This window comes from Protomyctophum parallelum (assembly GCF_964188405.1).
Source record: "Protomyctophum parallelum genome assembly, chromosome: 4".
Taxonomy (NCBI): Eukaryota; Metazoa; Chordata; class Actinopteri; order Myctophiformes; family Myctophidae; genus Protomyctophum; species Protomyctophum parallelum.
Genome location: NC_139700.1, coordinates 14,602,834 through 14,674,922, shown reverse-complemented (window position 1 = coordinate 14,674,922; position 72,089 = coordinate 14,602,834). Strand labels below are relative to the sequence as shown.

Sequence of the window (72,089 nt, the reverse complement as noted above, 5' to 3'; positions counted from 1 at the left end):
AGCAACACTATGAACATAACACAACAACACTACGGACGACATTAGAACACAACAGCAATGAACAAAATTCGTATGGCATGCGACGACACCGACGAGCTATCCGCAATTGCTGTGAAAATCACCAAAAAAAGAAAATCACATAAATGCACATCACATACCGCGTGATGGCGCTATACTGGCAAATGAGGCAACGCAAATGACGTGAAACGATACAGCTCCAATCAAATGATTAGAAACTGTATGAGAGACACGACCCGACTCACGCACCACATACACTAGTGAAGAACTAGTGAGAGATAAGAAAGAAATTACTTTAAAATAAAAAGCTAAATGCGATTAAAAACTCTGAGACCACAAAAACCAATAACTATTAAAGCAAAGAATAGAAAAGATGAAAGGTCGGGTAGAAACCGTGCACGTCCAAAACAGACCTGCGATACGATATTTATTATTAATATAATAATCGGTGTTCCAAAATTATTTAGTCACAAGCCCTTGTTTATACTTAAACGGTTCGATACATTAATATATAATAGGTTATTTTCAATAATTGATGATCTTTGCATCCTGAGCTTGTAGATCAGCCATTTGCTACTTTAGTGTGTGACACTGTAGCTGCAGCATGACCAAGTAAGGAACTTAATTTACAAAAGGTTAAACTATGGAGATACAAGGTTTCTGCCCGACAGCCAAAGATAATAAACTACGCTCACTTACCTTCAATATCTGCACTAAACAAAACACAAACTAACCAAGGAAGAAAATCTGCCATAATTTTCTTCCTGTTAGTTTGGACAGATTTACAGCATAGAAGGGTGTAAACAGTGTTAAGCAGGCGACATGCTACCATAATGATATCGGACTTAAGTCACATACCGCCACATCACATTTGTACACAGTCCACTAGTGAAGAACTAGGGAAATAGATAGGCAAGGAGAAAGAAATACAATACTTGTGTTTTTTTTTTCCTGAGACAACCAAAACAAATAACTTTATTAAAAGCAACGAGAGAGGAGACACTAGAACAGAACATACATATGTGACATGAAAGCTTTACCCGTAAATTATGTTAAACGATAAATAAGTCACATGCCTCCAGGCCCTCCACAAACATCACATTATTCACATAGCCCATAGTGATGTGGAGTGGCATTATACACAAATGATGTGAAACGATACACGGTGCGAATGACAACCTACGGTATGGTAGCATGTAGCCCACTTACACAAGCAGCAGGAATCAAAAGGAGCATTACTAACCTTCAGAGCTACCAACCTGCACACATTTTGTGTACCAACCACGCAATTCTAGGTGTCTATACGCCTAGAATTGCGTGGTTGGTACACAAAATGTGTGCAGGTTGGTAGCTCTGCTTCACTGCTAACAGCACCCAGCAGTGGCAACAGCATAGAGTTTGTACCTTCAATACAGACGTCTCCTTGTCAGCTTCTCGTTCTGAAATGACAGGGAAAATAGGAAACATTAGTTGTCGGCCTACAGGACGACATTTTGGTCATAACAGTCACTGACAGGGCTGTGTCACCATTATTTTACTGTATTAACAACAGTCACTGACAGGGCTGTGTCACCATTATTTTACTGCATTAACAACAGTCACTGACAGGGCTGTGTCACCAATATACTTTAATAGTCACAAATTGTGATTAAAGCCGCTATAAGCAATAATGTCAATTATAATGATTTTTATTTTATTCAGACAGCCAGCAATGAGTAAAGCACTCCCAAAAATGATTTAGTCTTGTGACACATCTAGGGGCCACAATCTGCAGTCAAAGATGTTCCTAGAAGCTTTGTCATTGGTCGGGGGAAAAAAGAACCCGTCGAAATGACTAACCAATCAGGAAGTAGACAGGCAAATCGACCAATGACAAAGCTAGGAAAATCTTTGAATACAGATTGTGGCCCCTAGATGTGTCAGACAAAATAGTGTTTTAGTTTTACCCATTGCTGGCTGAATACCAAAAATAAAAGTAATTACATTTGACATATTGCTTATAGCAGCTTTAACGATTCAACCCATTCCTTTCTGGACTACATGTTATCTCAGTAAGACAGCCCTCCCCCTATCCACAAGGAGCAGTGCACCAAAGCATTATGGGAATTGTAGTCTGGGTAGGAAGTGTCCATGACATCATGGACACTTTGAATTACTAAAAACCTCAGTAAAGTGTTTATCTCCCAAAAATTTTAATAAGATTTGGTTGCAAAAGGGGTGAAGTGTATTTTTTGGCAAAGTATAAAAGTAATTTTATCTGCCTCGTGTAACTTTTTTATGAAGCCTAAAAGCCATAAAGAAATTTAAACTTTGTATTCATGTGTTAATCACAATCATATGTATGACAATGAATGGTCAACTTAACATGTAATGGTGACACAGTCCTAGTTTCTACTACAGCTTCAGTATGATTCAGTATTTAGATATTTGATATTCATTTTAGCTGACCCGCCCCCTTCCTATACAAATCCATGTAACTTCAAACTCTAACCATGATAGATTGATCGAAAACACACAACCTTTATTCTGGTGACTGATGGTGTCTTTCAAATATGTGAGGGGGCCGTGGCTTTTCATTTAGCCTATACCGTTTTTATTTATTTTTGATCCTTTAGTCTGTTCCGGCCTCCTTCAGGAGGGCATTTTCCAAAATAATGATTAAAAAATAAATAAGAACGGTAGGCTAAATGAAAAGGCCCGGCCCACTCACGTATTTGAAGGACACCAGTCACCAGAAAAAAAAGGTGGGTGTTTGATGAATCTATCATGGTTAAAATAGATTGACGTTACAATGTGTTTGGTCAGGGCAGTAAAATAAATATTGAATATCTAATTACTGAATAAAGTAACTATGAAAATGTTTGTGGTGTTCACATAAGCCAGAGTAGATGATAATTACTTTTTTAAAGTGAATTATCCCTTTAAGATGTTGGAAAAAAGGGGGGGGGGGGTAATCTACATTATATAACTTGAGTCAAAGTAAAAAGGTACTATGACCAAAAGTATGCAGATTGTCCCATTTGAAATGTCCCATTTGAAATGTTTAACAAAAAAAAAAAAAACGAAAAGCTCACAATTTGTCACATCACAATGCATTGTGAGCTTGTAAATCACACAAGTATGTTCTGTGCTCTGCCTGTGTTTGATGGCCACCTCATTGCTTTTCCAAACATTTGTGTTTGATGGAGGGGAGGGGGACAGAACACAGCTATTAAAACACAAATGTTTGGTCAAACCATGTTCCTCCCATTGGAAATGCATTGGGTGCGATATCGGCCCAAGGCCTCATTCACACATAAACATGTTCTGTGCTCTGCCTGTGTTTGATGGCCACCTCAATGCCTTTCCAATGGAAGTCACATGGTTTGACCAAACATTTGTGTTTGATGGAGGGGGGCAATCAAACACAAGTGTTTGGTCAAACCATGTGCCTCCTATTGGAAAAGCATTGAGGCAGCCATCAAACACAGGCAGGGCAACAGAACATGTTCTTTATGTGTGAATGAGGCCTAAAAGGACAAACATTCCTGACATTGTTGTCCATTTAGTGTCACAATAAATCCTCTAATGTTTAAACAATAAACAGTCCTATAAATCCTCTAATGTCTAAACAACAGTGTTCAAGGATAAAAACATGTTTCTCAAACAAACGCTTCTTACCTTGCATGCTGGGAAACAACATGGCTGCTCCTATTTAAATCCAAAGCCCCGCCCACTGGATCCGGTCACCTGTTCAACTAGTCCGTCCGTCATTGGTCCATTGGTCAGAGTGATAAGTGATTGGATGATCACTTATCAGCTGTGTGTTGATCATCACAGTTGTGTGCACCACACACACACACACACACACACACACACACACACACACACACACACACGCTGTGGTAGTCTATTAATAGTTGTGGAGAGGGATGTAGATGGAAAGTCTACATTGAATAGATTCCAACCACTTCCATTTCATGTCATAGTGACAATATGTATCCCATGAAAACATATAGTAATATAATAATGTAAAAAAAACATGCATATGAACCTATGTTGTATGATCCTATATGTTGTCAAAAACTATGAAAAGATGATTTCAAGACATCTTTATTGATACAAATGCGAATACGATGTACTGTACAAGTACAAATGCATAACTGTGTGTGCGTGTGTGCGTTGGGGGGGCTGGGGGGTCGCCAGTTCAAATATGATTATTATTATTATTTTTAATGGGGGGGGGGGGGGTCACTGCCTGAAAAGGTTGAGAACTACTGGTCTAACTGACTGATTTAAGATAATTAAAGGTTTAAGATAATTAAAAGGTTGAGAACCACTGGTCTAACTGACTGATTTAAGATAATTAATGAAAGAGTGAAAGAAGCAGTGAATCGTCTCTGCTTTGGTTTCTAAATCATCATCTGTGTGCACCTGGATCCTATCCTGCACACGGAGCACTAGAATCCTAGTCCTAGAACGGCTCAGTGTATGCAATATGACAGCATTCTAGGGCTACAATGGTCCTATACTTTAACTAAATGTCCATGTCATTACATTACACTTGTACATCACCCAGAAACTTGTTGAAATGTATCTCACACTCTCTTCTTCTCCAGGCTAGTGTGTTAGTTGACCAGCCACAGTCCATCTTGTTGTTATTCATGTCAGCTGGTTTCGGTAGAAATACCGAACCCAGCTTCAAACACACAAACATCACACGTACGCTGATATGAATCCCTGGCTCTTCATTTGGTGACATTTACCAGATTATTACTTGCGCAAGCAGAGCGCGCAAGTAATAGTTTCGCCCGGCTCGTATGCACCGTCCCAGCCAACCCGCCACTTTTGATGCGTATGCACCGTCCCAGCAAATTGTGCCTGATTTGCTGGGACCAGACTACATGGTGTGTATATGTATAACTAGCTCTCAATGGTGACGTAAGAAATATGTGGATTAAAGGACCCAATGTAATTGGTTTTCGCTGGTGACGTAATGACGATATGTTTTAGTGTTGGGAGGATTAAAGGTAATGCTCCTGTGTATACATGTATGTAATCTGGCACCACTGCCTTATCAGGCACAGTTTGCTGGGACGGTGCATACGCATCAAAAGTGGCGGGTTGGCTGGGACTGCGTACGGCGCAAAGTAACCACAGTATACCGCTAATCAACTTACAAATTACACATAGTATATATGTATAGCTCTCAATGATGACATAAGAAATATGTGGATTAAAGGACCCAATGCCAGAGTGTAATTGGTTTTCGATGGTGACGTAATGACGATATGTTTTAGTGTTGGGAGGATTAAAGGTAATGCTCCTGTGTATACATGCTGTAATCTGGCACCACTTCCGTATCAGGCACAATTTGCTGGGACGGTGCATACGCATCAAAAGTGGCGGGTTGGCTGGGACGTGCGTACGGCGCAAAGTAACCACAGCATACCGCTAATGAACTTACAAATTACATATACATATATACATATATATGTATAGCTCTCAATGATGACGTAAGAAATATGTGGATTAAAGGACCCAATGCCAGAGTGTAATTGGTTTTCGATGGTGACGTAATGACGATATGTTTTAGTCTTGGGAGGCACTGATTGACATATACGTCACCATCCAAAGTCGTCACTTATGTATTCATTACAACATTATGTTTCTGAAGTGTATAAGTAGTCATTACTGAGATTTGACAGTTTGTAGCGGTCGAAAGTACTTGCGTGCTCTGCTTGCGCACTAGTAGGCCATTTATGGCCTACTAGTGTGCAACAAGCAAGTATGCACTCGACAGAGTGCAGTTCTAGTTACTTGCGCAAGCAGAGCGCGCAAGTAATAATTTTGCCCGGTCTGTGTGCACCGTGCCAGCCGACCCGCCACTTGATGCGTATGCGAATAAAACAGCAAATTTGTGCCTGGTTTGCTGGGACCAGATTACATAAATGACCATATGTCTTACGTCATCATTTAGAGCTAGTTGTAAAGTGTTAGTGTTAGAGTGTGTACATTTGTGCACACACTTCTACAGTACCACCATGGGCAGGATTTGATATACTCAGTCAGTACCATACTGACCATTCTTGAGGTTCAATAGGTCAGAAAACTCTTCTGCAGTCTATAACTGTCCGGCTCCTTCACTTACATGGACTGAGTGCACGTGACGTCAGTATAGGAGAGAGATCACTTCAAACATGTTTAGATCCATCCAATGCTGTATGTGCTATAGCGGGATGCGATAGCTTAATTGTGCCTTTATACCCCTCGTCTACTACATAGTCATACGTATACTATATAAAATAAAAAATAAATCTTATTCTTTCTTTTTTTTTTTGCCCCAAAAGATTGTATATAAAAATACAATATTTACAAAAATATACAAAAATATTGTATTATTCCACTAGGTCTGTGGGGGACATAAACACATTTGAACATTCTGACTGTTCAAATCTCCAATGTGGAGTGTGTCTGCCTGTGTGGCAATGTGCCACTGCCTGTGACTTGAATCGCACAGTGCGCTGGCCTGATAGACTCCAGAATCTCAATCTCACCTGCTGTGCTCAATCTGGCTAATGACAAGCCTCTCAGTTGTTCAAAAAAAAGATTTGAACAGTCAGAATGTTCAAATGTGTTTATGTCCCCCACAGACCTAGTGGAATAATACAATATTTTTGTATATTTTTGTAAATATTGTATTTTTATATACAAATTTTTGGGGCAAAATTATTATTAGACTATTAGTCGACTAACAGCAAATGTATTCATCTATCAGTCGACTATACAAATCCTTAGTCGGGGACAGCCCTAATACATAATCAGTAAAATAAAATAGCAAATTGTGCCTGATTTGCTGGGACCAGAGTACATGGTGTGTATATGTATGACTAGCTCTCAATGATGATGTAAGAAATATGGTCATTTGTGTAATCTGGTCCCAGCAAACCAGGCACAAATCTGCTGTTTTATTTGCATACACATCAAGTGGCGGGTTGGCTGGCACGGTTTTTGGCGCAAAGTAACCACAGTATACCGCTAATCAACTTACAACTACATACTCTATATAGTATATGTATATGTATTCGTATGTCTTACGTCTCCTTCATGTCAAGATTAGGCTTTAAACAATTAAATACAAATCCAACTACAGATTACGTAAGTATTTTAGATCATGTATATTTTAACAAATGTGAAAGTATTATTACAGAAATTGAAGTTAGAGACACCTATTACTCTGATCATGATTTAGTATTAATATCACTATATTCCAAGATGAAATACATTTAAAACAATTGACAATTTAGAATAAATAATAGAATAATTATACTGTATAACATATTTTAATTCAGTTTATATACTTTTCTTTTCATCACATATCAATGATTTATTTTTCTTTAAAAAACTAAAAAGGGATCCAGAATATATCTACATCGATAAAACTGTATTTTTTTTTTTTTTTTTTTTTTTTTAAGATATTTTTTTGCGGCTTACGCCTTTTATTGATTTTTTAAGGGACAGATAGTAGGCTGACAGGAAACGGGAGAGAGATGGGGGGATGACATGCGGTAAAGGCCGTGTCGGGTTCGGGAGTCGAACCCGTGGCACACCGCGACTGGATCACCAGTCCGGTGCCCAGACCGTTACGCTACGGCCTGGGCCTGTATTTCTTATATAGATAGAAACTTGAACCATACTTAATAATACTAGGTGTTTATATGCATAAAGTAGGTAGGTAGCAAATAGTTACACCTAATAATTAGACATTTCAAACGTTCCTTCACAGAGATAGTGAGATTTGACAGTTTACAGCGGTCGAAAGTACTTGCGCGCTCTGCTTGCGCACTAGTTGGCCATTTATGGCCTACTAGTGTGCAACAAGCAAGTATGCACTCGACTCGACAGAGACAAGTTTAAAAACCTTCATGTGTATCAACATCAGAACAAAATATATGCATGTTGGGGGTAAAGCTTACATTTAGTGGCTGTCTGCAGACTACTACTGAAGCTGTCTTGTCGAAAACAAGGGTGAGAGGGCATCCATTAGGTTTAGAGGGAGACTTTTTCTTTCACAAATGTTTTTGGTTGGAGGCCCTTTGAGGGTGATGCCCATGGCAACTGAGACGGGTGTTAATGAATATGTGCTTCTGGAAGCTTTTTCTTTCCACATGGCCAATTCTTGTGAGTGTTTGAGCAGACTGTGCTTTAGGGCCAACTGTGAGGCTATGGAGACCTTTTCCAACTTGCTGACGAGCACTGACAGATCTGCACTTGTTAGGTATATGATCCACTGTCTGATCCACATACTGTACATTGTAGTGTTTTCACAGAGCTGGGGGATTTTTTGTCTAAAGGCTCATTTATACTTCAGTGACTGACTGTATACTCTCAACAACAAAAAACGTATTGACACATTCTACATTGACACTTTTTTCTGTTGAAAATACATCATCTTTGTCGTGTGAACAGGTCAGCCGATAAGGTACAAATTAGACTCTAGTCTTTTGAAAGAAATGCATATTAGTTTCATGGCAGGGAAACTAATATGTCATTCGACATGCAGTTGCATACAGGCTTCTGATCGAGGCTTGTGTTTGTGATGCTATTATTTTTTTTAATTCAGAATAGTTTCCGCCCAGCTTTTGCCAGGAACAATAGTCAAAATCATTATTCTGAACAACCATGCTGTACCACCCACTGGAGACCACGCATAATAGGCGCAGGATACAGTATATGTTTCTATACAGTATTTATTTATTATTATTATGATTTCCCTTGGGTTTTAGCACCAGCTTGGTTCTCCACAGGGATGTGCTGTTTTCTCCAAGTTCCCATAGCTTTGCCCAGTAGAGTTCATCACCGACATGCTGTGTCTTTGTGACTCAACACCCTGGTACTCTTTGGCCCGGCCCTGGGAAGATATTGCATGATTATTGTCATTAAAGTGCTCCTGCAGGGTTGTTCATTGTGGTGGCTGTCATGCTGTCTGATAGCTGGGCAGGCTTGTGTGTGTGTGTGTGTGTGTGTGTGTGTGTGTGTGTGTGTGTGTGTGTGTGTGTGTGTGTGTGTGTGTGTGTGTGTGTGTGTGTGTGTGTGTGCGTGCGTGTGCGTGTGCGTGTGCGTGTGCGTGCGTGTGCGTGTGCGTGTGTGTGTGTGTGTGTGTGTGTGTGTGTGTGTGTGTGTGTGTGTGTGCGCGCGCACGCACGCACACATGCGCGTGTGCGTGCGTGTGTGCGTGCGCATGTCAATGAGAAGAAGAGGCAAACCACAAATCATGGTCCTTGGGTGTCTCATGCCCAATTTATGCCCATCGGCATCATATGACTGGGTCAAATGACTAAAATAGCCAATTTACAAGCTCACAACATGTCGTGGATGTGACGTGAGCTTGTAGAATAGATTTTTGGCATGCGGCACCATTGTACGGTGGAAGTATAACCCCTGCTTCACTGTGGGCATGTAGAACTGTCTCACCACCCCTTGGCTCCACAAGTTCCATGGTTCTCACTAACTTGTAATTGGATTATGAATAGATGTCATGGAGCAGCCAAACAGATTAGCCTGAGTCAACACAAGGCTTGGCCAAGTCACTGGTTCACATCGGAGACAAAGTGACAGGCTGTCCCCCAAAATGTAAGATCATTCCAAAACAAACTTAATTTGGGAATTTCTTTCACTACAGGTTGACATAATAGGCTAGTGGCAAGATATCTTTCAAGCACACTCCCTTTAACTGAAGCAAACATCACAGTCTGACTCACACCCTTGTTTTGAAAACCCCCATTTGATGTGTGGCAACTGATCTAATGGAAAACACTCGCAGTCGAGTCATTGCTGAGACATTGAGAGGCTGGAAAAAACATTCCGTCTCGTCCTTATCTATTTTCAATTAGCTGTGTGTGATGATGAATGGAGTCCTGGGAGTTATGGATGGGTTAATTAGCACGGAGAGCTCATGTCATTAGACAGAGAATGGCATCAGAACATGGTGTACAACGTAGCATCAGAGCTCTGATGGTACATTGTTCGCTGACCCTCATCGCTGTCACATGACCACAGTGTGCTCTTCTCGACACACACACTCATGCATGCACAGATCCACAGATACATGTATGCATAGTCATACAAACAGAAATACTTATACACATGCTGTTGTATAATGTACAAACACATGTGCAACTGCTGCAAAAACAATGGAAACAAAAGATGCATGCATGTCTTTTCCAAATGTATACATGATCAGATTGGTTTACATTTTTTAGCAATATGAGGTTGTTGGTTTCTTATACATTCCGATGTTATATAGTGAATTGGCAGATTTAAAATAAAAATAAATAACTTTGTCAAAGTAATGTTTTCCATTCTAATAAATTATAATCTAAGGTGTACTAAATGTTGAATTTATGCCTAACCAATTTAGACCCTCATAGATCAAGAAGACGATGAAGTATTGTTCAAATGCCTATGCAAAAATATAAACTGTGCTGGAACAATTCTTCATCAAAAGCAGCTTTATGTTTCTTTCTGTCTTTCGTTTTCTTTTCTTGTGTGTATTATTTTCTTCTAAATGATACAACCACGCCTGTCTGGCTTGATGTCAGGTGTAAGATCCTGCAATCTGGACTGTAATTACGCTTTATCTAATTGAGTCATGGAACAGGTGTGAATCCCTCGCATTCTACGCTATCTGTCTACCCAACTCTGACAGGAAAAACAAGTTAGCACCACATCACATGTGTTCTCACAGCGCCTCATTAACCATGTGTTATTGGTGAACTTCTTAGTAATTGACTTATTATGGCAATTGGATATTACATTTCTTTATTTCCTAATCAGAAGCCCCATGTGGGCGGTTTCTCCCATGTTGGTGAATGACAGATGATTTTTTACAAATCACCCCCTTCTCCTGGAAAGCGTAATGTGTTGTGCATATTCATAGATTTTTTTTCTTCCCTCCTCCAGATTTCCAATCAAAGTGCCTGGCAGGTCCCCGGCGTGAGCCGTGTCTCTCACTCCTCTATAAATGATTCATGCTGTTTAGCTCACAGTTGTTTGGGTGCATCTGGCTCAGGGAGGTATGGGGCCGGCCAAATGGAGGGGCCACATGGCAGCTCCAGATGTTCTGCTTTTGTATATGCACAGCTCATCAAAAACAACAAGCGATGCCACCCCAGAGTCTCTGCCATCTGGGGGAGAGCAGACAACAGCTTCCAGTCCTCACTGGTGCATTATGGGAGAGCTCTTTTGAAAAGGCTGAGTGGCATCAGTTAGTGATATTAGTCTCGGGCACCTTCCAGCACCATGCTCACACTGCAATCAACATGCCACAGATGCAAAGGACGCATAGTCATTATTAGAATTGTAAAAGTGTTCCAGCCATACCCCCATTTTTTGGGCAAAACTGTCAAGATGTTTTTGAGGGGCGCAAACCCCTCCTATGCTCAGCGTTGTGTGTTTGTGTGTACCAAATTTGAGATTGTGTGTACCAAATTTGAGATGATTTAATTGGCTGAGGATGGAATGTGATGTATGATTATGTATGGCAAGAGCACCCTCGCTTCACAGTTCCACGGGTGTGATTTCTTTTCTCACTGCATTGGTTCATTATTTAAATATGTATGGGAATAACTGATTCGTGAATTCCAGTCGGGTCAGATTCTTCTGAATGAGTTGCACAGTACTCTGTAGTCTACAAGGCTCTTTGTGGCCTTCCCTCGGCATGTTGCATCACATCTACCCCAAGATCCCCACCGCCACGCTCTCTGTAAAATCATTATTTAGTCCTTTTGTAAGCAAGCAGTGTCCCTGATCACAAATTAATCTTTCATATGTTTCCAAGATCTAGCCCTGCTGTAATCCCATCTGTATGAGACACAACAAAGCACGGCAAAAGAGAGCTCCTATGAATTATTCATTCATTTCTCATGAAAGGCTTTGGTTATGTCTGTCATGTTTCACTCTTGCAGGGGAGAATCCATTGATCCTTGCCTTTTACTCTGACGAGAACAAACAAGCAACATCTCATGGCCGTGGCTGTATTATCTCACACCCCCAACGAACAGATCTGAGAAAATGCACAGGGAAATCAGCGGGTGTACAATATGCATGTGTGCATAATGAGCACACGCACATTATAAATGTTCACTCAAACGCACTGTATGCACACACCACATTAAACATATAGTACATGCTCTCGTCTAATAGCCGCGAGTGCAACCTCAGGGAAAAAAGGCATGAAACAGAACACGGTGATCGAGGCACAGTGGATTAAGTTGCATGCTCCTCGCCCGAAATCATTTATCTCCAGCGTTATTGTAATCTAATGGGCACCCGTCTTCTTTTAGACATAGTCGCCCCCATAATTCAGCGCAACGGAATGGAGAAAACAGCATTGTTAACAAGAAAAGGCTTTAAATCACAAGCGCGGAGTACATTTCCAGTGAAATATTAATGTGGAAAGTGTGTTTGTGTACAGGGAACAAAGGCCAGAGTGTTGTACATCAATGGGCTGACAGTGCTGCAGGCTCCACAGACCAGGCTCTGCTTACTCCAACCAACGGGTGTGTGTGTGTGTGTGTGTGTGTGTGTGTGTGTGTGTGTGTGTGTGTGTGTGTGTGTGTGTGTGTGTGTAAGACTGGAGCGTGAGTGGGGGCTGGGGTGGTCATTTATAATGTATGGGCCTACTGGAGCGTGAGGTGTTGGATCTGTTCTGGTCTCTGTGCATACCTCACTGTGTGTGGCTGGGTTTCACCTAGCTCTGAACACTTGCTTTATTTACTTTAAAAGCTTCCCTCTGGAGGAGCCTTGTTTGGAAACTTGGGGCCTGGATGGCCAAGACAGATCCAATTCACTAACCCCCCCCCCTCCCCCCTGCTTTCCCAATCATGAGCCTATCGCCTTACAGGATTGGGAGCAGGCACAACTCTCCCTTTGAAAGTCAGAGAAGCTTGTAAGGCCACATTAGTGTCTTGTTACCTGGAATGTAATGAGGTTAGTCAGGGGTTTGTCTGAAGGGGTGCATTGGTAATACTCTTGGCTCCAAGGTCAGTGGAATCTAACTGGATCCTATTATGAGCCACAAAGAGGCTTCATCTCCATTCACAATTATGAAAGGCCAGGCTAGAGCTAAACATGAGTTTTATCAATGGAGATTCAACAGCAGAAAGTATTACACAGTATGTTTCAATTGTTTACAACATTTGTATTTGGCGATATGGTTCTGCCCCTGTGATGCTCAGGTATAGAGCTCTCGCCACAGGCACTGCCAGCTCAGCGTATGAGTAGTAGCACAGCTTGGGCGCAGCAAGTTGTGCAAGTACTGAAGAGCTGATGGTAGGAGTTGTGCTCTACCTCAGCAATCCATCTCCCCGAGGTCTAGAGTGTTTTCGCCTGATACCGACAAACAGTGTCTTTGACCGACTTACTAAGCATGACACAGACTTGACTACGAACGCATCACTCCCTCTTCAATCTGGGCACCCATCGCCAAAACAAAGAAAAACAAGAAAAAACAGCGCCCTCTGCTGTTTGCAGGCCTCAATAGAATGTGTATAACAGGATGTTGGCCCGTTTGGCCCGCCCTCAGCCCTCCACTTCCTGCATGTGGTGTGCCTGTGTTTTATTTATTTTTATTTTTATTTTTATCCCACGATTTTGTAACCCAGTTTTCTTTTCACCCAGTGCCAATTATCTAATGTAATCCTGGGCGCTACACTTCCTCTGCCAACCTGGGGGGCAGCGGACTGACCTCATGCCTCCTTCTATGCATGAGGAGTCCAAGCTGCTTCTTTTCACCTGACAGAGGGGAATTTCCCCGGCCGGACGTAGCGCGTGGAAGGGACACATTATTCTGACCAGTTCCTTTCCCCTCCATCAGGCGCCCCGGCTGGCCAGGGGGAGGTAGTTTTAGAGACCAGGATCACGGCATGTTTTTGTGAGGGTATCTACCCTAGGGGACACGGGAGAACATGCAAACTCCACACAGAAAGGCCCTATCGCCAACCCCCGCCTCGGGTATGGGCACTGATGATGCGGAGGAGGGAACACGCCGCCAGCGCCCACAGCGTTCCCAGCGGGAATCGAACCCAGGACCTTCTAGCTGTGAGGCGACAGCTTAGAGTATATATTTCTAGAGAAGGCACCCAGAGGAAACCCTGAGGCGAAATGTACATAGTGGCCGGATTTGGTAGTGCAGCTCGAGCCAGCGCTGCTCCGTTGACTATCATTGCGCACGTTCATGTGATTGGGGCCATGACACGTGAACGAATGTTTCATACGTGAACGCGCACAAACGGCACAATGATAGTCAACGGCAGCGCGTTCATGTGTTTGTAACCAATCAATCCCAGAATGCACTCTGTTCCTACCAGGAAGGAGGAGTGAATCCGCCTCATGCGCTTTTGAGCAACTTAATGCAAGTGGATGGGAGGAGAACTCGGGTGTCTTCTCTATAGATATATAACTCTATGGGCGACAGCACTACCAACTGTGCCACCGTGCCTGTGTTTTAATTCCCACTATCAACAATACACGTTTCACATTCTGAATGGCCCTGCTGACAGATTCGGTAGCGCAGGACAGAATCTGTTCTTGAGAGATTACTCCCTCTTAAAGGGACACTTCACCCTTTTTGCAAAAAAATATATGTTAATGACGTTTAGAAGCTTTAGATCACTTTCCTGGGGGTCTTTATGTGTGTAATATGTGGTTTTAGATATTTTAGATTGTAGCAGTGAGCCTGTTGTCTCTGATGTCATGGACACTGGTCTCACTACCTTCCTGGACTACAATTCCCATAATTCTTTGGTGCACTGCTCCTCCTTGTGGATAGGGGGAGAGCTGTCTTACTGAGACAACATGTAGTCCAGGAAGGAAGTGAGCCCAGTGTCCATGACATCAGAGCCAACAGGCTCACTGCTACAATCTAAAATATCTAAAACCACATATTACACACATAAAGACCCCCAGGAAAGTGTTCTAAAGCTTCTAAACGTCATTAACATATATATTTTTGCAAAAAGGGTGAAGTGTCCCTTTAAGCCAGAGCCTAAATAATATACACAACTACTGAATATAGTACATATGATCCCACATAAGGAACATAAAATTACTTATACTAAATAGTAAATACTGGAGGAGGCTGCCAGGCTGGGAGTTTGATCGTGGTAGGTCCAATTTGACTGACCTGTACCAAAATAGACCTGTGAACAAAAAAAAACAAAACAGATAATGTGATAATAATAATCATTATTATTAATATTGTTGTTTTTGTTATTGTTGTGATACTTGTCTGTGTAGAGATAACAGAGAAGCTTGCAGGGTAAAAAGACTGCTGTTGCTGCCTACTCCCGGCCTGTCAGCACAAAGTGTGGATGAGCTTGTGGGCTCATTCTCTCTGCTGTTAATCCTGCCTGTTCTGCTTTGTCAAAGCTGCTGTTTGAACAATGGAGCTGTCTTCTTGTCTGCTAATTTAGGAACAAACATTTGCCCGCGTAGCAAACAAGCTCTCCCAGGAAGTGCTATTAATAGGATAATTAAGCAGACGGTAATGAGCAGGATTACTGCTAATTATGACAAGATTTGTTTTGGCATTTGCCTGAGAGGCAGCCGAGTGTTAAAGTCTGCACAGGAGTTCATCACTACACAGAATGAGCAGGCACCTGAGTAAACAGACTGGGACTCACTGGGGGTATGGGTGTGCATGTGCACGCGAGTGTGTGCGTGCGTGCATGTGTGTGTGTGTGGGGGGGGGGGGGGGGGGGGGGATGTATTTGTATATGAGGTGGAGAGAGGCAGAGGGGAGATAACAGAAAATCTACAACAGGCCCAGAGGTGCTGCCTTAGCAGAGCTATCACTTTGCAACAAGGTCAGTCCAACCTGACCTCTCCCACTGTTCCTCTACAGAAAGCAGCCATCTTGGGAGAGACGTGGTCATGAGGTTTGGTGCTGCAGTATGTTCTCATTCATATTGCAACAAGGTCATTCAAACTGAAGCCGCAATTTACAGTTTGACATTGGATTAAAATATTGTTATTGTTATTTGTTGAGTTAATTTCCGTTATTTGCCAGCTAATTGTGTTCCAAGGTGTTGTTGACATTATCTCAGAGGACAGAGGTTTCCAAGGATTCATCTGGCAGATAAGTAACAGGCAACATTCAAAAAAGCTTTTGGTGACTTGGATTCATTCATCAAAGGTGATCGAAGCCTTAATTCACAAGATTCAATCAAAAAGAGACAACAAACAAGCGCAGTTGAGGTGAAGGCAAATCTTAATGCGATTGCAGCTAAAGCCCAGACAGTGAGCCGCCTCCATTAAAGCATGCCACAGGGCCCAGCAGCTCTAGATAAGACAGCTGAGTCTGGGATTTAGAGCTTTGGCTTATCGTCATCTTCACACCACTGTCTCACCCAACGCATGGACCGTGGCCTCAAATCCTCTCAGACTGAGAAACAAATGTGTGCCCTTGGGTTGTAAGAAGAAGGCCAGGGTGCGAACAGGTGAGTTAATGGGGCTCGGCCCCAACACACCGTCGTTTAGGACCAGTCTCTCGACCTCCCCCCAAAATATTCACAGCGGCTTTTATTTGGCGCGTCGAAGTATTTTCATTTACTGGCAGAAGCTGGGATGAGATTATGGCGCGAGCTGTGCAAAGTACTGTTTCAGAAATAAAATTGCTTTATTCTACCCAACATGTGTTCAGTGAGATTAAGGCGTTTAATAAGAGCCCGTTTGTGGCCTGCTGGCTGAGACTGAAAAGTGGAGCATGCCTGCTCTACTGCAAATCCTGTTTATTGAATTATAAAGAACCTTAAAGGCGGAATGTGACTCAATGTAGCATATTCTGTGGTAGTCAACTCAAAGCAGAGGATCAAGGAGCATACAAAGTGTTCAAAGAAGTTTTCATAAAATTGTCTTTGACTGCATTAGCAAGATAATATGAATATAACGTATTTTCAGTGAAAGAATAATGACAATCAATGAATTAGAAAATGTAACAGAAACAGTTTATCACCAAATGCGGGGATACTATCACGTAGCCTACTAATAGATGCAACATGAATCACGGATACTACATGATTCATATCTCAGTATGAATTTGATTAAGGTTGACCATAAAGTGATATAATGATAGAATACAGAACATTGCTCCACTGCTACAAATCCAACCCTGCTTACTCTCAGACATAAGGCCATATTGGAAATCCCTAACCTCAATTTATGTAATCCAAAGCCCTTGCATGAACTTCAGCTTGAGCTGTGGCTTTCAAGAGGTATTTGGAAGTTAAAGTCTCAGATCAGATTTGGGCAGATTAGAATTAGGAGTTGGAAGTCTGGGAGGGGTGGATATGAGGATTTGCAGTGTTCCACGAGACAGCCTTGTCAGTGATAAGTTATACTGAGCTATGGCGGGTATAAGAGGATTGCCTTAGACTAATCCGAATCAAAAGACATACCATGTGAATTACATCCCGAAACAGGTTCGCTTACACAGATTAGGACCCTGCATGAAAATCCTGTCATACTCTACTTGGCGCAGGAAGGATGATTCTGAAAGAACAAACAACATCTGCTTTGTGCCATCATACTGCAAACAGTGGCACAGGGTTGGTTAACCCAAACTGTCGTTTGTCGTGATTATACAGCCGCTTTTCTCCTGTTCTTCAGATGATTAGATATCAATTGATGAGGCAATCTGGGCCAGGCAGGCACACTAATTATTCACACCACATCTAAGAAAGTGCTGCGAATAAACCCATTCCTCGTGAGCTGACACCCACAGACACCGCATGCCTTCTCCCTCCCTCTCACCCTCTGCTTCCAGAATCCTCCCTCCCACCCAGAATCTCTCCTTCCCACCAGCACTAAACTAAGCTCTAGTTCAATGAAGCATTTATTCCTCTTCCTGTTTGACATGAGTGATTCTATCAAGGCATCTGGCAGCAAGTGCTGTAATACAAGGCTTTCTGTTGAGACGTCAAAGAATGTTACACTCTCACCGTGGTGAGAAAAAAAATAGCTTACATTTTTCTCTCTGCGTTTTTTTTTTTACAAACAAGACTTGTATCCCTAGGCCCAGAAATGCTTCAAAGAGCACATGTCTGCTGGGACTGGCTCAGAAATGTAGAGCAGTATTGGCTGCTTAGCTTTGCATTTCAGCCAGAGCTCGCTCATAAGAGGGGCTGGCGAAATCTGGGCACATCTGTAAACCAAGGGGATTGGAGTGTGAGGTTCAAGTAACCACCCTCCTCACTGCAACAGCTATGGACGACTGTGGGCAGAGGCACGATGCCGCAATAAAAACTGCAATTTATCCGCCACTGCCCATTGGTCGGCTATTTCATATAGACTCTGAATCGTGGGTGTTCATTGATGTGGGTAATCAGACACAGTGAACCCAGAAGTCAGTGCGTTACTCAGATCCGCAAGTGTATTCTACTGATAAAAGCTGATGAATAATAACTTTACTGATAAATAGAATTTTAAGCCCCCACAAATCTGTTGGTCCTCCATGTGTAAAAGGCAGGTATGCCATGGTAATTACCCTACACATCAAGCCATTGTGTAGAATACAGCAAGAAAAAAGGTATTTGGTCTCGGATTGAATGGATGTAAATTCTTCAGGGCACGGCACAAATGGAAAGCATGGAGAGGAAAGCGCCAGAGCTCCAAATAAGAAAAACCATCAAGCAGTGGTGCACAAACTGTCTGCCGCGCTATGAAGCATACCGAATAGAGGTTTCTCTCGCTGCAGTATAACGGCTCATAAAGCCGCAAATGGTATTTCCGCTCCATTCAGTCTCGGGGGCCAGGTTCCAAGCAGCTCCTCAATGACGGAATTGAACCCATTAGCAATCGATTAAAGAACCAGCAGGCAGTCACCACCACTACGCCTGCGGGGCGGGAGCGGGGGGGGGGGTTATCTCGTGAGGGAAAGGGTGGGGGCCTGTTGGACAGCCAGACTCCTGGGGATTGAGGTTCAAATCTTTGTTTATGTAGGAGTAGTGGTGAGCACTTTAACCTCAGATCCCACCCCTGTGGAGAAGATTAAGACAGTCAGCTGGTGAGTAGGGGGGCATACCAACCCCTTGACTGACACATCAGTCAAGGGTTGGTATGCCCCACTGCACTCTGTGCACTGTGTAGATATAAGACAGGCCCCACAGGACACACCCACAACCACCCCAAGAGGTCATGGGTTACCAATATGATATGGCATATTCATAAGTCCTATCGAGTGGTCTAGCCATGGGTGTTTACCCAGGCCCATGCGATATGAATGATGAACAATTTGACCTTTGGAAACAGATTAGAATTTCAATCAAGTGACCACCAAGTGATCCACAAAACTATATAACAACTATATAAAATAATTATACCTCGCACTGCCTAGAAAATTACATATCCTTGTGGCCTGGAGTGAACATATCTGCATTGAGATTTGGATAAGTCCATAATCACTTTATTTATCTGATCCCACTTCCCTTATTCCTATACATTATATATGCACTGCATATGGCAGCCTGTCAGCCTCTACTCTTGGCGCCGACCTTTATCTACGCGAGCCTCATAACTGACATTTTCAATTACACTGCAAACAACTTATCAATATGCATGGATTTCCCAGCCAATATCAAGGCAAACAGAGTCGTTTGGAGAGCCGAGTCTGTCAGGGGAGAGAAATAGGGCAGACATGTCAAGGTCAGGATTTTGTTAATGAGGGACGGGCCGCTGAATAATTGAATGGACTGAGCGGTATCGACTGCTCAAGCAGAAGCGTTTAAAGCGCTGGCGATCGTTAAGGAAAATCCTCCCAGCACTTTATGTTCCATGGCAGTAATTTATGCACGGGCATCCAAGCGGGTGCCCTATGGTTCACAGCGCCGAATGCACAAAGCAATGAGTGGATTAGTCGAGCACACTTTAGAAACAGCAGCCAAGCGTGCAAGTCATTCCTGTGGATGAAGTGATGGCTCTGGCAGTGCAATTATTCAGCTGCAGCATTTTAAACACACAGACAAATCATGGTAAAGAGAAATTCCTTAAAAAATCTACCCGGTGTAGCTGCCAAGAACATATAAAAGCAGTGAGGAACATGCACATGGTGTTGTAATAAGCTAACGCTGTTTGAAATGTTAACAATTATTATTGTACACTTGAATAATGTAATGGTTTCAGCGTTGCTAGAAGCAGGTCTGCCAAAAGGAGGTGAGTGCACGTGCACTCTGTAAATGAGTTCCAAGAGAAAACTAATCTGATGGCTCAGTCCTGCTAAACTGATGACATCAGCTGGTGTGTCATGATTCCCTGGCAAACACAATTGTTGCCAACTATCCACTGTGGTGTGATATTTGGCTATAGAAAAAGAGATACAGAGAATAGTCAGATGAAATCACCAGCTGTAAATGCATGTACAAGCTAAGTAATACTACTGTAGCCCACACACACACCCCCTGCTCTTGTTTTTAGCACAATCTAAGCCATTTATAATCTGCAGCGAGGGCTGCTCAAGCTGTTATTGCAACAACATACTAGACCGATTCTCAGCCCCAAAGCATCCACCCTCCTCTCTCTCTGCAGGGTGGGAACTGTGTGTGTGTGTGTGTGTGTGTGTGTGTGTGTGTGTGTGTGTGTGTGTGTGTGTGTGTGTGTGTGTGTGTGTGTGCGTGCGTGTGTGTAAGCAGGGGGGGAGGGGGGGGATTGGGGGGGGTTGCTGCTTCTAATCCCTCTATGTAATTACTGCTCCCTGCAACAGCCAGACCATCTCTCTGTAAATCAGATTAGCTGACCTAAATCGCTCTCGTTCCCCTCCACCCCATCAAACAATTCCTTATCTCCACCCAGAAAGCTAAACAACACTGAGACACCACTCCTCCAGCCTCCAGCCTTCCCCATAAGACATGGCCCTGTTTATTTGATCAACGCCGGAAAGCAAACAGTTTCTCCATGATACACAAACAGGCTGGCCCGGGCCGGGCTGGGCTGGGCCTGCTGGGTGGCCACGGAGCATGGGCTGAGGACACGCACGCAGATAACCACCCCTGTCACGTCCCCCATGTCCATTAAAAGGGGGGAGGGTAGTTTGGAGGCAGAAGAGACACAATGTGAATAATGATATTGCTCAACGCACAGTAAATAAAGGTCACGCAGCATCATAGAGATGTATTACGCCTCTCCGTGCTCCCTCCTTCCCATCCAATTTAGTTCTCAGGTCATACATTTACAACTCGGGAGAGGAGGGGGAGGAGTTATAGAGAGGAAACGCTGCTCTTCACCGGGAATAGAGACAGGCTAAAGTAAAGAGGGGGAACAAATGAGGTCTGTGATCCTGCCTCCGCCTCCGCCTCCCCCTCCCCCTCCAGCCCCAATCAGGCTGAACCGCTGCTCTCAGTGCGACAGCCAGGCCTTTGTTGCCATCTGAATGGAGGTTAAATATCCCTCGAAATCAGAGCTCTTTGGCTTTCTGGATGCATAGTCAGAGCCCTGGTGCCTTTCACATGCTAATACTCATGTTTTTTTATTTCCTTTGTAACCATGGTTAGACAGCGGTATCACGCTGAAGGGCGATGAATAAAGCTGGTGAATTTGGGTTTTTCTCAGCTTATATTGCTCCCGCTTTCTCTCTGCTTTTTCTCCCATCCCTCCCTCCCTCTTTCCCCTCTCTGCCTCTTTCCTCTCTCCCTTTTATCGTCATCTCTTCGAGCCAGGGCACATTCCACCCCCCCTCCTGCAGGGTTTTTAAGAAAGCACAGATGGTCTCTGCTGACCCGCTATTCATCATTGTGTCAAAAGCTTTGTCAGAGTGATGCTTCTCAACAACAAGCCGAGCCATTTTTATTTGTTTCTATTGACGGGGCCCGTTAATTTCGCAGACGTCTCATTAGGCTTAAACCAGCAATTAATTTCTTTTGTTCTCATTAAATGGCTAATTCTACACATGAAAACCGTGCTATGACAATGAGTGCCGCTCAGAGATGCCGATCGGAGCCAGACAGTGCTGCTCTCGCCACAGCCGCTGGAGCGTGAAGCAGACAGGTAGAGAGGGAGAAAATTGAAGAGCAGGAGGAGAGGGGGAGGAAAAAAGAACAAGGAGATAGGAGGTGAGGGAGGAGGGGTTGAGTGAGGGGAGAGAGGAGGGGAGCCATGACAAAAGCCTCTGTTAATTTGTAGATGCCCTTAACACTAGGCATGGATGGCAACTCATTAACTGCTCGCACATGTTTTTTTTCCCCAGTCGGGGGATCAAGTGGCCCTCAGGAGTAAAGGTTGCAATCATCTGTTGGTGGCAGCAGCCAGTACTCAGCTCTGAATAACAACGAAAATAAAAATGATAGCAGAATAAATCAAAATACAAATGGGAGTATGGGGGTGGGGTGGAAAAAATAAAGGAAAGGAAAACGCAGTCTGGGAACCAAGGCGGTAATTTTTCTATTGGAAGCGCGATCACAAAAACTATCTTGTGCCTGCACTCCATTATGGCAGTGCAAGCTGTCATTACGGCTGAGGATATACGGGAGCCTCGTAATATCCAGAGATTGGTAGTTTGTTAGACAGGACTGTACAATTTGCTGCAGCCTTGAAGCATCCTTGAGCCTCTCTTGACGATTTACCGAGGGAATTGCCGGAGCGTTGCCTTTTGTCTGCTGGAGACACAGGGGCAATTATCCAGCCTCCTGTAATGTTTCCCTGACTTTAATCTCCTGGCTGAGAGTGGAAAGCAGAATGGGCTAAGGTTTCAGAGTGCCTCTGGGTTCTATTAACACACAACTGCTGTTCCTGCTCAGGCCGGGCAGCCGAGAGAAGGCTGCAATCTGACAGCCAGGCCTCTCCTGGGCCTTTAGGGGAGAAAACATGATTATGTCATAATATATTTTCGAAAAGAGATCCATTTGAAAGATTGCTCCTCTGTCTTTTCAATCTAACATGGCTCTGCTTTTGTCAGGCACAGTGGGAGTACTGTGAATGACAGATGCTTCAATGAACCAAGTAGGACTGGAAATGCAGTGTTTTGGTGTCTTAGCCAGAAAACATACAAAATGCTGGAGACGGAGGGGGAATCATATTTCATGTGCAATTTGCAGTGCCCTGTATATTTATAGGTTTCCTTCAATTTCGTTATTACAGAAGCATACCCAAACATATAACTCATGACTTAAGTAAAATGTATTTTTTGGGTACAAAAACACTAGCAATGAAAAATGAATAACTATATTTTAGATCAAAGGTGTGAGTGCTTCTTTGCTTGAGATCCATTGGGCATCACTGTTCCAAGCGCATATATTTCGGTTTCAAGGATGCCACTTTAGTTTTCAGTATATTTGCACAACTCTCCAGGATAGACATCACACAGCTACTCCATCCACCTCTGGGTTCAAGAGCTCTCCTAAAGCTTAAAGCCAAGCGACAAGTATGGGCAATTTTGTGATCAAAGTGCACTCAGCATGCACTTTCCACCATACTCTAGTGATGACCACTGGAGGCTACATCATAAAAAGGAAAAAAGAAAGAAAGAAAAAAAACACCTCACTGAAGAAAGAGAAATGTCCACTGTTACAGCAAATAAAAGCAAGAGACACTAAGCCAACTTGGGTTAATTGAGTAATAATTATCTCTCAGGTGTTGTCATAGTGTCCTACTTAGCAATCTATGGCAAGAAAATAACCTATGAAGATTCTTGGCCCAGATCCACTTAAGGAAGCTTATTTATAGTAAAATTGTGAAAATAAAAATTAATCTAGACAGTAAACACAGGCAGAGGAAGCGGCCAAGGGATTCCAGCTCCAACCACTTGAGCACAATACCACCATTTCCTTTCGTAATTAGTCGTGTAGCTTTTACACCTCCAGCTGTGCTTAAATCAAAGAACTTGTGTGGAAATATAATTAACATGTTAGCATAATGCATATAATAAGAGTTCTTGTAGTTGTCTTGATCTTGACATCAAAGAGCAGGCTTCTTCTTTCTCAGGACGTAAGTATATATCACAATAATCTAATTACTGTTGATATTGAATTACTGGAGTCTTCTGCAGATATTTGGAATGGACACAAAGGAAGGTCCTGACGGTGAGTTGACTTTCTAAATTTATCCATAGAAAACAGGCAATACCGAGAAGGCATACACAGGAAGCACGCGGTGAAACAACATCCTGATGATGTGTGGGGAGATCTTGAGGAATGGTGCTTTGTCAGCCTTCAAGCACCCTTCCTTCTCACCTCCCCATTTGTGGAGACACAAACCTGCCTGCCACAGATAGTTCCTTGACCTCAATATCTAAAATGGCAGCCATTCTATTACCGTACCTGTGTCCTCTGACTAAGCTCAGAGACTCGACAAGGGTGAACTGCGACATCAAGCTCTAATGTAAAAGGTCTTGTGGACATCAGTAGTCTGAGCACAATAGCAACAGCAACAGCAGCAACGAAGGCGGAGTCAGAAGCAAGCTGCAATCCAGCCTAATCCAAATGAATCCAGGACTCCCAGGTTTACTCATGCTGGTTGGAGGGTGATGACTGCTCTGCTGGGGTGCTTATCTGCCAGCGGTGGTCGGTGGGTGTACAGGCCCCCGTGTTATCGGGCTCAGCTTGCTTGGGGATTGGAGGGCCCGTGGAAAGTAAACATAGAACCTGTCCTCTGCTTATCTCTCCCAGGAGAGAGAGAGAGAGAGAGAGAGAGAGAGCATGTGAGAGAGAAAGAGAAAGGGAGAGGAAAAACTCGTTTCCATGGCAACCTCCTCCCTTAACCCGCACCACCCCACTCTTCCCCTCCCCTCCGGAGGAGAGCCCTGGTGGTCTTTGTGTAATGCGATTCCACTAGAATGCACTGTGGATTAGAGCAGCACTGCCTTCAGGCCCTAGGCAGGGCAACAGTAAAGACATTATTACCCAGATCAAACGCTGTAATCACTCGGCACTGGGGGCTTTCACATCCATTGCAGATAAAACCCAGCACTGGCAATGCTCAGGTGATTAGGGGATTATTATTCTGCATTTCAGCATGGTGCCAGTCCCTTTGCCATTGAAAAAAGGAAAAAAAGGCCCTGATTCTCCATTTGATGGATGGGGGAGTGAAACACAGTATACCAGCCAAAATGAACCAGCCAGACTTCTGGTGGACTGAGATCAATGCCTGGCAGCTAAAACTAAGAAAGCCTATTGAGTCAGGGGGGGTGGATGCGCTCACCCCTACATTTTGGCATTATATGGAACCCCTGATCCTCTGTAATGTCTTTTGAGTCTTGCTCAAGCAGTCTAAGCAGAATTAGAGGAACGGGTTAGGTTCTTATGTTCAGAGCTGCTGTAAAACACTTAGGCCACTCTAGCATCTTATGCTGGCGCTGTGGCCACCCCTAAATAGAGCCAGGGCAGCGCCAGGCCTTTCACATGAGAACCTGCTGAAAGCTCTCCACTGAGAGGTGGATGAGCGGAAGGCGAGACAATGACCCCTCAGTGTTCAGCGACAGACCCCGAGAGCCACAACCTTTCATCTCCAGATATTCCAGTGTTTGATTAAGTGAAGAGGAAAAAAATTCAGGCTCGAGCAAGGAGCTCGGCCTTACAAACGCTCTCAGGAAGTGCACACTTCAGGGATGTGGGAAAAGAAAGACTATAGCCTGTAACAAATGAGCCCGTGAGAGCGGAGCACCGTGGTTGGCTCCACGCTGAAAGCATCCGGCCTTGCTTTTATAATCCAACAACAACATCTCTGAAGTGGTGGCCCGGGCCGTGTGAGGGGCTCGCAGCTTCAGGGACAGAGTCCTAAGAGCCTCAGACTTTGGAGTGGAGGCTGGAGGGACAGGGCCATTCATCTCAACCCACCCCAAAAGCACTCAACTGCCAAAAGACCACTCAAGAGGGCTGGAGAGCAAAGGCTTTGCGTCACGCACCTGAAGTGGCACCGCATACTTATGCGGCTTATTGTATCACTGTTCAATTGCAATATGACCACACAACATACAGACAGAATAAAAATATTAACGGAATCAACCACAAGTGCACAGGGCTGCCCACTTGATCCAAGTTCATACCTCAAATATTAACGGGATTCATTTCATAAAGCCATTGCTATCTGTGATCCTTTACTGCTTCGAACATAAGTTAGGACTTCCTCCAGAATTCCTTCCTGGGTCCTCACAGGGCAGTTGTCAACTACTATCTGGACGTACTTGCATCCATTTCCCGTAGTTCCATTTAATGTACTTCTGTACGGAGAGCATGAGGAGTGCGAGGCTGAGCCTTCCCTGGTTGCCGTTTTCAGAAGAGCAAAGTAAGGATGAGCACGTTCATTCAGTGGACAACCACACACACACACACAAACATGGCTTGCCCGTAGTCGTTACAGGAAGACTAAAACCCCACAGCTTTGTTTCCACATGTCTCCTCCACATGTTTCCTCGCTCTGAGAAGAGAACACGGCAACTTTAATCTGTCAGTCTACAGCCAAAATGTCAGCCTTTCCAAGCCACACCTGTGCGGCACCACAGAAATTCAGTCAAAAAGATAGTTTCTTTTTTAATATAAAAACAGTTTATTGAAATATCAACAACTGTACAATCCTTGGTGATGATGACATGTGTTTTGCTACATGGTCTGACGTGTGTTGGAGCAGAGTCCATTTCGGTCTATGACAGCAGAGAACAGTGATCGGATATCAATGAAAGTACGGAAGAAAATTAGAGCATACCCAAACACATAGAATGTGGTCATGACTTTGACTGCCACCAGCGTGAGTAACCGTGAAAAAGCCTTTGCATATCAGTCACAGATAGTCACAAGAGAAGGGCAATGATTAACTCTTACAGGTCGATGGCTAACGGCGAACACTTTTGTTGTGGAGCATACACATATTCATAATCCTTAAGAGCCAACAGTGATAGAAACCGAGGCGCCATCTGCTTGTCCACCAAGTCCAAACCCACCCCCCCTCCAGATGAGCTGCCATTTGATCCATCTTTGCCGTCATTAAAAGCAGCCAATGTTCTGGGATAAACTCTGCATTTCAGAGACAAATTAAAAGGTCATATTTTAGGGGAGGGAAAGAGGCTCTGACGTTTGTGATTCCTTTCCCTACCCGAGTACTCCCACCATGTAGTCTGAGGAAATGGACATCTCCCAGAATGCTCCACTGCTAAAATCCCAAACGGACAAATTGTGTCTTAGCAAATTGTGAAGGAGGGGGAGGGGGTGGGTCGCCTCCGAATTAGATTTCCGAAAAGGTCATCCTGGACAACGAACATGAAAAAAGGCAGAGGGAGGGAAAAAAATGAAATAGAATATCCTCTTACAAAGTCCTAATCTAATTTCCATCCCCCAGTGGGGACAGAAAATCAAGGAGAACAAGAAAGAACCATCACAAGCGTAACTGGACACCAAAATATAAATCTATAAAAGGCCTTTTATTACTCCATTATGTACACTTTACACAGGACCTCCAGGGAGAAGCTCCAGAGTGAAGCGCCGCTTCTACTTGCGTCACGGAACCTTCATCTCCACGTTAAAAAGACAAAAAAAAGAAAATATCCGACAAAAAAGAAAAAAAAAACAGCAAGACAATATTTTCTTCTCTGAATGCGTGGAAAACCGCACTCACTGTACAAGTGTTAGTCTCATGTAATGAAGGTCGAGGGCGGAATCGGAGGAACGCGGCACCCATAGACACAACGGTACCGACATGTGGTGCAGTCTTGGCGCAGCCCAGTCCAAGTTCAGCCCCAAAACTGCGAAAATCCAGCCGGTCGGGTAACATAACATCCATGCTGTCGTTGTGTGCGAGGAAGGGTAGATGAAGTTCCGTCGTGTTCCTCCTGAGCATCGAGCGTGCTCCCGAGTTCAACGACCAGTCAGTCCTAATAGATCACTTCATACACGGTGGCCTTCTTGTCACCGGAGCCCGTCACAATATACTTGTCATCCGCGGAGATGTCACAGCTCAGGACGGACGAGGATTCCTTGGACTGTTTTAAAAGAGAGAGACACAAACATTATGTTATGTAAGGCTGGCTGGAGACAGAGCGCAGGAAGGGAAAGGCAGTTAGAGGCAGGCTATATATATATATATATATATATATATATATACATATATATATATATATATATAATTCATTGGCATCCGTCAGTCTCGAGAGACTATGGAGTCGCACTCTGGAAAGGGGTTCTTCGGCTTTTGGTGCAGCGTTCAGTGTGTCTGATATATATATATATGGTTCCCTCACATCTTTACCAATGAATTTACAAAGCTTTTCTAAAATACTTTTACAGAATATTTCCCCCAATTAACAGGCCTATATAACAATAATTCAGCGCAATAATGATTCTCTTAGTCCTATAGTATGTGCAATGACCAAAGACAGGCAGTCAGTGTAGCAAAAATAAAGCATAGAAAATAGAATGGTATAATTCCATTCCGAATTCCGTGCCAATTTTCTTTGCTACACCACCTCTCTTGTATTCACGCACCGGTGCACATTAGGCTGCAATCACACAGCCCGTTTGGAGAAAAACGACTTATGTTACATTACATATTTCATGTTATACATTGGAAAATGTTTTTCATCAACTAAATCAATAGCCAGGACCTTTCAAACTTTTTTTAAAATCATTTCTAATTTCAAAATATTTCCAGGAAATTCATGACCCAATATACTGCATTATCTTTTTATGGTAAAAGGCAACATTACGGTCACATGACCTAACTCAGGCGAGGGAAGAGACAGTGTGTAGTTTTTATGAGGAAGAGAAAAAAAACGACAATTCAGTCTTGGTAGCAGGCAGCACGATGAACTACATTTGAGGTTAAGTGGTGCAGAACAGCTGACTACAGGGCTAGATGAGATTCTAATGACATCAAATTCTGGCCCGGTGCCCCATCGGGAAAAAAAATAGAGTTCTTTGTCAGGTCAATATTTCAGGTTCGGTTTTCACTGATAGGAGAGCCCTGTCAAGACAGCGGTCGCTGTGTCCTTCCTCTCAGAGACTAGCCATGCATACGTTTGGACCGGCTGCAGACGGAGCGCATCGATCTGCATACCTGGAATATGCTGGCGCCATAAGGAGTCCTCCAAGCATTCAACAGATTGTCCTTCCCAGTGCTTACGAACCATTTACCTGCGGAGCAAAAGAGCAATAGAATCATCAGCCTACCTTGAATGAGGCATCAATGGAAATAGCAAAAAGAATGCACTTCAAATAATGACCTTGCCAAGACACACAAAGCAAGCCTTCGAGTTATAAAAAAGGGCATTGCAGTATTACCGTCAAATCAGTTATAAAGGGACAGTGGTCCCCTCGCTGTATAGTGAAGTTTGTTGTGTGTGTGTGTGTGTGTGTGTGTGTGTGTGTGTGTGTGTGTGTGTGTGTGTGTGTGTGTGAAATCATACCACAGTAGGCGAACTTGAGGGAGAGGACACAGCTTTCGTGCAAGTGGAGCTGATATTTGTCAGGCTTGGTGTGGTGGAGAACCTCCACATTGCTGCTCTCCATGCCCACAGCCAGCCACTCCCCGGTCGGGCAGTAGCCCAGGGAGAAGATCTGTGAAAGGGTGACAACTTTAGTGACCGCATGACTTAAATCCAATTCAAACTGGCATTTGACAGTTGAGTCCTTTGTTTAATCATACAATTAGAAGTTCATTCTATGGTAGCGGGTTGTACCTGTGAGGTGAAGTCATGCTGCTGCAGCTGTCGACCCTCTCTTAGATCCCAGGAGCGGACAGTGTTGTCAAGACCGCCCGTCCACAGTTTGGTGCCGTCGTGGGAGATGTCGATGCAGCTCGCGCCATCCGTATGGCCCTGGAACTGCCTGCAATACAGATTATAGGAAAGAGCCGTAAACATTCCTGAAGCGAACATCCCTGGAAAGTTTGGTAGACTTGATCGACCGCAGAGGCAATTCTGCTGTGGGGCCACAAGTCACAAAGTGTGCTGCTATCTCACCTAACAAGAGTCTGGTTGTGGAGATCCCATACTGCAATGTTTCCGTCACTGCAGCACGAGAAGCAGACCTTGGCGTCGGGGCTGATGGCCAGGGCGTAGCAGGCCGGGGCCGAGGAGGTGAGCTCGGCCTTGATGCGAGGCGTCTGCGAGGCCAGGTCCCAGATGGTCAGCGTGCTGGCCTCGCCTCCCACAATCAATGTGCGGCCATCGGGTAGCAGCTTACACGAACGAATGTAGTTATCCCTGTTCTGTTGTACACACACACACACACAGCAAATCAATGGATAAGTTCAGAGCAATAGGTTTACTACAAACTAGTCAATTAATAGGGATGTGGTGGGAAGGCTTTTGTATGAGCTAAAGAATGAGCATATATGGGACTGATGATGGAACATATTGGGGCGTTACTACTGTTTTGTTTATTTTTTATGAAGATTATGATGATGACGGATCAAGACCCCCGGCGAGCAGATGGAACGATGCGAAGACACATTGTCATTATTTATCCATCCATTATTTATCCATCTGTGATCTGTCGCTGTGTACAGTGTATCGTTCCAACTTGGCTCGCCGAGGTTGTTGTTGACTTGTAAAGTCAGAACAGCGGCGCGTGCGTCTTGTAAATACATCATCATAACAAAATAACCGTTTCGTCCCTCGGCAATGAATGAAGGAAGGGAGACCAGACGTTAGATCCGTGCCGTGTCTATTATGGGAACAAGTCCGAGCATGTTCCGACAGAAACAGAGTCTACACAAAGACGCCTCCTCGCGAGCAAACAGGGGCCCTCCCTCCCCTGAGACATGCAGGGGGGGAGTGAGAAACAGCTCTGCCTAGCTAGATACAATCGGATGTCATGAAATGTGATCTGGCTAAGGGCTAGCTAGTAGCTACGCTCGCAATGGGGGCCGCCATTGTGTGATAGTGAGCATTTGACCCCTCCCGTCCTGAGTTTCAGGAAGGGAGGGGGAAGAGGCATCTTTTTCTTTTTTTTTGTGATCACGTGATCGGAGTGTTGTGCTACCGTCCAATGCTAGTAGGTAAAGTGCTCGGGTGTGTAGAAAGGCGATTGAAAGTTATCAATAAAAACATACAGTAAACGTAAATCTCCCTTTCCCGCATCGGAGCGCTGGGAATCGAACCACGTAAATGTCCCTTTCCCGCAGAGAAACGGTTAAGAGGTTTTTCTGCCACTGAAATGAACCAATCAACAGTTAGCGATGTGTGTGTGGTGGAGGTCCTCACCAGGCAGTCCAGCTGGGACACAGGGCTCTTGCTTCCTGGTTGGCTGATGTCCCAGATCTTCACACATCCCTTGCCGCCCGTGTACACGTGCCGCGTGGGGTTGCTGATGGTGACGGCGCACACCACCTCGCCGTGGCTCAGTGTGTTGATCTGCCGGGCGTGGCGGGGAATGCCAGGCCCAATCAGCGCATCGGGAGGAAAGGGCACGGGCTGCATTTGACCGTCGGCACTCACGTGGAAGGAGTAGGCTCTGTGGACATTTAGTAGAGCTTTAAGTTGGCATTTCTGATCATCATCACTAATATAGACTTTTGTTTGACCAAAATGCAGTAGGAGAGTGTCCGTCTGAGTTTACTCACGGCTTGCCACCAGAAATGGACGTCAAGCTGGTTGGGAGACCTGGAGCTCTCATGTGGGTGTGAGGGTCAAAGCCCTGAAGGTGAGGAGACAGAAGCTGTTGAACAACTGAAAATGGTTGGTGAATTCTGATCACAAAGTTATACCTCTAGTAAAGCTGCTATAAACCACAGATATGATCTGACCAAGAGGAGGGTAACAATTACCATTGGTGAGCGTCCATAAGCTGCAGCGGCTGCAGCACTCATCTGAGGGGAGATGTGCAGGCCAGCATACACACCAGGACTGGTCAGGCCTCCATTCATCTCATGGTGTCCCATCATGGCAAAGGGAGTAGGGTATGAGCCCGCGATGGACAGAGGGGTACGCAGAGCAGGGGCTGCTGCAGAAAAAGTGCGATAGAAAGTAAGTTTATTTGCTCTAAAGTTTTTATCCCTTGATTCAGCAACACATCTTTTTCCACCCAGTGTCAATAAGGGCCTTTCTTGGCCCCACCTCTCTCCCTTTGTTTATATTGTGTTTTAGGATCCAAGATGGCCGCAGCACCAGGAGGGAGTGGGGCGGAGGTGAGCAGGTGGGGTCGACATATGCCCTTACTGGGCTGCGTTCACAAATTCAAGACACCTGTGTTGCGTTTGTCTTGTGTCTGTGTTTAATGGCCACTCCAATTAATTTCCAATGGAAGCCCATATGGTTTGACCAAACATTTTGTTTGATGGGGGCAGAACACATCCATCAAAGCTGTGTTCAGACACAAGTCAGGTGTCAGACACAAGGCAAGTGTCTTGAATGCAGCCCAGTAAGGCCATTGACCCCGCCCACTCACCTCCGCCCCACCCCCTCCTGGTGCTGCGGCCATCTTGGATCCTAAAACACAATATAAACAAAGGGAAAAGGGTGGGGCCAAGAAAGGCCCTTATTGCCTAATGTAATCCTGGGCGCTACACTCCCTCTTCCAATCTGGAGAGAGCAACGGACTGACCTCATGCTTCCTTCTATGCATGTTCTACTTTTCACCTGACAGAGGGGAGTTTCTCCGGTTGGACGTAGCTGGAACACGTTATTCCAACCAGTTCCTTTCCCCTCCATCAGGCCCCCCGGCTGGCCAGGGACAGGCAGTATAGAGACCAGGATTATTGCATGTTTCTTGTGAGGGTAACTACCCTAGGGGAACATGAAACTCTGCCCTTTTGCCAAACCAACCCAGGGTATGGGTGAAAGTCATATATCAGAATGGAACACAGGGAAGAGGAAGCAAATGCTTCATGAGACCAAAGATTGGAAAGTGGAACTAACCCAGAGCCTCCATGCCTGGTGGCTTTCCCAGGATTGGCCTTAGCCCGGGAGTGGAGCTGGTGCCAGGGGTCGGGGCATCGTTGCGGGGCGTGGGGGTGTTGGACTTGAGGCCTGGTGTGGAGGATTTGTCATTCTGTTGGAGGGAAGAGAGAGAGAAAGCGGGCATGTTCACAATCTCCGAGAGCAGACACTGTGCAGACTGACAATGTGAGAGCAAACTGAACCTAATCCAATCTAATTCTGACAACCCCTATAGTCGTGCCGAGCTATAAACTGCTATTTATTCCAAAACCTATTACAACCACAATGACGATGGGGGTCGTTTTTATCCCTTCACTGCTATGGCTTTAATCTTTCCCAGAGTGAGGGGAGGGGGGTGTGGTGGGGGTGGCTGGAGGATAAAAATCCTGAAATAGTTGAATACATTGAGCTATTACAGGGAAGACCTGACTGATCCCTATGCAGGACAACATTATCCCTGACATTTAGTCATGCACTTAAAGCAGCGACAACCACTCGTAATCCACTGCATAGACGGCCTAGATTTATTTGCACATATCCCTCCCTCTCTCTGTGTGTCTTACGTGACTGAGCTCCTTGGCCTTGGAGGACGGAGTGCTGCCAGAAGAGGCGACAGATGCGGGGCTGTTGGGCGTGTCCTTCTTAGGAGGGCGGGGCTTGTCAATGCCGTTTTCAGGTGGGGAGTGTGCAGGGCTCGCCCGCGGGGTGGCGGGGTCCTGAATGAAAACACAAAAACTGGATGTTTATTTTTACTGTCAACAAAAATATGCCAACAGCTAGTAGAGCCTCGCGTGTCGTCTGAGTTGGTGGCGGATAGGTTAATGCCCGTTTCCAAATTGCAAATAGTACTTGACAAGGGCATGCGTGTAGGCTAGCTAATGTTAGCAGGATATCTAGCTAGTTACATAATAATGTAAACAAATTGGCTGTAACCTGATGGACAGCATAGCCAATGAAAGTGCTGAATGCATGCTCACCTCATTTGACACGTCCACAACGAGGTCATCACTTTTCTCTCCATCACTGTCCTGTAAGGCAAGCAGGAAAATAAATAAATTAAATCAGCAAATCAACCAGGATCCTAAATCTTACTCAGCAAATCATGGCCTTTTATTGAATTCACCCGCTTTCTCTAATGATGGAAGTGATGCTGTATCTTGGCTGAAATAGGAAATCATTGCCATCATGACATGATCTTTTTCCCGTTTACTAAATGTACAACTCTTTCAACAAACTCTTTCAACGTTTCCTTTTTTTGGTAACGTGTATGTTTCACAACCTTGCGGCCGTTGTTTTCGTTCGTTTGCAAGGTTCTTTTGTTGGTTAAATCACTGTTTTGTTATGGCTTTCCTGCTCTATAGTTAGCTCATAACATTAGCCGTTGGCTGCTCCGCTCCCATAAAAGCTTAGAAGGCAGCCAAGCATGACTAGGTCGCTACGTGATTGGCTACACGAGTGGTTCAGACTCCCATTGGCTTAGGCAGTATGGGGTAAGACTCCCATTGGCTTAGGGGACAGTCAATCATGACTAGGTCGCTAATAAAAACAGGCCTGTTGTATCTCAGGTTTCACCCGACAAAAAATAAATCTAAGCTGTTGGGGGAGTGCACGGTAACGTACATATCTGCTCATGCTGTCCTTCTCCTCCACTTTGCGTTTCTTAGAGTCCAGACTATAGTCAGAGGAGCTGCGGTGTTTCTCACTGGCCGTGCGCAGGCTGTCTGACGGGGATATGGAATTATTCTGCAAATAAATAAAAAATGAATAAAAGTTAAAACAAACACAGGCATCATTGTCATTGGTCTTCATTCACAGATGGCGAAAGCAGAGCAGTGCTCATTCACTAATGCACATTCACAGAGACCACTGCCAATCCAAGCACTAAAAGAAATGTCTCATTCACAACCACTGTGGATGCGACAGACTCTTAAAAAAGGCAGCTGGAAGGCCAGTTCCACATAGTACCATGACACCAGCCAAAGCCCCGTCTCTCACACACACAAGCCTGTCCCTGGCCACGGGGACAGAAAGGCCGTTATCTGCACTAAAGGGGGGCTTGTTTTCCAAGCCGGGCTCCCTCCTCCTCCACATAACCGTACAACAAACAGCCTCACAGGGACATGAGCAGTGTGTTGAGGCCTGAACAGAGGCCCTTTTCTCTGGAGTCAGCCAGGCTGAGCGTGAGAGAGGAGGGAGGGAGAGAGACACAGACAGACAGACAGAAAGAGAGAGGAGGGGGAGGAGTGTGTGTGTGTGGTGGGCATTGATTGCCGTGGTGCCTGGGCACCATGTCAGTTCCACTCGGCTTTTAACGGCAGGCTTTGAGCGCCGAGATAAAGAAAGGGAGGGGGGCGATGGGGGGAGATCTATATCCTGCCAGTGGGCACAGCAGCGTGGGACTGACTGGTGCTTCAGCTTCTTTACGGAGCCTTGCCCACACAGGCTGGGACAGCTCACTCCAAAAAAACGCCAATAGAGTGGGGTGGAACTAGGCAGGTGTCCAGCAGGCCTTCACAAGAGCTTGCGATTGGCCTGCAAACCACCAAGCTTTCCACGATGCCCTCCCTGTCCCTTATACTGAGGGCAGAGGGGAGTGACATGGGCTAAGTCAGCGGCAGCCCTGGAGAGGAGAACAAAAGGCCGATGGACTAGCAGTCTGGGCAAAGGGCCACCGTCTGCATAATGGCTGACCTTTAAAGAGATGCTTAGCGTGACTCATTAACCAAAGTCACCACTCTGCTATCAGATGACCTAGGACAAGAGCACAGCAACAAAACAGGGCCTGCTAATCGCCCCAGGAGTTCCATTCCTTCAGACATGACTGCACCCATTCAGACAGCCTGGGCCGGCAGAAATACAATCTCACAGGCCCATCACAAGCCATCAGACATTGCAGACATTCAAATAAAATGCTCTAGCAGTTCCGGACCAGGCAGGGTGAAGGAAAAGGGTAAAGAAAGAGAGAAAAAGAAATCTACAAATTGTGTTTATAAATATTCATTAAGAGGAGGATGGAGAGAGAGAAAAAGACAGGGAGGAAGAAAGAGATACAGAGAGAGAGAGAGAGAGCAAGATTGATAATGGACTGGTAAACAGGGAGTCGAAGGATCAAAGAAATCCTTTAAGAGGGTTCCAAGTCTTCCTTCCTAATTGTGATGAAATTACAGTGCTAATTTCTCAGGCACGCGCACACAAACAGTCACATACAGTGTATCATGTCCTTGTTCATAGCAAAGTTAAGGACACTCACCGTGCTCTCTTCAGTCACAGGAATCATGATTGAGTTTGAGGGAGATGGCAGCCGTTCCAATCCAAGAGAAAGAGAAAAGAGTGAGTCACAGTAAAATCCTCATCCATCAGTATTGTAACACCCTACAGATGTAACCAAATGGATCAATTTGGTTACATTTGTACAATTGCAGGGTTAAGTGAACACAAAGAGTTTTACTGTGCAGTTAGTGTATTGCAACAGATGATGGTGGCTGAAGTTCTAGATATGGCTGGAAGGCACAAAGGTCCTCTTATCAGTGTGATGAGGACCTGTTGAATAGCTTGTGCTGTGGTGGGGCTGAGAATGTACCAGCTCATTACCCAGAGAGAATGTGAGCAGACAGGATGCACTCCTCACCTTCCTAGGGGCCCCCAAGTAGTGAATTCTGGACATTCAGGATGTCACACACTACACTAAATTAGTCCTTCCACCCTTTTTATGCTCTTTTACTATGGTGCTAACGTTAGAAGCATGCCACCAAACAAGTGCAATGCTTTATTGGGTCGTCCACTCATAGTTAACAGTCTTTGTATTGAGTTGTGCTTGAAATGTACTGTAATTCTGCAAACTGTTAATACATATTTCAATCAAACCATACCACTTTCCCCAGAGTAAAGTGCTAAAGCTGCTGATGTATCTACGCTGCGGTAGGTATCTGTACTCACCTCTGTGTTCAAGATCGTGGTGGTTCTTCTCGTCCTTGACAGGGAGGTGGGCCTGGCTTCCCAGGGCCCCCAGCGCCAGCAGGCCCGAACCGGAGCCCGTCACAGGTGGGATGCCGGGGGGTTGCAGGCCCGAGGGATGCGGGGGCAGCTGGACGGGAGGCCCATGAGCCGCGTGTGAGAGGTGCTGTGCCTGGAGTTGCTGTTGCTGCACACAGATAGGGACAGACAAGATGGCAAGTGGGTCGGAGGGAAAAGCCAAAGACACGCCACACACTGAACATGATGCTGCTCAGTTGCTTTTGCACAGGCTGGGTCAGATATTAGTACAATCACACGCCCATTACTGTTAGGATCAGGGATCAATCCCTTTTTTCAACAAGAGGGCAGGGTCACATAAGCACCGCCCCCACACACACACACACACACCAGACGTGTGCCGAGGAAAGCAGACGTGACTAACGTTTGATTCTCAACAAATCTGATATATGAGATGTGGTGTGGGGGGGAGGGGGAAGATGGCTACAGTGCACAGCAGAGTTAGTCCACACTGGGACGCGACACACAATGAAGGCAATGTTCGAATTAATGATAACCACAACAAAGTCTCAGCCAGCCCAGCCATGCAACTAACATCCAGATGAATCAGAGTTCTATTCATCCTTCCATTCAGTGTGAACTAGCAGAGCAGCAACACAACCCCTATTCACTAAGACCTCTTTCTAAAGGTAGCTCTCCACCGACATCGGTCGTGGAAGGAGTTGGACAGAGTGTCCTGCCGACAACTCATCGTCGGCATGACACTATCGACGGGTCGGGACTTCTAGTCGGACGTCGATCGCCAACCAGACTTGTTTGATCGGAGCCCGACAGGCTAAGCCCTGGGCTGGTGAAAAGTGTTTGTTTTGGTATAGATACGGAGGCTCCAGTGTTGCCAGATTCTTTGAGTGAAACAAGCGACCAGGTCTAAGTCCAAAAGAAGCATCCGGTTTCAGCACTTGAAAGCAAGCCTAAAATACTTCAGAAATAAGCTAAAACTAAAGCAACCCGCAACTATGAATATTTACAGGAGAAAGCAAGGCCAAAGTCGCTTATAATAAGCAGACCTGGCAACACTGCAGGCTACTTTGCATGTGCAAAAACAATGTTTCATCGGCTGACTGGTTTGTGCTGAACTAAAATGCACTCTTTTGAAGTTGGAAAGAGTCTCTTGGAGTTGGAAACAGTCTTTAATGGAGAGACACCTTAAGCTGTCACGACTCTGGGTCACACCCCTTACGGAAGGAGAGTCCCCCAGCGGGTGGAGCAATCTGTCAGTCTGTGGTCTAAACTACCTGCTTTTTTAAACACTTCAAAACACAGCCTGCCTTTATTTGCTCCTCTCACATTCACATCCCGGGATTAACAACCCATGATGAGTCACCCACACGTCCAAACTTTGAGATCGACCCAACAGCAAGTGCCAGCAGCTGTCGCACTGTGTGTACTTGCGTGCGAGATAAAGACTATGTGTGTGTCTCTGTGTGTGTGTGTGTGTGTGTGTGTGCGTGCGAGCGTGCGTGCGCGCGCGCACGCTCCAGCAGCCAAGACCAGGGGTCCCATGCTGGCACTCACTCAAGCCTCCAATATTGCCATCAATATTTGAAAGGCACAGGGAAATGGACGGGAGTTAAAAGGCACTCAGAATGGACATACGCAGTTTAAAGCATGGTTAAATAATACTTAGCCAAGTCACCAATAAAGACGTTGGCAATTTATTACCAGTCTACAAGGCTAGCTGAATAATTCAGGTGCTGCAATGGCATGCACCTCCCCTCTCTCTTCTACAATGCTCAATCAGCATCAGTGACCATCAGACTATAAATGCAATATCTGTGTCTGTAGTAGTTCACGTATCACTTGAACATCTCTCATGAGTATAGTCTTACAATAAATGTGTAACATCTCTGTAAGTCTGTCTGTACGGCTGTACGTCCGTGTAGTTTGTTTATCCCGAGGGGGGGGGGTTTCAGCTGCCATGTTTTCCCGGCACCCCAGAGCTCTTATTTTGAAGGAATCCCGGGAATTGTGTTAAAAAGTGCATGCCCCATAGACACAATGTTATGAGTGGGCGAGCGACCTGTAGCAAGATGGTGACAACATAGCGACGTCAGCAGCCATCTAGTCTTTCTTATATACGTCTATGGACTCTGACAACGGGCATTGCCTGACCGGATGGGGCATGCATTCCCAACATTGTTCCACAGTAGACTGGTGCCTGACTGCCTATGATTATGGTAATTTACAGAATATTAGGTAATAAGGAATGTTAATGGCTTGGGATGTGGTCAAGGTACAGTACACTATGCTGTGTATCTCTGTATGTCTATACCCATCACATGGTATGAACTATTAACAGCCTGGACATTCATTAGTTTAAGCACGAGTGCTATTATGAGTACATATTACTTCAATACGTCCATAAAAATCATATCTGGAGGAGTGTTTTAATTGCTTATGTCCTTACTTATTATCTACACGGCAGGTGGTGTGGAATGGCTTGCAAAATGGCAGTTACAGGTCACTGGGGATGTGGACTTGCAACCTTGCCCCCTACTCCACAGAAGGGCTGTCAATCCAATTATAAAATGTGCATGGGAGACAGGAAAGAGAGAGAGCGAGCAGGTGAGACAGAAAGAGTGTGTATGTGTGCGCATGAGTGTGTGTGAGGGAGAGAGTTATGATATTATGTCCATGAGGGAAATTAAGGAGCCAGTTCATTGGCAGGGGAGAGTCAGCCTTGCTCATTGTGCTTAATGAGGCACTGATGGCTAATATGCATGGCTGATCAGCCAGAGCCCTCATTAGAGGGCCATAAATGAAGACAATAATAAATAAAGAACGGAGGCTGCCCTATTCACTCTAATTTAATATTCCTAGATAAAGACCTACTCTTTTTGTTCCCGTTTCCCCCCCCTGCAGTGAATACATGTACCTACAGAGCCAATTTGAAGCTCAATGTTGTAAGCACACAAGCAAAACTGGCCCAATCCCATTCTCTGCACATAGCAAATATAAACCAACACAATCAACAACATATGTGTGGCACCGGCAGTGGCAGCTAGGCACTGTCGGCAGGACTAATGTCATGCAACATGCACAAGCCCCTCAAGCTCCTTGTCTGTGGGCAAACACACCAATTCCATAACGTTCAGCATGGCACACACAGACATCTCAGGATGCCACTGACCATGAGAGCTGGGTAGGCAGCGTGCTGCTGCTGCGGGGGGAAGGAGGACAGAGGCTGGTCAGGGATGAACACTATTATTTACTTGGTGTAAAGTCCTATCCTACGTATGTTTGGTTTATACTCCGTTTCATATCATCTGTCCTGGAGGCAGCATCCAGGAGGGTGAAGAAATGTACTTTGCTGATTTTGATTTTTTTTTTCTTTTTTAAAGGGGAGGGTTTTTTAATCAAGCAGAGTTTGCTACCAGTCAGCAGGTTCATCTCGGACACCACCAGCAGCTTGTCCTAGATGCATCCTATTAATGGCCTTCAGGCCCATCAATAACACATGCGGCTGGCTCCTGGTTGCTGCCCCTGTCTGTCTGCTTGCCTGGCACGTGCTCTTTCACCCTACCTTTCCTTACAATATGCATGAGGCTCTTGGCATGCCTACACTGCTGCTTCTCTCAATGAATAACTAATAAGAGAGGTATTCGTAAACATTGCTACATTTCCACCCTCACACAGACATGTACGATTGTACGTGCAAGATGACCTGGGCATGAGTGAGAGGCCCAGTGGCTTTGCCACATTGAAGCCAAGTATGTAAATCATGTATGGATTACTGCAATATTTAATCATTTTCGAAACCTTCTGCAAGCACGTGCGTGCGCAGATAGCAAGAGCTTAAGTGAGCATGGCGCCTAATCCCAAGCTAGAGCAATGATAGTACAGAAATGATAATGATCGTACAATTCAAACCTTATAATGAATCACACCTTAAAGTTTTCTTTCATTAACACTACTCTGTCTAGTCTTTTAGAGTAATAATGGATGTGCTTCAGTCTGCCAAACAGACAAAAAAGACAAAAAACAGCTCTCCATCACCTGGAGACACCTACTCTGAGAAATTCCAGGGAGCAATTATCCTGGAATGAAAGGTCACCATGGGGGCATTAATTGAATTCCGATATGTGCCTCCAGTCATCCAGTCAGCCATCCGGGCAGGGCCTCTTGTGCATGTTAAAGACCCTGACTCCACTAATAAGATCACTGATAGTGTGAGCTCTTGGATTGGGAGGTGAAACCAATCAGTTGTGTGGTAGGAGGACAGGCCTGCTGCTGTTGATCACTGCTGTTGATCAATGAGGAGCAGATGGTCAGGCCAGAGCCATGATGAAAACCATACATTATAGCACTGCGTTGCTGCGGCCAGCAGACTGCGGACTGGGCTGTGATGGCTGACTGCTGTGCTTTGTGTGCTGTTCTGTCTCGGTCTAGCTTAGCAGTGCTGGCACTAGTGTTGTGCTCAGCCCCACAGACTTTTAATTCCCACAGCTATCCAGGTCAGCAGTGAGGGATGAGCCTCCTCGTTAAAACCTTAGCCAATTAAAGCAATACAGGCTGGCGAGGCAGGATCTCAAGAGCTCCCAGGCTCACATTTATAAACACACAACAAGGCAGTGAAGATACCACTGAGACCCAGTATGGAACAACAGGCCGACTCTCTGGCCCGACCCACTCATTGTGTATACGGCTCAGATTCATTACTCAGAAACAAAACATTTGATTGGAACAGAACAATATTAAAGAAATAAAATAAAATAATCAATGGCTGAGGCAAATCTGCACTTTATTGCTTCATTGGGTTCGGCTTAAGTTGATCGCACTCTATACTCTAAACAGTTTTGTTCTACTTGCCGCAACGAGGCGGTATGGGAGATTAGGAAAGAAGTGATGTACATGAGTGCAGATTTGCCTCTAGCCCCAAGGTCAAATAAAGGAATAAAAGAAGGAATACACACGGTGAGAGGCAGATTGGGAAGTCCACGTACCCCGATGATGGCATTCAGCTCAGTCATAGTCACCTGCTTTGCTCTCTCTACTGCCTGAGCCACCTGCTGTTGGTGCTGGTGGAAAAAAGGGCATGGTTAATATGACGTGCCAGCATCATTGACCAACAATACTTTCACACATTGTTAACCATACATGTACTATTCTAGCTTTGACTGACACCATTATATAAAAGATGCATGAGTCACACAATGATTTTGAAGTGTCTAACCTTCCATGTTTTTAAAGGCTGTAACTTTAGAGCAGAATGTGTGGCTCCTGAATAAAGACCATAACGGCCAATTGCTCTTTTGTACTTACAGTGATTACAAGGTACAGTAGGCACATAAAAAAACCTCACCTCTTGTGACAGGAAAGGCATAATTTGAGCTAAAATGGCGTTGAGACGTTTGGCGATCTCCGTCTGGAAAAACAAGAGTAGCAGACCGTAGATGAGTATGAAACAGTGGCTTCACATAGTCCCCCCCAACCCCCCCCCCCCCCCTTTAATGTTTACACCGATTAAGTCAATTACTGCGGCAATCAGAACTGCTTGACTCAACATCCTCTAAACAGCATGATATTGACATTTGAAATATTTAAAACATTAGGAGAGCCCAGGGGGATGGAGCACAGCTGTGCTGAGAGTGCACTCCATGCTAAACGGATATGAACAGGCGGAGTGCGGCTGACTTAAGAGCATCCTCTCTCTCTCTCTCTCTTCTCTTCTACTCAGTCTGGCCTCTTCCCCTCTATCTAGCACTCTGCTGTCCTGCAGTTAACCTCAGAGATCAACCGCGCCCAGGAAGTAAGCCCTGCAGACCACACTTCCCCGTTTATTTACATATGACTCCAGTGCAGACTAATTACACTATGGCTGCCCAATGGCTGACGGTTGAGTAAAGTGTAAGGACCATAATGACCTTTTAGTACAACACGTTCACCTCAAAAAGTCTATGATCAATACCATTAGAACACAACAGCTGGCCACTGAATATTGAGACTGTGGTTTTTCCACAGGCTGGTCTTCCTGAGAGCAACGTGTGAAGGTTGTTTCTCAATGCAGTCGACTGCCTCCCTGGCCCCCTCCCCCAGCCCACCCATCCATCCATCCACTGTGTCTCGGCCTCCATTCTTCTGCCTGTCTACCCACTACCATGGCAACAGCTGCAGCCCTATCTGGCTAGGATCATTATGCAAATGGCACCTCTGCCTGACCGTAACAGGGTTTAAAATCATATTACGTGCTTGGAGGCAGGTCATTAAATTGAATTTTCAGCCTGTCGATCAGATGAACAGGGCAAATGAATGGTGGATAAAAGGAGCAGTGGGAGGAGGTGTAAAGGAGGGGTGCGTGCATGCGTGATCTACCGACCCTCCCCCACTCCTGTAAAAACATTGCATGGCGAGCCTCTCCTCTGCCTCCCTTGTCCAGGGAGGGCAGAGCAGACAACAGCAGATTCTGAAGTTGGTAGGGATTTTTCTGCACCGGGAGAGCAGAGAAAATACCAGTGCCAAAGCTACATCATATATGGAATTTATGAGCTGCAGTTCAACCCAGGGCCACTGCAGAACACAAACACATCAGAGGGATTTTCTCCAATTTTTCATTCGGAGCAACACACACAATGTACTTTGCAGGCTGCCAGCTTTATTTATTACATATAACACAAATGCCAGGCTGTTTTGGCAGCAGGACATATTACCGCCGAACACCGCCAGGGAGATTGGAGAGTAATGTTGGCCCGAGCAAGGCCTGCTGACCCAACCTACAATAGCATAGATACTTTGCCCAGCAGGCTAGTGGCACAAATGCTAAGATACATTTTTGTATTTCAGATGCACAACGGGCAGTAATCTGAATTACACATATGGTGTCATTACATACCACACAAACTGATTTAAGAGGGACTCTAGTGCACCGAAAAAAACCAGACATATAAAGCTGAAGAGCTAGACCTGGCTGTAATCTATATCTAATAAAGACGGATTAACGAGGTTGGGATATATATATATATATAGGTTGCATCATGGGCATTAGAGCTATAAAGTAAATGCTTTAGAAAGCTGTTGTGCTTGAATAATCTTTGTTAGTTGAGATGAGCCATGTCAATAGCAGTTGAACATTTGACAGGATTTGTGGAAAGGCCCCGGGCACATAGTCCATTCCTCTGAAGCTTAGTGTCATGGTGACAGCTGGCTGAGAGGTCAGGAGGTGGGCAACCCTAGCACGACCAAAACAATCGCCTGCTTCTACACTCTCTCACAGTACAAGATGCAAATACATGGAAATAACTAACGACTCAGCGGGCAAACGCTGTCAAAATAGATACAGTGCAGAGGCACGCTTTTAGCTCTGTCGGCAGATGGGGGTGAAAAAGAGGAAGAACAGAAAGGGGCTGTTGTCGCTTTAAGCAGATGACAGCCTAGCCCTCGAGGGGCCAGCTTTGCGCTCGACTACACAATTACAGGTACTCGGACCTGTCTAGCACCACTTTAAGAGCACTCTCAGGCCAGCCTGTCAGCAGCACGCAGAAAGCTATTTGTCTGTTGCTATCAGCAATGGGAGAATGAAGTGAGACACTGATGAGCATTAAATACACAGCCACAACAACTGGTGGTGTTGGTCACGTGATCCGTGCATAAACATCACTTGACCCAGTCATTTGGAGAGGGCCTCCATTTTCTCCAAGATGACAAGAATTCTCTCTCCCAGTCATGAGAAAATTGTGGCCGTTCTTCCAATACTATCCCATCTAAGGTGAGGCCTGACGGAAGTTTCCGCCAGCCAGATTGAGATGTTGCGCTGAACCTTGAAGCCTTGTTTAAAGTGTGGTGAGTTGAGGCCAAATTGTTAATTGACATCTGAATTTACCTGTATCGATTTGTACCAACCTAAGGCCAAGGGCCTGGCCTCTAAATAGGCTGCATGGATCGCTACAGCGATTTAACGCCACTATCATCAACAGGCATAAGAGGTTCTCAAGTAAATTAATACGACAACTTCCAACTGTTAAAACCAGTGCGACAATGATAACAAAAACAAGCACAATCGTCTTGTAATGCAAATCTAATATTAAAAGATTCTGTTACATGTCTCTGTCTAGCTTTGAAGCCCTGACTGCTCTCAACAATTACACAGCTCCACTCCAGCAGGCAGAAACAGATGACTGACGGGAGATGGCTGGGAAGGAGGTCTAGCGACGCTTCCCCAGCCACTCGTCATCACTACGCTTCTCTTTTGGAAGAACACTGTTAACTCACTCCGCGGGCTGACCAAGTTTGTTTTGGCCTCCCCACATGCCAGATAGTTAGCTCCTTCGCAAATAATTCCTTAAGGCCCCTGAATATAAATCATTCATCTCTCAACACTGCTCCCTGCCCTCCTGCCCCCCCCCCCCCACATACACACACACACACACACACATTGCTTGGATGTATGTGGCCTCAAGTGAGCTCTGTGACTATGCTGGAACAGGTAAAGGCCTGAAACTGTTGGGAGACTTAATGGACACCCAGGCCTTCGACCCTCTCCACCCCAGGGCAGCTCCCGGAAACAAGTGGCAGACATGGAAATTACAGGCTGACAGCACAGGCCAGAAATTAGCTGTATTTTTCTACATAGTGCTGTGCCTGACAGGACAGGATCAGACAGCACAGCACTACCACATCAGCCCATCTGCGATGTGCTGCTGTGTACTCTGAAATCAGCATTATGTCTCTGCACAGTAATGAAAAAGCCACCTTAGGGGGAATGGATTTCCTCACAACAAAATAAATCCCCTGGCAGGAAAATAATATGCCTATGTGCATCCAATATTCCGGCCCAACCCTGCCTGTTAACCACTCCCTGTCTCCCCCCACCCACGCGCTCTATGCTGGGGGTGGGTGGGTGGGTGGGTGGGGGGGTAGTAGTATTGTGGGGGAGCAATAGGGTCGGGGGCCCACTGCACTGTTTGCCTACAAACACGCTGTTCAGCAGGTTAGGGCCCTGCCGATGAATTATTCAACGTCTTCCATCAGCTCTGTTGAGGCTCCTGATAAAAGTCAGGCGCTAAAATGGATCAGTCGATTAACCTGTTTACACAAAGCGGGGCCTGCCGCCCTTCCCCCCCCAGCGCTACTCTTCAACTGGCCTCCCCCAACCCCTCCTCTGCTCTCCTGGTTGGAGATAAGTGCCTGACAGAAGCTATCAGAGAGGCCCCAGGCCTGACAGACATGTGGCAGTGTGACACCCCAGCCCAGAGACACTGATGGATCACCCCCACCACTCCAATCCACCACATCCCCAGTGCTGTCATTAACCAGCCCAACCCACTACTGGGGGGACAGAGGAGGGACAGCGTTACTGGTTTCAAAGCAGCCTGGGAATCTATGGATTTCCCAATCGTGTGTTCCTTACCTCTCCAAGCAAGTCAATGCAATTGATCCTAGCGATCAGTGGTGGGGTGACTTAATGGTGAGAAGTCATACACACATATATATATATATATATATATATATATATATATATATATATATATATATATATATATATATATGCTAGTCTGAGTGTGTGTGTGTGTGTATATATATATATATATATATATATACATAGTTTTTTACCTGCCCTGCCTGGAATTGCCATAAATAAAAAAGCCGACTTATCACCTCTTTTTTTTTGCCGACTTTATCACCTCTCTTTTATCATTAAGTCAAAGGCTGTCCTTGCCAAAGTCTGCCTTTAATCTTATCAAAGCGGTTTAACAAATCTTGCCTTTTACACAAATTCCAAAGGGAAGGCGACAGCGGTAGTATATGCTAGTCTGAGTGTGTGTGTTGCCTCCTTCACACCCTGTGCAGTGACCCCTTCTGTTTACAGCCTACTATCATCAAAGTACATTTCAGCTCTCAGCCCCATGAGTGGCTCCTGTCATACTGCACACGTGCATGCACGCACGCGCGCGCACGCACACCCACCCACCCACCCGCACACCCACACACACACATGCACAGAGAAAAAATGAATTGGGCTCAGACAGGATCCCAGTGGTACCTACCTGTTTGTGCATCTCTATGTTCAACCCATAGGACATCTCGTAATACTAGAAAAAGAAAAGAACCTTTTGTTTAGTTAATCATCTTGATGACTCCACATCAATCAGTCGCACTCACAAGTAAGTGCTTTTCTGAGTAATTACTACTAGCATTTATAAAAACAGCCATTCATTCAACTTGTTGAATAATTATAATAACCTTAATGTAACTTGCGTGGTGGCAATATCGTTACACATAATCTGATGAAATCAATTAAGATCCATTACAGTGTTCTGTCAATGATGTTCTCATTCACAGGATTAAAGAGCAAGTTCATCAGGCAAAACATTGTATAAGAAGCAGTACAGTGTTCAAAGTCTACTCTGACGTCTTGTAGTGTGGGCACAGGGAAGAAAGGGTTAGATTTATTGATTGATGCCTTAAGCCCCCCCCCCCCCCCTCCTCCTCCCAGGTTGCTGAGATGTCTTGTTTACTCAGCTTAACGCCCGTTGCTCAACGCTCCTGATATTCTCAAGCCAGGTCAGTCTGTCTGGCTGAAATGTAATCCACGGAGCCCGCGAGTGGTGGTCAGGGCCGAAATGGCTTTCCAGTCAGCGTCTATTTGATGAGGCCAATGCATTATTCAGTCCATTAGCTTCTTCGAAAATTACCCTCAAACAAGAGAGCCATTCTGTCTGAGATCAGAGCCCTCGCAGCCCTCAACGTAACATGACACCCGAGGGCCCACAGCGCTGGCTGTGGGATACTTCCTACATGTTTACCTAACCTCCTCCCTGTCAGCCTGACATGTTTTTTCCTGTGAAAAGAATGTTTAACTTAAGTCTCAGTGTATTGGTTTAAGTCATCCCCTGCGTGTTTACCTAGGATAAGAAGAATACACTGGCCATGGAAGACACACTGATTGCATCACGTCTGAGACAAAATTTCTGTTTCATGGGCACAACTTGAGTAATAATAATCACTAACATTAAAACATATAGGTTAAGGATGCTACCGTATTCTTTTGTAAAGAATAACTACTTCTTGCTTCACGTCCTCCATCTTGTGTGCAGTGGTACATTTTCCCACACGCTGCCCTGGCCCTCCTCCGTCAGCGCTCACCTAATTTATGGCTGTGCATATGTCTGAGCGCGGTGTCTCCTAGGAGAATAATCAGATCAGCACACACAGAGGGCAACGCTGTAGTCATTGACCCTTGGAGATCAGGGGCGCTCTCAGAATGGAGCCTCAGCCGACTGCCTCCCTGCTCGCCTGTCTGTCAGAAAAAGGGTTCTTCTGCAGCAACAGCCAGATACACGGAGCCCCTCCCCCCCCCTACACGCCCAATGCCCTGGAGGGACTTTCAAACAGGCCCATACCTGGCTGACACTCACCTATACCTCCCAAACCTCCACACACACACACTCCACACCACACATACACCCACAGGTAAACACAAAGGCCCCTGTCTCACTCCACCTCTAACTAGATCTCCTACAAGCCTCACAATTTGGAAACATAATTGCTTCCTATTGTAACATAATCTTACCATGACATAGTGGCGCTGCATCTCCGTCTTCTCATTGGCCAGCTTGTCATACTCCACCTTAAGACTAAAATAGAAGACAAGGTGTCAATTTCCAGGCGTCTTCTGACCCTTCCAATAAATCACTCACTCTTAACCACTTGACTACAGTGTGCTGAGAATGAAAACCGTAGTCTGGTTTTTGTTTGGTTTCCTCTCCCGTGTGGAAGTTGACAGCAAATATTTGTTGATAAATCTTTTTATACTTGTACTATGAGCGTAAAATTGCCATTGGTTTCGTGTTCAATTATTACCTGTGATACTGGGCTTGCAGGAACTGAAATTCATCTTTGATTCTGTCACAGGACTCTGCTACAGTGAATTTGAAGCCAGGCTGGCCTGGCTGATGGGGAGCCTGAAAGAAGGTTGCACACTCACATCAGACCATCAACACAAGATCCCAATCTGCAGAATGGTGGCTCATAAGCTCTTGCCTCAATGTGTAAATTTGATACACTTTTATCATCCCTCTAGGGAAAGCTTACATTTAGACATTAGTGTAATGTGTACAAACAGTGTTATGATAATGATTACACTGTTTTTGAGGCAAACCTCCCTAATGCAGTAAACCAGAGCCATATTGTCATTACCAGAGCAATAGAGGTGGGTCAAAAAATACAAAAATTGGCATAATAATGGCAATATATGGCTGAGTATGTAAACACTGTGCAGTCAGAAGGTACGAGTATGTAAACAAACATGTCCTACTGAAAACCTCCATGTTACCATAGCTATAAACGGCATTATAGTACTAATTGCAACATTATTTCGGGGTTTACAGCAAATGTGTGGTAATATAACTGAGTTGTAGCAGTTGAAGGTTACGAAATGATCTAGGCTGAGGCTTCTCAACATAGTGGCCACCACCTCATGCGATGACAGTCAAGATAAATATAAAGCTGCTATAATTTAAATGCATGGGACAAGGTCTTACCGGATGCCGGCCTTGTGGATACATTTTGAAATGTATCCCTTTGTTTAACTATCCAATGCGCTGGTCCTTCGGCAAAATGGTTGAAATGTGTGTTATGGTATCACCACCAGCAGCGCTCAACACGCTGAAATCCGTAGTCGTGTGAACTGGTCAAATTTCCTCGTCGTAGCTGCTGTTAAATCTATTGGTATAACAGAACAAAAGGAGTTTTTTTAGTACACACTGCAAGGCAAGTCACTGTGTTTACACGATTACAGCTAAGTAGACGAAAAGAATAATACCGTCGGTCGCGGAAAAAAACAGCAGCAGTCAACAGCTTCTTTTCTTTGATGACCTTATTCAGTCAGTCAACACAGAACGACGTCCTCCAACAAATATACCCGTTCACACAAAAGTGATGCGGTCACAAACTACTGAATTCAATGGCGTTAAATAACCTCCTGGAAATGTTACGTCGCTATGGCGAGAAAAGATCTTCATTGGCGTTTTTTCAAAAGAGCCAATATTTGGTGTGGAAAAACCCTCTACTTATCTCCTGTTCGCTTTACAGCCATGCATGCAGAGTTCCCTATCATACCACCTACTGTTTGGTGGAGCCGCGTCCGAGGTCAGAATTCTAAAATCAAAGCCATTATAGAGAAATACGTACCCGTACGTAAATCCGGGAAAAGAGGAGTAGGCTACAAATCATGCGTCGAATCTGGTTTAATCCTTCTCGATGTAACGTTACGCACCACGGTGCATCCTCTCCAAAGCGTACCCACGACCCAGTCCGATGAGTCGAGATGTAGGGTCTACTACTCGGGGAAGAAATGTGGTGCGGTCGGGTCTCGATTAAACTTTCTTCTCAACCAACCACGAACATCCAAGGAATGCGCCTTTTGTGGCGCGAGTAAATCCCAAAATATGTTCCCAAAATCTTTCTTCCGATTCGAAGAGGTTTGTTGAGTTTTTTCCCCCCTTCTTCTTCTTAAAAGCGTAACATGGTACTCCACAATCTCACATTTCCCGTGCTTGTTGTCCGACTCTAGCCCCGTGTGCCACACACAGGCAGGCAGTAGGGCTGAACCGCCGTGCACAGCCGCCTATCTGTCCAATCGGATCAGTCCAATCGGATTACTCCGAAGGACCACGGCTTCCATCTGCCTATCGGAGGACGACGGCCCCCACGTGGGGACTCAACGAAACATGACATCATCTCATGGATTTACAAGGCATCATCCCTCTCTGATGTGCAACAACAGCACTAATGCGCCGACAACGATTTAAAAAAACCAAAAGAGCCCCACAGACTTTATATCCGCAGTGTATTAACATGATTTATTTATTTTTAATTTTTTTACCAGATAGTTAATATTATGCTTTAGATTGGTGTGATGGACAGGGGGTTAAACAACTATGCCTTAAAATGTAGCACTGTGGTTTTAGCATAGGTACTGTGTGGGGACACTTTATTTCTGTGCACCACATTGCGATGAAATATCAACTGGTATTGCGCTTTAAAATGTTTCAAGCATCCGCAAAAAACAGGAAGATTCGTGTTAACAGACCCCAAGGACACAATAACGTCCAATCGATCGACGACACCGACCAAATTGCCTAGGCAACCCGACATAAATTGTGTGCTTAAATTGCACCTGATTTTTCGTTTTCTTTTAGTTTTTTACAAAACATATGTGTCACTACCCTATCGACATTGGGACGATAGTGTGGTGTACTACTGTAGGGACCGAGATTATTTCTTTTGTCTGATAGACTGATATGAACATCAGCCATGTCTGAGCAGTACGAGAGCACAACCTATCGCTTGTTTTGAAGGTTCACTCTTCCCCACGTGGGACTTCTCTGTGGCTTTAAGATGTTCTGTCCAATGGCAGCGCGGTACACTTACTCGCTGGCTAGCGATTGGCCGGGACATCTCAAGTCTGTCATTCAGGGAGCGGTGTTGTCAATCAATACCACGCGGGGTCAAGCGCTGACAAATGCCTGTGCTCCTCGGTCCTCTGCCTGTGAATAGTGCCTGGAATGGCTGCTTAATTAGCTTCGAATGGCTTTTCTCTCCAGTTCAAACAATCTGTTACCACCACGTGGTAATGAGAGCCTACATTAAACAAAGGAAGAAAGGAAGCATGCAAACAGTTGTAACATCACAACCTGTAGTTTTCCTTTACATATAGGCCTATATAACGAGCAGACAATGGAATCTTGTTTGCCATTATTATAAAGGCAATCAGCCTGTAATAACTTTAAACATGGGTGAAAGCATAACCAATGTCTGACTGGGCTATATAGATATAGTGGCATGGTGCCATTGCATTTGAAGGTCTTATTTGTATTTTGAAATGCAGATTAAAGTTAAATAAATGTCATAATTTAGTTTTGTATTGTTCCGCCCCCCCCCCACGCACACACACAACACACACACACACACACACACACACACACACACACACACACTTCACACAAATGTAGGATTTGTTTTTGTTGTATAGGACATCAGTTCAGTTATATGTGATACGATGTCTGTGCAAATTGCTGTATGAGTCCGTTTCATGTGTCATGACTCATGTGCACACGAACTTCCGAGAAGAGGTATAGGCATGTTAAGTCTTTATGCTGTTCGACAGGTAATGATCAGCACATTATACACTAAGTTGATAAATGTCCTCCTTATTCTCTGCTGACTTCTCGAAATGCACATAAAACAACTGAATAAATCAGGTGTCTGTTTTTTTTTGTATGATTTCTTTATTTTTTGTATTTATCAGGCACAATCGCAGCCGCTCATGATTGCCCAACAAGTCTAGTTAGTTGCCATTCTTGTCAGCCACCACAAGGATGTGGGATAAGCATGTTATTTCCCAAAGCATAGAGGCAGTCTGTGAGAAAACTCAGGCACACACAAGAGCCAGCGGGCTAATCTCACCCAGGCACCACCCCCATGCTTTTCAATAGAGAGTGCTTGGATTAAAGGCAACAAAAGGCTGCATGGGCCCAGCCCCGGGAGGGGAGGTGGTGGTGGTGGTGGTGGAGGGGTGTCTCCACCCACTGAGACCTCCTCACTGTTTATTTACACGGAAACCCCAGCCTCAGTGAAACTCCCACCCTCAGGCATTACACACTGGCCTATTTGCAGAGGTGGTGCTAATTCTTCACAGAACAGGGATTGTCCTTCTCGCTCCCTGCCACTTTGAACTGAGCACTGCGGCTCACTTTTCCACGCGGCTCAGATGTAGGTGGCTGGTAAACAAATGGTTTGGCTACTTCTGGAGAACAATACTGATCTAGGGGTCATGCTGTCCTTCTGCACAACATCCAACCAAGGTAGTGTTTGCACACACTGCATGCATTTGTGTGAAATAAATGGTCTCATTCCACGGTTTGAATGCACAGTTCTGCCGTATACAAGAACAGGGCAGAGATCAATGATATGGTGGAACTATTTTTCACAGGCCCTATATTGGTTATATTTGCAGATTACACAGTATAGAGGGTATGCGCGTGACATCATCATCATACCAGGAAGTTCTGCGGAAATGCCTACTGAGTAGCAAAAAACTACTTTCTGGCTTTGACAGCCCATACATCCAAACAGAAAAGTCATATTTGATTGCATTAAATTACTTTAATCAACATTAAATTCACTTTGTCACTCACTTTGCCACTCGATCTGCCATTCACTTTATGCATGCACACCTTTTATTGGGTCATTAATATGACTTGCAGTTAATAAATTAGTTTCTGGAGTTTCTTTTCTCTCATGCACATTCAGGCTCAGTTTCCTGTTTAAGGAGTAGAAAATGAGGGCCTCATTTCTGCAAAAGGTCTGGTTTGTATTGCAAAGGTTCACACTTGAGGTTATTAGCATGCCTTTTGTATGGAGATGTGCACACTACTACTACACTCACACATAAATAGGCCTACACATAATATTACAGGCATGCATGTGTCCTTCGACACACGCACGCACGCACGCACGCACGCACGCACGCACGCACGCACGCACACACACACACACACACACACACACACACACACACACACACACACACACACACACACACACACACACACACACACACACACACACACAACACACACACACACACACACACACACACACACACACACACACACACACACACACTGACACACACACACACACACACACACACACACACACACACACACACACACACACACTACACATGGAAATGCACAGACATTCCTTTGAACAAAGGGCCTAGTGTGTGGTGGCAAGATGAATTGCCTGTACTGTATCAGAGTGTAATCAATGCAAACAGGATGAAAGGCCTCATCAAAAGGGACGAATTCAGACATGAACAGTGACACAAAACAAAATGATGAGGCCTTTGGCAGGAACCTCTGGGCAGTATTCAGCCTTCTGCAACTGAGTGGTCACGGAGCCAATTGCCACTCTGAATTAGATTTTCTATCTGCAGTCACTCACTGCAGTATTTTAGTCCTCTGAAATTGTTGTCTAGTCGACTAAATATCAAAATCTTAGTCTTTAGTGTTAATTTTGAATCAAATACTGATTTAGTCTTTTGAATAACACACCATTTAGTTGTAGTCATACTTAGTCATCTGAAATTGTTTAGTCTTTCAGTCTTAAGCCCAAACCGCACGAAAGCAACTGTAGTCACAACTCCTTGCAACAAAACAGTTTTGAGGACACTCCACACCAATGGTTGCATGCAACATGCAACTATACTCGCAACCGTTTGTTTGCAAGGAGTTGTATGGCGAATCATTGGTGTGTTTTGGGCTTTGGTCAACACAATGAACACTGACTCACCGTTAACACATTGACGTGAACCGGAAGTAAATAAATGCTGTGTAAAGTGACGGGCAATCTTATATTTTCGTTCACCTGGAAAATACATTTAGATTCTTTAGTTATATGGGCCGTGAATAAAGCTTGTTTTGACCAAAAACACAACCTGGGAAAATAATCTGAGATAAATGCATTTTAGTAAATCCATTTGACAAACAAAATAGCTGAAGCTACAATGCATTACTCAAATAACGCATAGCTAAAAAACTATGTATTTGCTATGTAGCCAAATGAGCCAAACTAAAAGTTGACCTTTGAATGTTTGTTTCAAAATTGTGCTATTGGAGATTATTCAATGTATGGAGATATTACATCTGTAGTTTTCATTGTCTTTACGATCAATAGTTGATGTAATTCAGTGCAGTTAATACAATAAAGCAATAAAATGATGCCTGTAGGCCCCAATTAATGGCTATTGCGTGTGGGCTTTTAGTTCAGCGATGAAGCACCTTGTGTGTTATTATTTACAAATAGTTTCCTCTTTTTTAGACGTGTGTGATGCTAGCTCCAGTGTTGAAATCAGACACATTTAAAATTATTCAGAGCAAGCATAGCTGTGTAATTTAAAGATGAAAACCTCTTGGCAAATGAAACCAAAGCCAAGTGTTGTGGGTACATCTGTGATAACGTCACTATTCGCTTCAGAATTGATTTTAAGATTTTATTGTTTGTTTCACTGAATGGTTTGGTACCTCAGTATCTCTCTGATCTCATAAAAGGTTTATACTCCCTCAAGGCCATTGTAGTCTGCAGGCCATTTGAATCTTGAGGTCACAAAGAAGACATGTTTAAAGACAAGAGGTGACCGAGCCTTTTCTGTCATAGCCCTCAAATTGTGGAATGATCCATGTCAAACTGGCCCCCACCATCAAGACTTTTAAATCTCCCCTTAAGACCCACCTTTACACCTTGGCTTTTAATTCCATTTGAGATCGAGTTTCTGTGGTCTATGTTTTTGTGTGGATTTGTTATGTGTAGGGGTGCACGATTATGAAATTATGACCGATATCCGATCTCCAATTATTTACAGGATCATTTCTGCCGAGTGCCGATACAGATTCTGACCGATTCCGGTATTTCTTAACTTTCTGTACAGCACTTTGTAAACCTTGAGTTGAGAAATGTGCTTTATAAATAAACTGGATTTGATTGGATCATTGTCAGGAAACTGGTTGATTAAACGAACATGGTTGGTAACATCAAGCTTGGCCACATGATGGTGAAACTATCTATCAGTGTAACTGTAAAAATGACTCTGTGCGTATAGCAAGAGGCCAAGATAGCCTCATATTCCAATGAATCACTCATTGTAGAAAACCCACTTGATTATAATTCTGATCAAAGGCCACATGGTGCCACATGGTGCCCAGCTATAGGACACAAAAGCAGTGTTTGTGCCCTGTGTTCAATCAGTGACAGGTCCTAGTGCTGAACCAGCAAGACTCTTACAACAGCTGATACCCCAACACTTCCTGCTCTACAGCGTCATCCTCGTACACAAAAAGCTGCTATCTCCATGTGTGATTGTTGCATGTCCACCATTCACACCAGAGCTGGAGTGCGGCCAGTTGTGTTCTTATCCCCTCCATTTCAGCGACCCACTTCCGGAGGGCTGGGGGGGGGGGGGCAGCACATGGTAACCCTTCACACACCCTTTACACTGGTGTAATCAGCAGTCACAAGTGCGACATCGAGAAACTCGGCTCAGAGGTTGCATGGTGCATCGGCCATGTGATGACGACAAACCGTGCCAATTGTAGCTATTTAAAGTAGAGGCTACTTTAGAGGCACACAGCTGGGCTGAGTTGCATCCTCCTGGATGCGTTCCATTAGTGAGGACACAAATAGCATGACAACACTAAGCATTCAACTAATCAGTGATCAAGTGCTACTAATTGATTGAGGGGAACTTGCGTTCCTCATCAAAGATTTTGTCACTCTAATCTAGTTTGCTAAATGGCTGATGTGATTAAAAGTTCTTTGGGACTAAATTCAGTTATGGTTCATGATTACATTCACATGATATGGGAATGGTTTCACATGACTGTCTGGCAGAAAGTAGCCTACGTTGTCAAGGGAACAGCCACACGAAACGGACAAAATAGCTGAACAGTTAAGTTGGGCTGCATTTAATTCTGATAATGGAATGAAGGGAAAAATAAACCGAGTACAGTTGAGTAGCTTTGTAGAATTTTAGTGGTGGAATTAGGTGTCATCCTGAATTCATCACAAAATACCGCAACATTATCATTGGAACATTTTGTAATACAATGAACACCCAAGCACAGACATTGGACCGGGTCCCATATCCCAGGAAGCAGAAATGTATGGATTAGAGATCTCACACATGTCTGTCCATGTACAGTATACCACATCTCACCACTGCCATTCTGAGGAGCATTTCATATTCCCTGGCACACAGTAATATAGCCCTCCTCCTCCATGCCAAATTGACTCCACACAAGTGCTTCTATACCTGCTGACTGACACATGCTTGGTGAAAATGATTCCTCAGCCAGCAGCCAGCGTTGCTGCTTGCTCAGGAGGGGTACTTGATTCCATTATTAAGTTGAAAAGAAGAGATGGAGAAGGGAGGGAGGGAGTGAGGGGTGAGAGAGCTTGGCCGGGAATGGGGGAAATAATAGAGAGCAGAGGAAGTTATCAGGGCCACGGAGAGAAAGCCAGCCTTTCTGACAGGAGATCAGAGCGTTCCTCCAGCTGGAACCCACTGCTCATGAGCCGAGCCCAACACAGCCGACTGGGATGATGAGCTCTGCTGGACAGGACAGGCCAGGTCAGAATACTACCACCTATACACATCAATCCCATAACCACTGCACAGGCACCATGCTATTCTGCAGAAAGAGCATCTGCTAAATGGATAGGGAGTCTGTATCAGTGTATAGTCCAGTATGTATTTCAACAGATCAATTGCTCTTAAATTGTTTCAAGTAAAGGGCAATCAGTGTAATTCTTTCCCCATGAATTATGCCCTACGAGCTACGAAAGGACACTAAGGGTTAAAGAATTGTGGAAGCAGCGCTCCTGAGAGGGAGAGCGAGACCACATCAACAAATTAATGCCTCTCCTATGAGAGGCTAATCCTCATATATCTTTTATTTTTTTCAAATGAGGATGGAAATTGACTTCCTTATTAAATCTAATTATTAGCCGGTGCCCTCCAAAAGTCTTCTAAAACCGCCTAGAGCGACCGGGTATTAGCATAAACACTACCACTGGCAAGCTTAAAACAAATGGTATATTTAGCCTGTGTTAATGGGATTAGAGAGTGTGCTGGATTGGACAGTGGTTCTGCTAACAGTGAGCATCACATCTTCATTATGGTTGCCCTGACTTCTCCATTTCCAGCCCTTTTGTTTGCATTTCATTCCACTCCACTGCCTCCCTCCCTCTCCGCTCAGTTATTCAACAGATTGTGTTCAATCTTGATCCAAAAAAAAGGAAAAAAAAAAAGAAAGAAAAGAAAACCAGACAATCATAAATAATAAAGGATTACACCAATCTCCACAAAAAGCTGGTGGCACGCCAGCGGCAATGCACACACAGAGAAATAATTGTTGGCCATCTGTGCAGCAGATTGGTAAGAGAAAGGGTAAACAAAGAGCACAGTGTACCTGCTACAGCTACACCCCCACTCCCATCTCCCCATCCTCTCCCCTCCTCTCCGCTCCCTCCAGCCAGGGAACATGAAAGGCTCTGATGACGTTCGCTCCTGCAGAATCCACTGGCTCGCTTCGAGAGATTTTTCGATTAGGGGGAAGGTTTCAAAACCACAGGCTGACAAGCCATGCCTGTCAGGAAATCTAACAAGGCTCGGGGTTATCTCTCTATCACCATCCAAACAGTGTTGAAACGCCACACGCCGTCAGCCCGATCGAGCTAGGGATGGAGGGATAATTGACTAGGGCCTAAGCAAATGATCACATTTACATGCAACATACACAATTCTCCAGAAAGGAAAGTGATGTCATGAAAGCTTACCCTCATAGCAGGCTCATAAATCACTCCTTCTTGTGAGCCAAGATTGAATGTACTGGCACCATGTTAATCATGCACTGCCAGATCTACCATGGGGGATGCATAAACCCGGGCCCGACCATCAGGAATCCTTATTAGGAAAATTGATCTTGTTGTTAAAGATTGTGCTGGGGTCAATCAATGTATTTTGATGCGAGCTGTAAAGTTAATTGTGATACGCTTTAGATTTATGGGTCAGAGAATAAATCAATGCGTGGGATGGATTTCACACGCAGGCTCCTGTCGTCTATTCAACGGCATGATGGATTCTGAGTCATTGTCTCGTGATTAAGACTCATTTGATATCTACCATCACATCTCCCGCTTGGATAATGACCTCCAAATGTTAGATTTCTCAGTGTGAAATACGGATCATTTCAGCCGCTGATGTTTCCACCTAATAAAGTGAAAGTGAAAAACAAGCAGCTGTGTTTTTCCCCTTATAAATATGTATTGTTTATAAAGCAGTCTCTAAGGGGCCCGAAAAATGACCCCCACCCTTACCATCCATTCCCACTGGAGATAATTCATTATGCACTATAGCCTATATATATATATCACACACACACACACACACACACACACACACACACACACACACACACACACACACACACACACACACACACACACACACACACACACACACACACAAGATCAAGGCGGGTGTTATGGAGCAGGGAAGAGGATAGAGGAGTGGATAGGAGTGAGTGGTAATGAGCTGTGTTTATGTGCTAGCCTTGTTTGGCCTGTTGACAGTGGCTAATGAAGTTGAGTACAGTTAGCAGGAGAATCTGCTGGCACTAATTAAACCTGCTCTCATTAGCATCCTCAGCAAGGGGAGGAACTGCAGTGTGAGTAGGAGGAGTGAAGATACCAAGGCAGGTGCAACCGTTGCAGTTACACACACACGCACGCACGCACACTGGAGCTATGTGGATATGGGTTTTGGGTATAATTGTTTGATACAGAAAACCCCTGAGCTTGCATTTAGGTTTTATACTCTGATAGTATATATCATGTTCCAAATGAGGCAGTTTATATATAAAAAAGACTATAATTCATATATCTTCATATAACTACCACTGGAATGAGAAAAGCACAGATATGAGACTTGGACTGAACGTGAATCACAAAGAAAAACAGTCAGACGATATTAAGCTAAACAGTAGTCTGAGGGAATATCTTGCACCTCACTGAGCCCCACAGTGTGGATTGGCTGCCATGGAAGCCACAGCCCAGACATCTGGAAATGTTGCAGTCACCATTGAGCTGTTAGAGAAGTGGGAGAGAGCTCAATTGACTGTCACAGAGGCTGAGTGGAGCTCAGTGTGTGCCATGCAAACCGCAGCTCCATCGCAGCCTGTAATCCAGCTCAACCGCCAAAGCCACCGCTGCTGGCTGCCTGCACAGACCAAGCCTCACTGTTTGTTTATGCAGCACGTAGACCCGGCCATTAGAAGTGGGAAGCCTGTCAAAAATAAAAAGAGACTTTTCATGTTTGAGGGCTGCAATTGTGGCTCTTGTGTGATGTTTTTCCCCCACGCTGACCCCTTGCTCTGAGGTCGGGAAGCCGCTTAACCCTGGGCTATGGAGCCGACCAATTGGCCCGGCCAAAATGCAGTATTTTTAAATGTGGTGTGGCGTAAGGGCTGCCTCCGGCAGAGGTGCTGTGGTTGCGTTCTATGTCTATGGCTGTGTAACCGAGGCAGCTTACACATCATTATAATGGCTCCTTGGGCGAAGGAGCCAAAGATCCTTTGTAAATGTGCACATCATCCCCCTCATTACGTCCTAGTTACCTATCCTCATGTTCCCCAGACCCTTGTACAAAGCTCCACTAACCATGCAACAAGCCTGGTAGAGGCTATGAATCGCTGTGCTGATTGACGAAGGAGGAATAAAGGCATAATCTTCATTCACGTGCTGAAATGCTTAACCACTAAAGCCCAATACTTCATCGTATGACAAATAGCAAAAATAACCAATCTGCAAGCTCACAAAGACTCACGTATATATAATGTTTGCTATTTAATAGTATACATAAATACATTTCCATGTATTTTGGTAATATTATTACTATTATTTTTATTATTATGTATTTATTTTATTATTATTATCATTATTTTTGAGGGGCGCTAGCACCTCCAATGTCTGGCTTTTGAAATATGGCATATATATATCATATGGCAGCCATAGTCTATGGACTTTTAATGTTTGTACACCAGTTAAACAAACATTACCAGCCCACGTAATGCCCAAGTGTGATTTTTATATTCAAATGTGCCCAAAAGGGTCAATGTGTTTAATATGGTTATATCAGCTGCATAAAGAAAAAAACACCCATCTACGCTTCACCAAAACATCCATTCAACCCTATACGACTCCCCACCAAACAATATGAGCTGTGCTGATGTGTATAATGTGTGGCTATTCCTATCTCTCAGCCCTGTGACCATACTAAAGTGACACGGGGAGAGAATGTGGAAATTTGCTACGCAGTTAACTTGCGACAGCCACCAATTAGGTTTACGATCCGGGCGCCTTTGGGCCACTGTCGCCAGGCCTCAGTCTCCCTCTGATGTCATTCCACAAATCTGTTGCTGCAGTCCGAAAGGAGCAGAGACGAGGCTCTGGGACAGACAGAGGTATTTTTTTTACTTGAGTATTTCCAATTTCCAATACTTTTACTTCTACTCCACTACATTTCACGTCAATTACATTTTGAAAATAGCCGATCTACAAGCTCACAATGCGTCGCGATGCGACGCATTGTGAGCTTGAAGATCAGCTATTTTCAAAAGATTTGTATACATTTGAAAACTTGAAATGGGACATTTTGCACAATGAGTACTTTTACTTTTGGTACTTCAAGTACATTTTTATGCCAATATCTTCGTACTTTTAACCAAGTACATTTCTTTTCCGGACTTGTAACGGTTCTACGTTGCAGTATTGATACTTTTACTTAAGTAAAACATTTGAGTGCTTTTTCCACCACTGGAGACAGAAAAAGGGGAAGTTTGCTCCACTCCTCGCCACTGATAGCAGCAGATAAGGGATCCTTGGGGCCTCTTATCTCATCTCTGGATTCTGTGTAAAAGCAAGGGGTTTAGTCTGGCAGATTACATCAGCAGAGGCTTCCGAGGACAGAGGCCAGCTACCTAGGGACCACCATGACTCCTCCTGCTGTGACAAATACATCCCCCTCTGCCCTCTTTGCTCTGACAAAGGAGGACCCAGTGCTACCGGGGCCAAGGGAGGCTTTCTCTCTCTCTGCCATCTAAATCTAGTCACTAAAAGAAAGTGGAATTAAAGCTGTCCGCTTCCATTTAGTCCAACACCACCGCCCCCTCTCACACATGCACACAAGAACAGTGGTTGTTTAATGTTTTCATTGTCAGCTGCAGACCATGCAAAGTGATACTGAAGGCAGAGGACGGAGCCGAGTCAAGATCAAAGTCAGTACTCTGTGTGTGCATGTGTGTATTTGTATATGAGAGTGTGTGTGTGTGTGTGTGTGTGTGTGTGTGTGTGTGTGTGTGTGAGTGTGTACGTGGAGAGACCACAGCAGTCCCTGTCAGTTGGCCGTACCTCCAGGCAGCTGATGTGTGACAGTGGCCTGTGTGGTGTGCAGGGACACAGAATGCCACATGGGTCTAAAAGGGTCATTTTAGGACACGTAAACACTCCCTCCCTGTGCTCCTGAATTTCCCTCTATATCCCTCTGCTGTGTGTACAGCGAGCACGTTCCATCGAAACAGACAGATAGACAGACAGGCAGGCCACGTCTGGTGAGTGACCAATTGAAGCCCACCCCTCCTCCCTTCTCTTTCCCCCAGTTGCTCCGTCTTTCTCCCTCTCCCCCTCTCTCTGTCATCCCACCCAGAGAGGGGAAGTGGTGAGGTTACAGCGGTTGGCCAGACTCGGCCAGCTGTGTGTGACCACAGACCTCTGGGAGAGAGAGAGAGAGAGAGAGAGAGAGAGAGAGAGAGTTAGTTTGTTGGGAGGGGGAGGATCCACAGGCCTTATTACAGACCTAGCACCACACTGGGCGTCACAAACAGCTACTTCATAGCTAACACTAACAGTGTCTGTCCGGCGTCTCCCACTAGCAGTGTACACTGCAGAATTTGTGCTATTTAAATAAACACAAAGGCACTAAGGCAGACACCAGGAGAATGCATGCATTTGTGTAGTATATCCCATGCAATCAAAAGTTACATCAAATACATGCAATGAACGTCCTCATCTTATGTCTCCAGTTTCATTATGCATGCAGTGCTTTCATTCCCAGATGGTCCAGAGAGAGGCCGTGTAATTGACAGATTAAATATGAGATTGAAAACGACTAGCTCAACAAGGTGCTAGATGGTGTTAAATATAATCCTCACAGCTCTGGAGTTTCTTTTTTTTTAGGCCATAAATATGTGACAGTATATCATAGGCTTTTAGAAAACAGGCAGCTGCCAACTCCTCTCAGCTAACTGCATGGTCAGCCACACAGCACAGGTGTCATTAGAGTCTCAAAGTGATGATGTCACTGTTTTGCATTGGTTCCCCTGGCGGAGCGGATGTGATTTATGAGCTAATCTGAGGCTATCTCCCCCATCCTCCAGGTCTCTGTCTTTGTCCCTGGGGAGCTGCTAATGGGACAGTGGGCCGAAGGCAAGCCACCACCAGTCTTCTCCACTCCAGATACGTTGACATCCATCTCCATGATCAGACATCCCAAACATTGATAGGACAATGTTTACTTGCTTTGCAGCACAAGCACGCAGGCGCACGCATATGCACATACTGTACACCTGCTTGTGCTTGCACAAAGCTGCTTGCCTTGCGCACCCACATGAACCCACAGAAACAAGCATGCACGCATGCACGCACGCGCACACACACACACACACACACACACACACACACACACACACACACACACACACACACACACACACACACACAAAAACAGCCCTGCAAGGAATAGAGCATAAATCAACTATTGCATATATAACCTTGGCTATTTGCAATTCTGTCATGTAGCCCGAGAAGAAAGATAATTGAGGCAACCTCACAGTATGCAAATAGAATGATAATCAGCCAGCACTATTCTGTAGGAGCCGCACGCACGCACGCACGCACACACACACACACACACACACACACACACACACACACACACACACACACACACACACACACACACACACACACACACACACACACACACACACACACACACACACACACACACACACACACACACACAGGAAGGAAGGAAGGAAGGAAAAAAAACATTACATTGTTAGCAATTTCTAATAGAGGACACCTATTGACCCATTTTCTCTTGGAAAGCAATTTGTCCCTCCAAAATAAAACTAATAGGTGGCAAGATGAATGGATTAGAGGCGGCTAGGCCGGGTGCACTGTGCCACGAGGCACTAAATCACCAGATTATTAGTTTTATGAGCCAAGCCCGTGAGAGAATAATTGCTAATGTTCCCAGAGTAACCAAGGGAAATAAAGGTAATGGAGCAATTTATAAATTCTGATTGGTATACATAGAGAACTTCCAGCCCGTCCCCTCTGTTATTTTACTGCTCTCGATAAAATACGCCCCGAGCCGCGCAAACACCAGGGCCAGCTATCCAAATCAATACAATCACGTTCAGCTGCTCAGTGCTGCTCCTTCCTTATGTTTAGAGCAACGCAGCCTGGCTGCATTATGAATCACAGTAATGTGAAAGGGGGAAGGTTAAGAAAACAACAACAAAAAGTAAAGAGCATAAACATCGAACCTCACAAATGATTTTCTTTACTTCATTTAGCCTGTCTGGGAGAAATGTGGGGGGAGGGGGGGTGGTGGTGGTGAGGACACCATACACAAACGCACACATGCACACGCATTCACACGCACTCTAACGTGCACACATGCACGGACACATGCACGCACGCGCACAATCTCACACACACACACACACACACACACACACACACACACACACACACACACACACACACACACACACACACACTCTCACACACACACACACACACACACACACACACACACACACACACACACACAGGGTGGAGTGGCAATTTAGGCAGGTGTCTTAATCCTCCCACACATGTAGAAAAATTAATAACTGTCCTTCACTCATTCTGCTCTCTGTCTGAACCACATGACTTTCCATCACATGGAGTCAAATCCCTAATTTCCACCTCTTCACAGCTCTGTGAAGTTTAAATTGCAAGTTGTGCCGGGTCTAAATGTAGTCTGAAATGTTCTGCAGATGTAGGCCTTGTCTTATGTGGTTCATGAAAGCAAAGATTTATCTGGTTAGAAGGCTTCATTGCGCTAAAGCCGCAGTCTCTCTCCCCTCGTTCAAATCCAGGTGGGTGGTCTCATCAGTGTTTCCTCGCATGCATTTCTTTTTACTTTTTACATGGCAGTTCACCTAAACCGATCGATTTCCGTTGCGTCGTCTGATAGAACTCACTCACTCAGCTACAAACCCATTAAACACCGGGAGCCAAGCCAGTGTATACTGCTCAAACTAGAGATATGATTTGATGGGAAGTCATCGATAGGGTCAGAGTCTGATGAAACCCGATCCAGCGCTGTATTGAATTACACGCCGAGCTCAAGGTGAGAGACGGTAAAAGTGATTACTTCTGGAGAACAATATGGCACGATGGAGATGAGGTTACCGTATCAGCTCGTTTCCCAGCCCTGGGCAACTTGTCTATTGACGCATATGTGATAGATTTGCTCTGCCAGAGTGTTTGCAGCTGAGAACGGATGCCCTGCCACATGCAAATGTATAGCAGAGCACACACACACTGTAGCTTTTTATGTATACACCCATACATAAAATGCGCACGCACGCACGCGCACACACACACACACACACACACACACACACACACACACACACACACACACACACACACACACACACACACACACACACACACACACATGTGCACCCATGCGCATACTTGACCTTTATCCTGTGATGGTGACAGCTCACAAAGCCCTCTTGTAACTGCAAATCTCTCCACATACTTTCAAACCCACTTCCTGTTTTGTGTTGTGGTTGTATAGCTACATTGCATGCGCTCTTGTTCTCAGTTCCATGACTCACAAGTGTGAAGAAACATGGCAGTTGTGAGCTGTAACCTGTCCAACCTGTGTCTGTTCATACTTGTCGAGTAAAAAGATAAGTGGGCCTTTTGTGTATTCAACATTCATTCCTAAGTAGGTGATTCACTGGAGTGATTCAATGTTGTCTCCTGGCCAGTGTATGCAGAACTTATCAAGTGCAGACTCCCATGGTGCGGCATGGTCACTGAAACGTCTGGGTGGTGTTTATTTTGTTAGCCGTAAAGATATCTGCTCTTTGTCATTCCATCTGTACTGTATAGTCCCACGGAGAGGGTGTTCTGGGGTCAGTGCGTCGGTTCATCAACACCTCACACTTCCTGTTATGAAATAGCACGACATCCGTCACAGACACACCGAGCAGTGCAGAGGAAGAGGAAGCTGTGTGGGATGGCGGGAGCTCATCTCAAGGTGTGAAGACTCAATCCTGGCCTATTTCTTTCTCCCCAACTCTTTTATGCTGTCAGTAAAGTATTTCATCCAGGCCTCATTGTGTCATATAAAATGGGGGTAATTTTAAAGTGATTCCAGAACAACCTCAAATGTCATTTTAATTCCACACCAGGCTTTCAACAGCCACTGAGAGCCGGCCGCAAGCTGAGAGATGGAAATTGATTTTCCAATGGATTGATCTGCACTCCATCATTATGTTGATCCAGAGAGTGACACAGAGAGAGAGAGAGAGAGAGAGAGAGAGAGTGTGTGAGAGGGAGAGAGAGAGAGACTGTAATCACACATTCCGCGATCCCACAGTTTCTATACGACGCGGTTAGGTTTTATCCAAATGCAACAAGGCCTGTAATAAATCTTGTCTTCCTCCCATCAGCTTGCCAGCAGCTGGGAGCCGTCAAGGGAAGCCACCCCAAGCAAAATGTTATTCCAGCTTGTTAGTGTTTGAAGTCACAGCAAGCTGGGCTGCAGAAGCTGCTGCCTGTGGTTTATGGTTTGTGGGGTTGCTGAAGATATGGAGTCTCACTTTCCAAGTCAGGATGTCTCACCGCCATCGAAGCCACAACTGTAGCGGTGAGATAACGCCGGCTCGTCAAGAAGAAAAGGCTTCACAGCAGACATGTGGTCTTGACTCAGTGAGTGACAACACTGCTGTGCGAGTGTCTATATTGTGTGTATACTGTGCATGTGTGTATATGTGTGTGTTTAGGTGGCTGTGAGAGCATGCATGCACAAATGCACATGCCCCTCTGTATTTCCACTTCCTCTTACTGATGTAGTGCTTCACTGCAAACGCTTGCTGAAGCAAAGTGATTTCTTTGCCTTGATATACATTATTCTGTACACACACACACACACACACACACACACACACACACACACACACACACACACACACACACACACACACACACACACACACACACACACACACACACACACACACACACACACACACACACACACACACACACACACACACACACACACATAAAAGATAAAAAGGCACTGCTCAGTTCACACAAGTGTTATTAGTGTGGTTGGTCACAGGGCAACCAGACTATTGTTATTGTCAGTTTATTGTATGTTTCTAGTACACTTCTGACGTCATGTGGGTCTATGGGGGGTTTCCATCATTATGTCATCATGCTGATGCCATAATAATCTATGGGGTCTATGGGGTTTTACATTATTCCATTATTATGATGACCATGACATATGACACTAGCATCTCCACTTATTATAATACAAATATATATACCAGAAGCAAGCACATACTTGAAACTAGAAAAAGTGCCCTTCTGGGCACAGGTCTCCACCAGGATAGGAATGTAGGACATTGCAGCTTGCCTTCATCTGGTGGTTGGATAAAAGGGCAACAAAAGTAAATTATAGGTAAAAACACTTTGGCATCCAGGGAGTGTGTGTGCAAAATTTGGCATCGACCGGGTTAGCGGTGGCCGAGATTAGCTGCTCACGGACACACACACACACACACACACGGACGGACGGACGGAGTGCAAAACATACTCTCCCCCCATGCCTTCGGCCTGGTGGAGACAATTACTAACGGCATCATTCTAGCTTTTGATGGGCGCTAGCCCCACCTATGCACAGCTTTGTGGGTGTGTTTGTACGACAGAATGTGATGATTTCATTGGCTGAGCACGGAATGTGATGATGTGTGGGGGTGCATACTTAGTTTAGACTAGTCATTGGTTAGACATAAGGTTGGTGAGGGGTGCGTTAAGACGACCGGATTAAGGTTGGTGAGGGGTGCGTTAAGGGTTGGGAGAGGGTTAAGGTTGCCCCTCACTTCACACGAGTATGATTCTTGAGTGGCGATATAGCCGCTCCTGTGTCCAGCTTGTGGTGTATGTGCTATCACAAACTGTACACAAACATTAGATTCCATTGACAATGGAAGGACAATTTTGAGGGTTTGTGTAAACACAAACATTGAAGACGAAGGTGAGGACACAAATTCCGATTGGCCGGAATGAGATGCTGTATGATGATGTACGATGATAAGATTGCCCCTCACTTCACACGGGTGTGATTTAATTTTTAATTTTTGAGTGATACAAAATTTAAATATATTTGTGAAAGCATATTTTCAGTGCCATGTCATCTATACTGGCTCGGACCTGCATGGGTAATTTTTCATGTTCCATAAACCATGAACCAAGACCAGGCCACACACCATGTGTTCTGCAACTCAATCATGTCTGAGAATCAGCCTATAGCTGTTCAGATCAGCGTCACAACTATTAGAGTGGTTGAATTTAAGCCACAAGAGGCCAAAGGTTGTCCGTCACCCAGTCTGTTCCCTACCAGTGCTCAGCTTCCAGCTGCCTCTGATATTTCCTCTGTAATCCTCCATAATACATTTGCCACCATGGCATGCTGGGACTGTGTAATCCCTCTGATTCCTTCACATTCACAGCAAGATGGCTTCTGACAGCCCTGCTCCACATCTGGATTATTCTGACAGCCCTGCTCCACATCTGGATTCAACACAGGAAAATCGTCAGTGTTATTAACTAAGTGACAAGTACATTTCCCATTCACTTGTCCGGGCACAAAAGTCACTTGTCCAGAGCACGAGCACACACACAAATACATTTTAAATCAACTAACTGTAAGTTGGTTTTGGTGAATACATGTTTGAATATTAGATTAATATTCAAGTTAAGTTAATAGCCCTAGAATGTCTTTATCCACTTTTCCACAAGCTGCACACGGACAAGATTCTCTCTGGCGAGGGGCCCGGAATGAGTGCAGGACTGAACACATCAAAACTTCCTTTAGGAAGCACAAATGTATGGGGCACACACAATAGATGGTGTGATCAATTACCCCACACCAATCACAACACACCTGTCAATTGTGTATTTGGAATATATGAAATGTATGTTGGATTACAGACATTCTAGGGCTCTTAACAATATTGGAAAGGTGATTATTAGGAAAGCCAGATAATAATTTCCAGACAATATTGTTGGCTGCTATAGGAGCGAAATCAAGACTCACTTGTCCAACGGACCAACGGACAAGTACATTTTTAATGCACTTGTCCGGAAGGATTTATTACTTGTCCAGGACAAGCCTTAATGTCAAGCCCTGAAGTGTATACAAATGGCACCAGATGGCCCATTTGATAATTTTATATACACTCTTAGTGTACAGCTACTTTACTGAAGATAGTTTACAACCCTTAGACGGAAGCTGGGTTTCTCATATATTTTTTGTTTATCTACATAAGAATTACCATTTTAGTAATACCACCAATCCAAGCAGTAATATGATCAACCGAACGCATAAACAAATAAAACTCATATAAAGAATTAAAGAAGCAGCTATATTTTGGTGGCCTTGTGCTACTCAGTGCTAATGGAGAATCGCCCATCCATGAATGAAATGGGAAGAGTCAATAGCCTGGTGATCATAATGCATACTTTAAAGGGAAAGTGGTGGGGAGGGGGGTTCTATGAGAATGACAGGGGCGGATGTGAAAAAGTCTCTTATGTTCTACTATGAATAAACCATCAGAGCTTTAAGTGAAGGACATGCAAATACTAATTGGATATGCTTGGCCGATTCTATTACTCTGTGAAGATAGGACTGGGGTTGAGAGGTCGAGAGGGCAGTGTGACGCTCTATATGACTCAGTGAGAGTCATATAGTCATGTGTGTGTGTGTGTGTGTGTGTGTGTGTGTGTGTGTGTGTGTGTGTGTACATGTGTGTGTGCGTGCGTGCGTGCGTGTGACCCTCAGGTCAGAGCCCGAGGCTGCTGCTCCTACGGTTCCCGCGGGGGGCTGCCGGGTTGGACAGGCTATTGATCAGCCAGACTATTATCAGAGCCCAAGCTGTTTATCATGGTGTCTGCCCTCAGCGGGGGAGCCTCTCGTCTCTAATGGACCGTAGCGTGGCGCTCCCCCGCACCTGTCCTTGTCACCCACCTCCCCCACCACCCCACCCCTCCCCCACCTTAAGCACCATCGATCCTGCCGTCAGCCGCCCTTGTCCCGACGGTGCCCTGCTCTCTGGGGGGAGGCCCGGCTCCTCCTGCCTTGTCAGGGCTGAAATATGCTCCTCGCCGGTCGCCACCCTGCTGATGCATCTTCCCTCTGTCCTTTCAGGGCCCGCCGCTGTCGCTATGGCAGGGATGCTGGTGGTTGACCCTGGATACAATGACCAGCATAACTGTCATCACGCCACCTCTGGACACTGAGCAGAGAATAGCAAAACACAGAAAGAGAGAGAGAGAGAGAGTACACCAGGACAGTTTAAAGGTCATTAAGGTGTTTCTACACTGCAATACTACTGTGGCGCATCATGTGAGACGCTCCTCAAAATGAGCTTGAAATCAATTTCTTGACGTTCTCCATGTGATTACTGAAAGGGAGATGCATGCGCCTTGGTTTGCCCGAGCGGATTTACCATTTACAGCAAGTGATCTACTGTATGTATACAGTATACTGTATGTATACAGTATGTGCAGTGGATCAAGTTGATGGGATAAAACCATGTCTTGACGCACACACGCGCACACACACACACACACACACACACACACACACACGCACGCACACACGCACACACACATACTGGCCTGTATGTACTGCAGGGCTATTACACTGGCCTTATTATAGCACAGCCAGTAAACGTCAGGCAGGGGCGGCCGGGGCCGTAAACTAGCCAATGGACAGTGGTTACACTCAGAGGTCACGCAGAGCGCTTGGTCGACTGTGGCGGCTGATGGGGTGTGTGTGTGTGGGGGGGGGGGGGCAAAGTGATGAGGATTTAATGATATCCAGCTTTGTGGCTATTGATAGCCAGAGTCAATGGGCTGCACTGTGGGTGTCTCCCAGATACACAGCAGATTAGCGGGGCCTGTTGCTGGATGAAAACGTCAGGGATCAATAGGACACCGGGGAGAATCAATAATCATCCCACCACTCCGTGGCTTTCATTTGGTGGGTTGCAGTGGGTCCTTTACGGCCTTCTGCGCCCGTCACTGTGCCATTAACCACACTCATAAAACATGCATCACGGATCTGTCACGGGCATCATATATGTTAATGCCTGCTGTTAATGAATACGAATGTTCTGCTCATGAGCCTAGTTTCTCTCTCATTACATTGCTTTACACCTCAATAGGCCCGGAGAGCTTGCCTTGGACTAAATGTAAATCATGCCTTTATTGGGACAAAATGCATACTGTACGAAAGAAAAGGCCAGGCAGGTGAGAGCAAAATATACTCAGTCTGCAGTATAGCTATAGATCCATGTCCCTTGAAGGCAATGGCTGCAACAAAACGTTGACAGTGAGTAAGAGCAGCATCGCTAGTGCATGGGAATGAGGCAGGTAGTATTCTGTGTCCGTGATGTCACTAAACACTATAATTCAGCATTACCTGACTTGTCGCGCTTCATTATAGTCCAGAGATCTTAGATTAATTAGTATTATTGTGCAAAGTGAGTGCGAGAATTGGATAGTAATTACATTAACCTCCTGGATCGCACCTTGTATTTTAACAAGACATGTCTGAGTAAAAAAGATTGCTATTGCATAGATGATTACTCTTATCCTTGACAGCGTCTGCTTTCCAAATTGATCCAATTAGCTATTCAGGGATAATTTAATTACATGAGGTTGCTATAGCCTCTCTCGGTAGACTCGATGCGAATGGGCGGAGAAGTTGGAATTCTTCCATATTTAATTTGCTGCGGTTTGCCTTCACACTGGCTGTGTCAAGCGCAGCAAGGAAACGCAGCAGGGACCTTATCAATGTGTTCAATTCATAAACTATAGCCTACACAGTGAAATTTATGGTGTTAAAATTATAACGTCACACGTGCATGTGTCGTGCAGTCGGGGACTGGACCTCACTCTCTCACCCTCGCTCTCTCTCTCTCTCACTATACGCATGCAGCCACACACTGTTCTTTTGGGCATGGAGGCACAGCGCTGAGCGCATTGAGAACAGACAGCAGCACAAAATGTTTTTCGAGATCCTACTCCCCAGTCCCCACACAGTGACAGCACTCCATGTTTAGGCACAGAGACAGACAGAATATTCTGTAGGCTACACTGCAGTGTTTTTATCCTTAAGCAATTGATAAATGTACTCGTCCTCATTTCGACCAGGGCTTCAGTCTCCTCATTCGACCACGTCTATCCTTTATAGCTCTATGGTCTATCCATGGTAACGGGACAT

General features: G+C 45.0%; 1 protein-coding gene across 1 annotated transcript; it reads right to left on the bottom strand.

Moving 5' to 3' along the window:
* Nucleotides 1–27,159: 27,159 nt before the first annotated feature.
* Nucleotides 27,160–50,385, bottom strand: tle3a (TLE family member 3, transcriptional corepressor a). Its single transcript, XM_083763672.1, has 21 exons — nt 50,003–50,385; nt 49,354–49,534; nt 48,674–48,774; nt 48,384–48,447; nt 46,858–46,902; nt 42,180–42,242; nt 41,791–41,895; nt 36,778–36,986; nt 36,011–36,014; nt 34,466–34,588; nt 33,823–33,873; nt 33,409–33,561; nt 32,825–32,957; nt 31,735–31,910; nt 31,531–31,604; nt 31,172–31,421; nt 29,927–30,174; nt 29,645–29,792; nt 29,372–29,522; nt 29,023–29,099; nt 27,160–27,949 (listed from the first exon to the last, which is right to left on the bottom strand). The coding sequence occupies exons 2-21, from the start codon at nt 49,375–49,377 to the stop codon at nt 27,842–27,844; spliced, it is 2,307 nt and encodes a 768-aa protein (XP_083619798.1). The 5' UTR covers nt 49,378–49,534; nt 50,003–50,385; the 3' UTR covers nt 27,160–27,841.
* Nucleotides 50,386–72,089: the final 21,704 nt, after the last annotated feature.

Coding starts and splice junctions, on each gene's coding strand:
- tle3a (XM_083763672.1), bottom strand. CDS start 49,377: ATGTATCCACAAGGCCGGCATCCG. Junction 48,448..48,673: donor CTGCAAGCCCAGTATCACAG/GTAATAATTGAA, acceptor CTTCTATTTTAG/TCTTAAGGTGGAGTATGACA. Junction 31,422..31,530: donor TCCATTTCTGGTGGCAAGCC/GTGAGTAAACTC, acceptor AAATGTCCACAG/AGCCTACTCCTTCCACGTGA.